Source organism: Durio zibethinus, chromosome 26 (genome assembly GCF_047325235.1).
Source record: "Durio zibethinus cultivar Kanyao isolate XHJ-2024 chromosome 26, ASM4732523v1, whole genome shotgun sequence".
Lineage (NCBI taxonomy): Eukaryota > Viridiplantae > Streptophyta > Magnoliopsida > Malvales > Malvaceae > Durio > Durio zibethinus.
In genome coordinates, this window is record NC_143187.1 from 12,900,076 (window position 1) to 12,971,707 (window position 71,632).

Here is a 71,632-nt window from a genome sequence, read left to right on the forward strand (position 1 = left end):
GTGATTCAATGGGTCAGCGTGATCTGGTTTGGTCTGGTATGGTTTATCTAGATCGGTCAAGGTCAAAGGGTGAGTCGGGTCGATTGTCGAGTTGGTTTCGAGGGTCCCGAGTTTGTCGACGGGTTGACGCGCGGATCTTAGATGCTTAAAACGATATCGTTTTGACGCTTATTGAAACAGCGTCGTTTTGACTTTTGGCAGTTTCTATAAAAACCTAAAATTTTTTTCAGCTCATTTCTTCCTCTCTCCTCAAAATTTTTTTTTCTCTTTTTTCCTTTCTTTTTAGGCCGGTTTGGGGTTGGTGACCTTCCGTCGTGATGGCCGTCGTGTTCCTCGTCGCCGATGAATTTTGACCACCGTTGTTGATGCCAAAAAATTTCGAAATCCCTCAAAAAACTCCTTATGGCCTCAGTTTTACGAAAAATGGCTCCAAATTGCACAGATTTGGCATGAAAGATTCGGTTAAATTTTTTTTTTGTATTTTGACCTTTTTTTTACTGACTTTGCTTCCCTTTTTGCAGGTAATCTTGGCGCTAGATTCCCTGTTTCAGGGGATTGAGTTGATTTTTTTAATATATTTTTTTGTAATTTTTCTGACAGAAAACTTTTTTTTTTGGCAGTGTATCCTTTTTGACAGAACATTTTTTTGTTTTATTCTGAAAATTTTTTTTGGCAGTTTTTTTTCGATCCTCCCTCTCATTTTTTGGGTTTGGCCAGGAGCTTTATTTATAGAACTCCGATCGTGCCCTGTGCCTGAGTGAGTGGCACAGGGACGGCATGGGATATAAGCACGAGCTCCTTACCTCTTTTATTTCTTCTGTCTTATCCGACAGTAGTAGGGCACGACGGTTAGGAGTATAGGGCGTGGTGGTTCATGAGTGCTGATGGGGTGGACAAAGTTTACGGGTGTGGGTGACTAGAATGATGGGTGATCAGAGGGGTGGGTGGCCAGTGGTGTCATGCAAGGCACCACTGGCATCAACTCCTTTTTTTTGTTTTTGTATTTTGTATTTTGTATTTTTTTTATATTTTTGTTTAATTTAATAAAATAAAAAAATAAAAGGTAGGCTGAACCTGAAGAACAAAATGGGCTTTGGGCCTGATTGAAATCAAACTTTAAGCCCAATCGAATTGAAATCGGGCCTGAAGCTCAATTGAATTGAAATCGAGTCTCGGTCCTATAGCCTGAGAACTATTAATTAAAATCCGAATAAATTTGGTGTCTACAATTAATCTTTAAAAACTTAAAAGTAAATTAATATAATTTAGTAGTAATTAATAATTAATAGCTTAATAGTTAATCAATAATAACTTAATAGTAAATTATGGATAATTTAATATAAATTAATGACAACTTGACAACGAATCATGATAATTTTGTAATAAATTTGTGATATTTTGTAGTAAATAATCAAAAATTAAGTAGTAAATCAATGATAAATAGTAGTAAATGCATAATAATAATAATAAATCATTAATAATTTAGATATAAATTATTGATAACATAATAGTAAATTATGAATAATTTAATTATAAATAAGTGATAATTTAGTAGCAAATTAGTTAATCATTAATAGTTTTATAGTAAATTATTGATAAATTAATAGTAAATCAATTATAATTTTATAACAAATTATCAGTAATTTAGTAATAAATTATTAACAATTTAATAGTAAATCAGTTATCATTTAATAGTAAATCATTCATAAATTAGTAGTAAATCAATACTAATTTAATAATAAATCATTAATAATTCAGCAATATATCATTGATAGCTTAATAGTAAATCGTTGATAATATAATAGTAAATCAATGATAACTTAATTGTCAGTCTTTGATAAATTTTTTAATATTTGAAGTTGTCCAAAATTGAATCTTGATTATTATCGGAATAAAGTTAGAAATTTTATCTTGGGATATTAGGATAAATCTATCATAAATTTATTTAATAAAAAAATTTAGTGAAAAATATTTTAAATTTGAATGAAACAATAATGTTATTGTATAAAAAAAAATTATCTTATACTAAAATTAAACTAGCACCTTCTTACAGGAATCTATTGTTAAATATGATGATATAAATTTTATCAATAATTATCAAAAGTATATCATAATTTATCAAAATATTACTAAAATTACATCAAGAGGTTACTAAAATTTTATAAAAAAAAACTACTAAAATTATATCAATGGTTAAATTTTATTATAAGTTATCAAAATTGTATCAAATGTTACCAAAATTTAATCAAAAGTTATCAAAATCAAAATTATATCAAAATTTATGAAAATTTAGTTATATTATGCTAAAATCAAAATTAAATTATTAATATTTATCATTAATATCATAATATTAAAAAAATTAGTTATTAAAATAAAATTAAAAAAAAAAATTGCATGTGCATCACTTATATGCCAAAAATTAGTGTATATATATATATATATATATTACTTACTACTATAATATAAAACTTGTTTACATCAAGTTGGTTAGTGGTTTGCTTTTTACTCGAAATTTTACTCACGAAATACTGTTTCCTTTTTTACTCCAAAAAAAAAAACGAAATTGTTCAGAAAAATATTTAAATTTTAATAAGAATTTAAATGTAATAATAGTTTAAAAAAATAAAGGAATTGCATTTAATTGGATAGAAGATGCTAGTAGCAATGTCCTTTTTGTAATTTGCACGCTCAAAATTAATTCTAATTTTAATTTCAATGATCAACCAATCAAGCATTCAATTAAGCCTGAAATCAATTCAACATCCGGTTTGATGCCTAAAATATCTATAAAGTAACTAATGATTCAGCTCTAAAATTCATCTCGGCCACTCCATCCCTGCCTCAGACTTCAGGTTTTTTAAGTAAATCGTCCAACTACTTCACCCTCAGTTTTCTAACCATGGCTACGCGTTCCTTCATTAGCGGCAATGGTCATCCATGAAGTTGAGAAGTCCGAATCCAGATAATATGACCATGAAGAGCTTATTGTAGTTGTGGCGGCGCCTCAGGATCACAATTCTAATGTTTGTGTCATGTGAAAGATGCGTATTGCATCCCCCAGCGATTGTGAGATAACCCTTCAAAATCATGTTATATGTCTAGTTGCTACTAAATTCTGATGGATTGCGAGGCAGGCTCTATGTGAAGTTGATTTATTTAAGGTGAAATTGATTGCTCCAAGCCGGAACTGCAATTCTAGCCTAAAGATTTCCAGTTGGAGGTTGGAACACGGCACGCACTCATCAGAGCAATCTAACCATCAACGAATGTAACCCCGTTTGAACATAGTCTGCCATATGCATTAGATTCTAGTAAATTATTTATTTCTGGGAACTGAAAAGAGAATGACTTCATCCGCTAAAGACCTGCTCGTCCATTTCAGAATAACCAAATTGGTGCAAAGCCAACCACATTCACTCCATTCCTTAAACAGAAGCCAAATTCCAATATTTTGGCCCTTAATAAAAGTTGCCTTGTTCCCTCCCTCAACAAAATTTTGACACTGAAAAGGCCACTATTAGTTATACCCACCAGAAATGAAATCACCATCAACCTATCGCTGTTTGTGCTACACAGGCTCCAATCACGTCCAACAGGAAACCTTTCTTTCAAGCATGGGAAAATATTCAAACTGAATTAAGGCTTTAACACAAAAACTTCGTTTACAAATCAAAGGCATCTATTGGAGCTATGTAATTTTCTTTCTGTCTATACATCTGTCACCATGTGTAATTTTCATACGAGATCATCATCTATTTCTCTCAAATGTCTCTGTTTTGCGTTACTTGAGAAGATGTAAAAGATATCTTTATACAGTCTACAATACCTTTACAATTTGCTTCAGGAATTATACAACCAGGCATATCTTCAAAGCCATCATCTTGATATGAATGAGGAGAGTGAAGGTTTGCATGAGTCTGACAAGCTTTCATTGTCTTACAATGTTCAGCTTCATCATCTCTGATGTTCACAAATACATCATACAAATTCTCTGTGAAAGGACATGAAATTCAAGCCACTTATGTCAGTATGCATCCCACAACTATTTAGCCACAAAATTCCTATAGTTTCTTGTCATACCCTCTGCAGGATTGAAGTTGTATCATAACAGAAAAATGGTCTTTATGATTACTACGAGTGGACTTGTGCAACATTCAAGCACATATAGACCACATAAAAGGGGGGGGGGGGGGGGGAGGAGAAATCTAGTAAGTAAAAGCATGGATTTCTATTTAACTTCCTTTGTAACAATGGAAAAAAAAATAGTGTAAGAGGAAATTCATAAAGACCTAAGTGTTTTTGGTAAAGGAAACAAATATTGTCCTTTACTTATTTTAGGTCTTCTCGAACATGGAGCTCTGTCAGTTTGAAAATCATCTGGGCAGAATTGTGGAGGAATTGTTAAATCCCCTATAACATATTAAAAGACTGAACCATGCACTGTAAAAAGAAAAACTCACCAAACAAGTACACCTCCAGTATAGTACTTTATAGCAACTTCAGGAGCAGGCTTTTTTTTTCAACTCCTCTAGAAAGAAACAAAAGGAACATATCAGGTCAAAATTAGTAAAATTTGTCCAAAGAAATATGAAATGAAAATCTATTATGCTGACGTGATGAAGATCATATTTTTCTGTGATGCAAGAATCTAAAGACTTGTCGAAAAAGCTCTTAACATCAATTAAATGGTAGTCTAATTGACTTGAGGGTGCCTCCAAACTGCACCTGGTATGAGAAGTTTCAAGTCGAAAGTACCCTTGATTCATGTTAGATTGAGTTGTAGCATTAGAGGTTACACGGCATAATGTTTACTTATGCAAGATCATTTGCAACTAGAATTTTTGTCAAACTTGAAACATGTACAAACTGCAAGCTAGCTATGCTAAGACAAATAACCAGGAATATGTCAGCTTCCCGCATTAGGCCCTGATAAATTTGTCATAGGTTTCAAACGTGAGGCTCTCTATACATTCAGAAAAGTGATCTGCAGTAGTCATGAAACCAAATATATTAAGATAAGCATTGCAGAAGAATGAAAGCGAGGTTCAATCTAGTCACCTACTCTACAATGCTTTCTGTAATTCAGTTACAGCTAATTGACCACAACACAGCATGAAGAAAAAATGAGAAATTTCCAAAATACAAAAAATGTTCTCTTTACAATGAATTCACAAGAAAAGCAACCAACAGAGTAGAGGTTTGATGTGTTTGAACGTAGCAGAGGTTAGGATATGTAAAACCATCTCTTCATTCTCTTTGGTCTCTTTCTTGTTAAAACCTGTAAAATAGGTTGAAGGTAGGGCAGCGGGCCATTGGTTCTATGCCAAAAAAGACTACTGACTAAGTTTGTTGGCACCTTTAGTTTGATAACTACTTAAGTCCATGAATAGGTTTTCCCTACATGCTCGTTAGTGTATATAAGGGTTTTAACTGTACACAAAACATCCTTCTATCATTCAGGATGATGGGCCAGAAGAATCCAGAAAGCATGTGTGTGCAAGAGAGAGAGAGAGAGAGAGAGGCCATTGTAAAGTAAAAATCCAGATAATGTACTTAAGTGTCATTCTTGGGCTTAATGCATACATGTAGACTGTCATAATATGATAAAAGATTGCTATATGTTGAATAAGAAAGCGGTCAAACCACCAAGAATTCCCCTCCAATTCCTGCAACCAAAATGTCATATGATAAGAAAAGTTAAGTAATTGAGAAAGATAATTACAAGAATGATTTGGGCGTCTTTGGTTTTTTTTTTTTTTAACTTAAAGCATCATTGAAGAAACTATTCATTATCTTCACCATTTATAATTTTCAATTTTTTCTTCAACTTACTTAAATCATCTCATGTTCATCAAGGTTGAATCAGTACTCATTCAACCATTTTAGGACCTTACTTCCATAATAAGCAGGTGCTGCATCTTATTCCAGCTCTCAGCAAAATGCACTTTTAGATAGTCCGCTCTTCTCCACCAACCAAAACTCTCATACATGTGCAGGACAGATATAAAGGCTGCCGTAAAATAAAAAAACAATACCCAAATGTCAACAAGAAACTCTTCCTACTACCTCCAGAAAATGAAACATCATATCAGCAAGTTTGAGCAAATTAAAAAACAAATTAACGTTTCCTAAATGGCTATAATCAGTAGATAACATATTGCACTTTTTTCAGGTAAAATGAGAATTATGAGCAAGTAAATAAACGATGCAAAGGAACAGTAAATTCACTCACCAAAATAGGGTACTCGAGCAATTGTTTCCAACACAAAGGATCTGGCATAATCTCTGTCATGGTACAATGTATCAAGTATCTTTGTAACTGAATCCTGAAAAAAAGTTCAAACAATTTCAATAACCAATCAAATTGACTGAGTTAAAAGGTTGAGTTATGGTAATTCCAACAAAAATTAACAGAATCAAAGCGATCGAAAGGAAGGGGAAGAAGAATTGCAACGCAAAGGGTTATGGAAATTCAAAGAAAGAGGGGTTTTAGAATTTCTAGCTTTGAAGTAGGAGGAGGCTGCGATTGCTAACGCCGCAGAAGAGAGACTGTCGTCGACATTGCGTGTTTAAAAGAAATTTCAAAACTAACAAGGCAAAAGTAGCAAATGATGAATGGTTATTGACAAATGTAAGAGGAAGTCCACTTGTCCGGAGTTTGGCGACTTCGGTGGGCGCTTATTCCGGTTGGCTTTCTTTTCGCAGGTTTTTGGGTTCATTTCCGAAGATAACGCGCATTTCATGAAGGCCTGTAAAAAACTTTTTTTGGCTACCTTAATCTCCCTCCTTTCTTTTTTATTTATTTTTTCTCCAGGCCTCTTAATATATATTATCTATATGTTTTTTTCACGTGAATAAATAAATATTGCATGAAAATAAAATTTTCTGAACAACTTTCTTTTTCCATCACATCCCTTTATCAGATATTGTTTATTTCATAATCTATTTTACTACTTTTCATTTTCTTATTAAGAAAGATTGGTGGTCAACTTGATTTGTTAGGTTAATTTTTAGTGAAATCTATTTGGTATTTTGAATTAATGTTTGTTCTGTAATTATAATTCTTAACAAAAACAATTATCAAATTATCATAAATGTATGTTTTACATGATTTATTAGATTTTAAAGCATTTTGAATTTGGATTTTAAAAAATGAAATACATGGTTGGCCTAATCTGATAATACATGTGGACTGGACTGATTGGAACAGATCATATCTTATTATTACCACAACAATTTACACTTAGCATGAGGCCGAGCTAAAATTGCTTGAATTGGGAAGTTTGTACTTGGATCCCAATTGGACCAACTAATTAATTGTTATTTGTTGTTAGTGAAAGTGACATAATTTAGGAACAGTAGTAATAGGTTAGGCGTGCTCCTATTTCTCCACTTAAAAAAGTTTCTTTTGACAAACTAAGAAATGCTAATCCAAGTTCAATACGTCAAGGAAGGTAATGGAGTGACTTTGCCTTTCTTGCATCCGTTATTAATTTCCTCCAAATTCACTCTCATTTCATGACCTCAAATAAAAAAGAATCTATCTAATTTCAGTCCCTTTTAATCAAAGCAACCGATTGAGTGATACCAAAGGTTTCCTCCTTTTATGGGTGGGGGCAACTTCTTTGTCAAAACTCTCTTAAAATGGTTACCTAAGACCCATCTCACATGTTCGCTTGATATACGAACTCATGCGTGGCTTGGGATATTCACGTTATGATCTTTAATAGTAATTACCATAACCATGAAAAAATCTGTTTTCAGAATCCCAATTCGAAAGAATCAAACCTAGTCTTCCCCCAGGAATTCCAAAATTTTTGAAGTTAATGGTAAAAACTGAGCTAAAGTGACCTGAATCGTAGATGACTTCAGTTTTATCTTCTGACAACTTCCGCTTTACATGCCAAACGTAACGGCCCCACGTCTTTACCTTATTGGAACAGCTGTGCCCTGACAATCGAACTTGGTAAAAGCTCCTATAATCAAACTAGATTCCCTAAACTACCGCCTAACACGTGATCTTCCAATGGAAAAAGAACAAATCAGGGGCTGTCCTCCATCATATGATCGTGGTGCCTGCTACTGAAAGCCTGGATTTCCTTCAACAAGCACTCCCAAGATTGAGATTCGAAAGACTCAAGAAACCGGCCAGTCATGCAAGGGTCCCACAATCAACAAAACCGACAGTGCAGCAATATTAAAATACTACTATTCTAACCACAATTCACATATATTAAGGAGCAAGAGAGTTGAAACAGCTATTTCTATTTTCTTACTCATTCAAGTCATCATCTTTAAATGTATTTATCTCACAATCGGAATCTGACTTCAGGAAAGTTTCCAAAGCTATGGAAAATGAAACGGAGTCTTTGTTATAAAAAAAGAGGGCAAATACAGGCTACATAACTCAAGAAGGACTTGAATTGAAGAGCTTCAGATTATGTCTCAACTGGGTTTGTCTAGATCAGTCCAGCTTATGGAGAGTTAGTCTCTCCTGGTCCCTCTTTTTCGTGCTTGCCATTGGAGTTCCTATTGTGTCACACTTTGTGCTTTTATGCTCCAACTGTGATAAGAAGCATCAAAGGCCTTACGATGGGTTGGTACAGTTATCCCTTTCTTCTTTTGCAGCGATTTCTTTTATTAGTTTGTCTTCTTGGGCTCGAAAATATGGAATCAGGAAGTTCCTATTCTTGGATAAATTGTGTGACGTGAGTGATAAGGTTCGACAAGGATATGCACAGGAGCTTCAGGTATGTTCCTTGGCAAACTTGGGCATTTGTTCCTTGTTCTTTCTGAACCTTTGATATATTGTAGAACTTTGATGGCTTCCAAGCTGAGTCGTTTTGGTCAGAGATTTTGCCTTTTCTTTTTCTTCTCATTTAGTAGAATTCAATTATTGCCTACTTGCTTCATATGCCACAGTTTTTTATTAGGAGATAAGTATTAAGATAGTAGTAATTATTCCATATATGATCTATAAATTGCATTCGAATTAAGACATTCACAGTCTTCTATATTAGCCATTAACCAAAATAAAAAGGCCTCTTCATGATTGTAAGATCCTTTTGTATCAGTATTGTTAAAGAATCCTTCAGTCTGGTTTCTTATGAGAGCTTAAAGAGTAAATCACTGGGAAATTACATTTCCTTTGGTTGTTGATGGAATATTAGTACAACAGAAGAAAGGGAAACTCGTGAGCTGCTCCTTGAATCTGATTAGGCTATTTGTGTTAACCTGCTTCAGCGTAGCAATTAGGAGACATTTGATTTTGTCAATCTGAACCCTTGTAAGTTGTAATAATTGGAAATTGAACTCTTCCATGTTTGATTACAATGTACTTTAGGAGACAGTTGTACTTGTAGCAGTTTTATTTTGGGTAATGAAATCAATTACTTATTCAAAAAGAAATAAAAAATCTGGGATATGATATTTCTTCTTCTAAAAGGGGCGTTTGAAAGGAAAGAGAAGAAGTATGACAGAAATCTTGTTCTACTTGATTAGCCACTTATTATTCTATCCAAGAAAAATGTATTTTATCCTATAGAAGAAGTTGAGAATAGTAGTATTTTGAGAATAGTATCAACTTTGCCACTTCTGAATTTGAAAGGAACTATGTGTAAACAAAAATGGTGAACTCTCATCTAAATCATTCAACACTATATTTCATGATATCTTCTAAAATGTGAACCTCTGATTTTTGCAGAAATCAATGAAGCTCCTCTCTGTATTTGTCCTCCCCTGTCTTGCTGCTGAGGGTGCATACAGAATTTGGTGGTATGCCACAGGAGCCAGCCAAATACCGTATTTTGGCAACATATATGTGAGTGACATCATTGCATGCACATTGCAGCTGTGCTCGTGGCTTTATCGAACATCCGTTTTCATCCTAGCCTGCATCTTTTACCAACTGACATGCCATCTGCAAATACTTCGATTGGAAGACTTTGCTCAAGTTTTTCAAAAGGAAACTGAAGTAGGTTCAATCTTGGCTGAACACCTCAGGATAAGAAGAAATCTTCGGATAATTAGCCACCGCTTTCGGTTATTTATTTTGTCGTCACTGGTGTTGGTCACTGCAAGTCAGTTCATCGCTTTGCTCATGACCACTCGAACCAGTACTACGGTCAATATCTACGAGGCTGGAGAACTTGCGGTAAGCCTCTAATTTCTAGTAGATAGAAGACTATACTTCAGTTTCAAGAAATTCTTAAATGTCAAATCATAATTATTCTATGGTGATTGGTGCAGTTATGCTCCATAAGTCTGGTAACAGGACTATTCATCTGCTTGAGGAGTGCAACAAAGATTACTCATAGAGCACAGTCTATTACAAGCCTTGCTGCGAAGTGGCATGCCTGTGCCACAATAAACTCTTTTGATGATGCTGATGGTGAGACTCCCACAACTCAGATTGTTTCTCCTCCAATGTTTCCTGCTGATGTTGATTGGGAATCAGAAGAAGAAGATGGAGAGAATGATTTGGACAATACAAAGCTAGTGCCCATTTTTGCACACACAATCTCTTTCCAAAAGAGACAGGCTTTGGGTTAATATGAAAAAAGCATCATTTTTTTTAATCCGCATATATTTTGCAGTATAATCCCAATTAAGTTGCTAACATGTGTTGCAGTGACATATCTGGAACACAACAGAGCAGGAATTACAGTGTTTGGTTTCATGGTAGACAGAACAGGAATCCACACAATATTTGGGATTGAACTAGCTTTACTGCTTTGGCTGCTTAATAAGACAATAGGTACTTTTTATTCTCCCCTTTGCATCTGTAAGGAGAGTGAGTATAATTTGACCCAAGAGAAATAAATAAAAATGACAGAACTAGTTTAATGATTAGACAATTTCTGCATATATTATTGGCCTTGAAAGCATGAAGCAGCCCTCGCAAATAAATGCTTCTATTTAAACCAAATAAAAATATCTAGATCTTTCTAGCATTTGGCATATCTATTTAAACCAAATTAAAGGTTTTCATAGCATTAACATTTCAACCTCTTTTTCACAGTAAATTTGACATGAATACCCTATACCTTGGAGAGGAGAGCTCAATACCAGCATCATCGCTGCTACCAAATTGCAAAAATATATGCTGTAAGTTGAGAGGGGTGATCCGATTTCTCAATTTGAGTGTTAGCATGCAAAGAAGCATATTACCGGTTAGAAGAAAATGGAAATCTCTAGGAGTGAACAAGATTCTGATGGTTGCCTGGATGTCAAGCACAAGTTCATATCTCAAATCCATGTCTATATTCTATATTTGGTACTTAAGCAAGCCCTTGTATAAATTGTTTGTGGCACTTGCTATGTTATGAAAAATTACTTCGGTGTGATGACCTAAGATATGTAAAAGAGTTCATTTTCTGCTGAAGCGATTAATATGGTAAGAGGTTCAATATCTTTGTATTTTGTAGAAGTTTTACCAATATTGACCTGCATAATCAGTTTGCATTACGAGTTACACCAGCCTCAAGGAATAAAATGAATTCAATAAAAGAAAATGGTTGGCCACTGTTAATCCCCATTTTTTTGCATGGATCATACAAGCTGGCTGCCCTGAAATTAAGGTCTTTTTGGCTACATTTTTTTAAGTTGCAGAACATTATTGAGTAGGAAAACCCTGTTTCCATGACGGTAGTTGAAGGGCTGTGTATGTATTTGCACTACAATACTTGAGAAAATGATACTTTTTGAATCTCTTTATAAGTAGACGTTAGCTAGTATAAACTGCTGCCTACTTGAGTCTCTTATGATTTTTACAGTTGAGAGTTATCAGAAAATTTTCACAGAAGGATCAAGCACTTCTATTTATAATTTTCTTGTCATACATATCATATGATAGACAACAAGATAATTAAATTCCATCACTACATAAGAATTCCTTTTTTGAAGTTATTACTGCTCCTCAAGTTTTGTTCTTGGTGGCAGCGTCACAAACTCCTCTCCTTGGTTCATTTGCATTGCCTATTGAAAGAATATCAGCCGGTTTACAGTATCAAGGCATTAGAAAAATTAAAAAAAAGCAAGGGCAAAGAAAAATATTACGTCTTGCAGTTGACAAGGGGATCAATGAGCACGGGTACATGAATTGCACATAAACCAGGAAGCTGTTTAGCTTTCTCAGGCTTGACACCGTAATCTGGGCCATACTTTCAAAATATTCATAGAGTTCCCTGTGTGATTGAGTTGTGCTAGCTGCAGCGTTCACGTTAGCCACAGATAAGCAGCAAGTAACAGAGGGTGAGGGTACTGTTGGATCCGTCAAGAATGGCAAGCAAGGCACCAATGCCGTTATGGCTTGCTCGCGGTGGCATATCATTGCATGCACAGATTTTAATTACATTAAACATTTTTAACTTTATATGGTTTCTTCTATTAAGTTTTGTGAGTTGTGACAACTTATATTTTATATGCCTATTCTTCACTCGTCGAATTTCTTTAACTTGTGGATGTTCTTTTCTCTCGTACAAAATTCTCTTGAACTGCCCACAACGTAAAAATGAAGTAAAAATTGCTACGTTTCTGGAGTCCCTCAAAAACTGGAAAATGTTGCATAATTAAATTCTCCTTGTAAAAATGAAAAGTATAGTTAGAAAGGGAAGAATTATCGCAGAACTCTTGTTCGACATAATTAGCCACTCTTGTGGGAGAGTATTATCCATTTTGCTTGTCTTCAATTTGGAAAGACTTAATAATTCCAGGTACGTAAACACAAATCTAAATCTGTTAGAAAAAATAAATAAAAAAATAATAGAAAAAGTTTTAGTTTTGAGGTATGAAAAATACTTTTTAAAAGGTAATTATGTTTTTATAATATAATAAAGTCTTAAACTCTTCAATCAGAAGTAATGGAAATAATTATACTGAAATATTTATTTATAATGAATGAATAGATATAAATTTTTATTCAAATGTTTATAATTTGTTGTATAATTATAACTTTTATAAATAATAATATATTTATATTTAAATAGTTATGACTATTTATCATTTGATAATTTTTTTATTCAAATATAATTATTTAAAATATTAATAAAATTAATACAAAAGTTAATTTTTCTTATCAATAATTAAATCTTTATATCAAATATAGAATGCATCACATTTTAAACTACTAATAATCTCCTACTAGTTTAGAATATTGGTGCTTAATCTTTAACTTTTCACACAAATAAATATTATGAATATAAGAACATATTTCTCAATTTAAACTTTCAATTAGCGCATATATTTTAGAATTCTAATGAAATTAATGGTGTTCGTAGATTAAACCTCAATTCTTGGTGTGAAAATTGAAGATATAACATACATAATACTTATTTATTCTTCTGTCAGATGTTTATAACTGCTTTTACCATTATTATAGCTATGTGACTATCTTATTCATAAATATTTACAAGAAAGATCTTAATTCTTCTTATTGAAGTGGCATCACTTTTATGTTTATATATGTAGAGTTTCCATTATGTCTTTTATTGCTTTTGTCATTTAAAACTCCATTAAGTGTATAAAATCTCATCATCATCACACAGTAGATCATACTAATTTCTAAAATTTGAATGAATTTTATTAATGTTTAATAAACACATAATAATAACTTATTTTTACCCATTAAACTTTGTAATTAGAGGTTACTAATTCAAAGTTGGATTCTCATTATTGGTATCTAATAGTAAGGGTTTAAATTCATTCTATTTGTAGTATTATGGTAATTACTCCCGCTTAAGATTGAATCTCTAATATAATTACTTCAGGCTAATATGTCCAAACTTTTCATTTTGCATATAATTTATATGCTCTAAATATTATTGTTTTATTCTTATCATTTTAAGAAATAGTTAGTTTTGGTTGTGGCTACAACTCTATACTTATAAATTTCAACCATTCTATTTCCATACTTTTATATATCTTTAATACAATTATACTTCTAGTGCAATTGGATAAACTCAATGAATAAATCAAACCATTTTAGTCCTTTTAAGATTTTTAAATACCTTTTTATGATTTTACTTTAATAGTGTACTAAATTTATTAGCTTGTATAATTTGTTCATAAAATTTTACTAAAATCTTATAATACTATGACAGCAATTTTTATTTCTTTTGATTATTATCACCCATACCATGTGCAAGTATGTGTTTTTTTTTATTAAAAATGTCTCATTAAATTATCTAAATATCATATATACTTAATCGAATTGCTATTTCATTTATCTTTACATTATTTGGTGTTTTTTTTTTTTTTAAAGTAAGAGGCCTTTAAATTCACCTTTAGTAAAAGATAACCAGCAAATATTTTGTATCTTAATATTTATTATTCATAAAAGTTTTATATTTTAACTCAATATAAGAGTTTACATTAATAAGTAGATTTCAAATATAATTATGCTTCTATAGTCTCTTTTAAGACTTTTTATGTCACTTCATAAATATTCATATGAATCTATTTCATTATACTATTAATAGTTTTTTTACCATGAACAAAACCATTTTTACCACTCAAATGGATCAAATAACATTCTTTTTGCTATTATAAAAGTTATCATATTCATAAGATCTTTAAATCATTCATGACTTCCAAAGTAAATATGTTTTAAAAATTTCACTGTTTCAAAACTTTTAATAAAACTATAGATGATAAATCATTTATACAATCCATGAATTAGACTATATACATAACAAAAAATTACTACAACGTGATCAAGATTGTGGCATCAATTTTGGCTTATGGCTATTCTAACCCTACCATATTAATTCAGATCATACCTACAAATCATGTAGATTTGGTTATTGAAGTTATCTCATTTATAGTGATAGCTTTTAGTGAAAATCAATTATCTTAAATATTATCATCAGTTTTCAATGTATATAATAATTGCTCGATGGTCAATTCTAAGTTAATGATTATTAAAATCTCTAAACTTAATTTCAAACATTTATAAGAACTTTATTTCTTCACCATTATGCAACATATATATCTTTGTTATTTATCACCTTTAATTGGTCATAACATTTTTGGATATATAATAAATTCAAACTTTACTTATAAGATCAATATGCTTATGTACAATAAGAGTCGATAGTATAGTTAACTTCAATTTTAAATACTTTCACAATCATTTTATAATCAATATGTTCATATCTATATCACCATATCAACGCAAGTCATGAAATATGAATCCAAAGAATCATTTTCATAAAATTGCATAAACAATAATTATAATGTGAGTTCTACTCATATTTCATGCAAAAACTCAAAATGAATTTGTATTGGTTAAATAATTGATTGGCTAATTCCAAGGCTTATGATTTTCACAGACTAATATTATTATTTAAGCTTATATGTTAACATGGTGTATAACTAGTCACATCCTGCCATTGTCATGAAATTTTTGAAAAGCTCAGAAAGTTGTGCACTTTTCATTTTAACAGCCTGCAAAAGGCCATTTTTTCGGGTATAAGAAGTAAAAATATCTTCGTTGTCTTTAACCAATAATGTATTAATTGGATGAATGCATTCTATCTCCATAGTCCATATCTTTCTTATATGTATAAGAAAAAAAATTACATCACATTCAGTTTATTTTCGTAATACATGACAAATTGTACCAATGTTTTACAAAATAAAATTATATGCATGTATTTGTTCCTTTGAAACATTGAATTTGCATGTTCTTTTCTAATTTATAAACATGACTAATTAGACATTGATGAGCATCCTTCAAAATACTAATAACTGACAAAAACTTCAATATTTTTAATGACATGCTTTTTCTTTTAATTAATATCTCATGTACGAAAAGCAACAATATTTTTATGTAACCATTGATTAACTTTTTTATTGCAATTTATGATTTTTACTTTGTGATTGTTCACAATAAAATTTTATTTTGTAAAATCACTTCTAGTATAATATACTTAGTAGGCTAAATATATGTCACACTGTTCATGTTTTTGATAATAACAATTATTTGGTTTATTATCCATCAATTAATCCATAAAAAATCATATCTTAATAATAATTATTCATATACATCGATTTAATTTTAATTGGTTTTCATGAAAAATGAACACTAGTCAAAATTTGAACTAATAATAAATTAAAAAAATATCAATATTTGATTTATAAATGACCAACAAAGATAGAACTATACAAATAGCTTGACTCAATTTATTATCTCAGTTTTGATATCATGATTGAAAAATAAAAATAATCTTGTAGTCAAATCTTATTTTTTGTATATATTCTCTATTTATAACTAATTTTTCAAGGTAAATTTTTTTACCCATTTCTGATTGTTTTCATAAAAACCATGGGACAATTTGCCTGTTCTATATATAACCAAGATATGACAATTAAACAATTGACCATTCCGTTCGAATTTAATTTAATTCGTTACTTGATAACAAGTAATAATTCTTTTGATAGTAGATCAATTCAAGTCTTTCGATTTTATGTTTTTAGGCTATTTTCGATCCTGATCTTTATAAGTATCAAATTTTTAAATAAATATAATACAATTCATTAAACCCAATTGTACAGCCAATTTCAATATATGCATAAACTTATGCAATGTAATTAATATTTTGCATATTGTGTTTTGACTTTACATACTAATGAAATAAATTGTTAACGTGTTTATCTCATTCAGTCAATCTTTTTATCAGTAATTATGTAAAAAATAAAATACATATCTCTAATGAAGATTTTTATGAAAATTAATATTTTGATCCATAAAAACATTAATCTTTTGACACCTTAAGTCTCTTCTAATACTAATCTCCAAATAATGCCTATTTCTTTTCTTTATATTTCCTCATGTGAAATACAAATTTCTCATAATTGTCTTTAAGTTATTAGAAAAAATAAATAAGAGAAGAGAAATAATAGAAAAAATTTTGGTTTTAAGGCATGGAAAAAACTTTCTTAAAGGCAATTATGCTTTTAGGATACAATAAAGCCTCAAACTCTCTAATCAAAAATAGTAAAAATAGTTATACTGAAATATTTTTTATAATGAACAAATAGACATAAATTTTTATTTAAATGGTTATAACATTTTTTATAACATTACTTTTATGAATAATAATATATTTATATTAAATAGTTATGACTATTTGTCAAATAATAATTGTTTTGTTACACACAATAATTATTTAAAATACAAATAAAATTAAGACAAAAATTAGCTTTACTTATTAATAATTAAATCTTTCTATTCAATGTACGATGTACCACATTTTAAATTATCAATAAAATCATCCAACACTATATTTCACTCTAGGATCTAAAATGTGAGAACATCTAATTTTTGCAGAAATCGTGGAAGCTCCTGTCAATATTTGTGCTCCCCTGTTTTGCTATTTGGTGTTATGCCATCGGACAGAACCAGCCAAAGACCGCACACTTCGGCAACTTCTATTTAAGTGACACCATTGCACGCACGTTGCAGCTGTATATAGATACTGCCGGTTTAATCCAACTTCTATTTTCATCTCGATCCTAGCCTGCATGAAGTCTTTACCTACTGACTTTTTTCAGCAAATACTTTGGCAACAAGGCTTGTTCAGGTTTTATGTCTTAGACATCGATCCCTGGCTCTCTTGGCAAAGCATATCAGCTCTTGTCACTGACATCTGTGCTCTAAAGCATGTTGAGAACGTGAGGACAAAAAAAAAAGGACCGCACATAGAAGCCTGGGAGTGTTAGAATCATCAGAACTTGCATGACCAGCAAAACTAATGTCAATGTTCAACTGGAAACTAGCTATTTTCAGCGTTATTGCGTTTTGGGCGTACCCAAGGCGAATGACAATATTCAACATGAAGGGTCACGATACATCAGACAAAACCTGGCAAAATAAGTGTCTGATATGAGAAATGTAATTGATTGGTTACGGCCCTAAACTTCAAGGCATGTTTCAAAGTGGTTTTACATATTATTTGCATGGATAATGGGGTTTTAATTTCTGTAATTCAAAATTATTGAATTTATCCCCAATTTGTACGTATGCACGGCCTTATTACGTATGGGATAATGATATATCCTTGCAATTTTCAATAATCACTCAAGTTCTTGCAATTTTCAATAATCACTCAAGTTATTATGGTTTTATCTTTTATTACAAAATTAATTTTTTTAATAAATTAAATTCGTCAAAATACATGCACACGTACCTCTATAAAAAGCACACAAAGTAGCTATTGCAAGAAGTCATATACGGTAGGAAATTAAGAACACAAAATCCTACTGATAACTTCCTTTCGACCAAGAAAATAATTGAAGCAAAGGCTTTCAGTTTCAGTGTGATGGTGAGAATCAAGCCTTTCAACTTTAAAAATCTTAGTTTCATGGCTAGCTACTTTTTATGAATGTACATTAAAGGTTTTCTTGATATCCCCTTCTTTCTTCTCTGCAGGCATTGCTAGTTATTGCTTTTTTGATTTTGAACTTTGGTTTTGGGATTGATAATTGCCAATCCCTTAATGTCATCAATTTTGGGGCTGTTGGAGATGGAAGAACAGATGATTCACCGGTAAATTTTTCATCTTTTTTTAGCTTAAATTAAGCTCCATGTACGTACAATATTGTACATGCATGTTTTTTTTTTGTATACTGCATATAGTATATTCCTATTTAATTTATTTTCCTTTTGCTTTCTCTCTCTCTCTCTCTCTCTCTCTATATATATATATATATATATATATGATTTTATCTGATCTTACTAATAGTTATGTGTTGAATTTGAATGTGTAGGCTTTTTCAAAAGCTTGGACAGCTCTGTGTGCAGCAACTAATAATCCAACCTTGGAAATCCCTTCTGCCAAAGCTTTTTTGCTGAGTACTAAAATTGATTTTTCCGGTCCTTGCAAGTCAAAATCCATTCATATTAAGGCAAATAGCACAGTTACTTAGTTCATTTTCATGTCTTTTTTTTTTCAACTTTTGCATATACTATATAAACATGATTTGAACTTGTGAATAAATTGTTACTTTTATATCAATTCAGGTTCTATGAAAAAAAAATGGAAAAGATTAAATCGTTTGTTATCCTTGTCCACTAGAATATATTAAAACCACGTTATATTATAGAAACTTCAACCAATATTGGCTTCTCTTGTTTTGTATAATTTATTTATTTATTTTATATAAATTTGTAACCAAAAGAATAATATGCTTGGCAAGAGGAAAGGGTTAACTAAGATTTGCATTCTATCTCTCTCTCTCTCTCTCTCTCTATATATATATATATAAATATAAATGTTAATTAGGTTTCATATATGTGATCTTTTGCTTATTTATAAATTTACTTATCAATTGTTCAAAAAGAAAAAGAAAAGAACTAAGCTTAATACACGAATAAAATTAGTAATTGGGTATAATGTTAAATTATTGAAACACATTTATGATTAATTGGTGAGTAAATTTTCAACCTTTTTTACCAAATTTTCATACAAAAAAAATGTCCTACTGTATATATATTTTCAGGTCCTTGGAAACATTATTGCACCAAAAACCAATACGTGGACAAAATGTGATAATGGTTGCTGGCTGTGCTTCTCACACGTAGCTGGTCTTACTGTTGATGGAACTGGTCAAATGGATGGCAACGGTGCTGCTTGGTGGAATAAAGTACAATGCATACTTAATTTTATTGTCCATTAATTAATTATAAACTAATTAAATAATTTTTCTAATTCAATTTATTTTTCAGACGCCAAAAGAGTGTGCACCAGCGGTAAGTTTGTCTTGCATATCATAAAATTGAGATTAATTAATTTCATAAATTATCTTGGCCAATTAATTTTGTTTAAGAAATTAATTATTGATGCAGATTATTTCTTTCGACAATTGCAATAATCTTAATTTTCATGGAATCACTTCTTTAAATAGTCCTGGAAATCACGTTAGCGTGAATAGATGCAAAGAAGTGGATATATCACATATTCAACTAATTGCACCCAAAGATAGTCCCAACACTGATGGGATTGACATCTCCTCATCCACTGCTCTGCGAATTTCAGACTGTTTCTTTGGAACCGGTATATATATAGACTTATGTATTTTTATATAATGTTGTTTTCACATTGTCAGTATCTCTTTTTTTAAAAATTATTATTTTATTTATAATATAGGAGATGATTGTATAGCTATCAATGGCGGTTCCTCTCATATCAACATCACTCGTCTTACATGTGGACCAGGCCATGGAATTAGGTAATTTTTTATTAATTAATTTAGCATATAAATATATATATATGAATTTTTTCTAAAATAATTTATCAACTTCTGCTTGTGATTGTAGTGTGGGAAGTCTTGGAAAAAATGGGAAAAACGAAACAGTGCAATGGGTGCAAGTGGAGAATTCTATCTTCAATGGAACTCAAAATGGAGCTAGAATCAAGACATGGACGGTAGTTATTTTTATTATCATTCTTAAAAGATTGATCAAGAAAACTTCTTAATTTCTTCTCAATAACATTAAATTTTTTTTAGTTTTTTTGTTCTGTATATAGGATGGTGCTGGATTTGCAAGGAATATTTCCTTTGTTGGCGTTCAACTCATAAACGCTGAAAACCCTATCATTATTGACCAACACTATTGTCCTCACCAAACATGTCAACCTGAAGGGGTAAACATACACAATTCGTGTTGGAATTTTTTTATGAATAAAATTTTACTAATTAATTAATTATAATGTATACATGCAGAAAACAGCAGTAAAGATAAGCAATGTGAGATTTAGTGGATTCGAAGGGACATCCGCTACTGAGGTTGCTATCAAACTGGATTGCAGTGGTATAGTTCCTTGCACTGGTATCACTCTGAACAACAATATGATAACTTCATCAACTCCTGGAAAGAAGGTTAAAGCTGAATGCAATAATGCTCATGTCTCTTCCACCTTAACAACTCCCTCAGTCACTTGCTTAATACCTAAACACATCATTTATTACTCCAAAGCTTAATGAAAGTACGTACGAGCAGTGATCTAGAATGTATAGGTAGACACTTAATTTGATTCAGATTCGGATCAATTAGATCGAATTTAAATGAATAGGTCCATTTTATATTTTTATTTTATTTTATATTTTATATTTATTATTATTTTTTTTATATATATATTTTTTATTTTTATCTTATGTATTTATTATTTATTTATTTATTATTATTATTTATTTATATATATTTATTTCATTTTTTTGTTATTTATCTGTTAATGTATATATTTATTATTTATTATTTATCTATTATTATATATATTTATATTTATCTGATTATATTATAATTTATCTATTATTTATTTTTAGTTATCTGTTAATATTATCATTTATCTGATTATTTTTTTAATTATCTATTAGCATTTTTTTGGTTGAAATTTGAGGAATCCTACCGTAAATGGGGTTCAATCAGAGTCCATATTAGATTCAATGATTGAATCCCAATCCAAAGAGGATTTGGGATTGATCAGAAACTCTTCTGATCAATCCCTATAAAAAGACCCACGGATCAAAGGAAGAACAGGGAGAAAAAAAAGAGATACTGGCTGATAGAGAAAAAGGAACACACAGAGAAGATTTGAAAGTTGAAATAGGGTTTAGAGGCGTTATAATAGCTCTAGGAATCGGTGAAAAATTTTTGAAAAATTTTTTACGAATTTTTTTTAGAAATTTTTGAAAAATTTTTAAATTTCGGTTGAATTTTTCAACGAAGATTGAATTTTTCGGTGACTTTTCTGGCCAAGTTTGAATTTTTCGATCAACTTCCCAATTTTCGGCAACCATTTCCAAAAATCGATCAGTTTTTCGGTGAACTTTCGGTGAAAAACTCAGATTTCGATGAAAATTTTTAGAATCCGATGGGCATTCAACCGGAGTTCTTCGAATTTTTAAAGAGAAGGGAAAGAAGAAGAAGGAAGAGAGAGAGATAGGGAAAGAGGATTCTGCTGAAAAACAGAAGAATTCGCCTTATATATCCTCTTCAAAATGACGTCGTTTCTACGTTAAGTAACCCAGAAGATCCGCGCGTTTTGTCAAGATCTGACCCGATCCGAGCGTCGACCTGCGTTTAACCTGAGTGCGAGTCGTTTTTCGAGTCGAGCCGAGCCACGTCTCCGAGCCATTTTTCTTCCTCAAGTCGAGCCGAGCCGAGCCGTTGTCGAATCGTTTTCAGGTTTTTTTTTCATTTTTTTATATTTATTTATTTATTATTATTATTTATTGATTATATTATATTTGTTTAATACTTTTATTTTATTTTCCTTTATTTTTATTTTTATTTTTATTTTCATTTTCATTTTTTCTTTATTTTATTATTTTATTTTCTTTAAATAAAATTCAAAAAAAATATTTTTTAGGAAAAGTTAAAAGTATCAATTTTCCTTGAAAATAAACGTTCCAAAAATATTTTTGAGAAAAAGTTGAAAGTATCAATTTTTCTTAAAAATAAATTTTCAAAAAAGATTTTTTTCAGGAAAAGTTGAAAGTATCAATTTTTCTTAAAAATAAATTTTCAAAAAAAGGTTTTGAGAAAAAGTTGAAAGTATCAATTTTTCTCGAAATTAAAGTTTCTAAAAAATATTTTGGAAAAAAGTTGAAAGTATCAATTTTTCCTACACAAAAGCAATCATTTTTTTTCTTCCTTTTTATTTTCTTAAATTTTTTTAATGTTAAATAATCCGACGACGGAACCTCTGTAAGTGAAATAGTAGTTTTCTTGCATACTCTTGAGGTGATGAGATTTTTTCAATTTTATGCTAAAAGTATTAAAGTCAATTGAGAATAATTTTTAATAATTAATTACTTGGTAAATTTTTAAGGCTTATTGGATAACACAAAATTAAGCTGGTACCATTTTTTGATGGGCATTGTGAGGGTGCTATAACCTTCCTCACACGTAACCGAACTCTAGAACCCTGTTCTGGTTAGTAGACCCGAACCTACTCTTTTAGAGACCCTTAAACTTAGGTGTTCCCTGAAAAGATAGATTCCTTAGGTGGCCAATCACACCTAGATAAAAAAGATTAGTGGTGACTCCTTCAAGCCAATGTCTAATGATAGATTTTCGAATCTAGACGTTATGACAGCTTGGTGACTCTGCTGGGGTAGTCCGAGAGTCAAGCCAGCAAATAAATTTGTATTATCCAAAAACCTAATAAAATTGAATCTTTTGTATAGATTTTTTTATTCGTTCATGTTTATTTACTTTATTAATCATGTCATTCATATGCATGTGCATAACATGAGCTCTATACCCGAGCTCCGTCTCTCTAGGAGGAAGTAAAGTACCTATTGCTTTCATGAGGTTTAATACCTCCGTAGTGGCTAGCGAAATACTCCCACTCAAATTGAACATTTTTCGCTTGTAGCCTGTAATGGGTGAGGATTGGGGTACCTTACTAGTTTATGATGGACAATGATGTAAGGAGCAATTTGGGAACCTTTAGACTTTGACCTTAAACCACATATAGTGAACCTTAAGAGTGTCTAACCTATAGATAGAGCTATCGCTCTTCCCTTTTAGAATTGACCAAAAGTATAGGGTTCATCCTCTTATTCTGTGTGATGTTTTAATTTACTTATTTATTTATTCTTTCTTTTTTCTAGGCATACTAACCTTTTTCTCATTCTTTTGCATTGGTTTATACACATATCATAAAGTTGCATAAAAAACATTTGCTTGAAAGACAGTCTTCAACAAAACTTTTCATGGACTCCACTGAACGACTAGTTTGTTCTTCATCCGTATTAGCACCTTGTGAGACACCCAACGCAGTCAAAGCCTAATAAAAAAAGATTCAACTGAAGATAAGAGATTATTTACCAATCGGATATGATTCTATTTTGTCTCAAGAAACATCTATCCTCTTCAAACAGAACAATCTAGAAGATTTGGTTGATATCTGAAAGAAGATGAGTCTGTCAAGACAAGAGCAGTTTTGCCAGAGACACGATCATATAGCACACCTTCTAGCAGTAGTTATTGATGATCAACTAATCAGAGCTGCAGCATAATTTTGGGATCCTGTATATAAGTGTTTTATCTTTAATGAAGCTGATATGACTCTCACCATCGAAGAATATTCAATTTTATTGAGTTTGCACCTCGAGGCTCCTGATAAGATATATGTCAAAAAACACAAGTCAAGATTTCGTAAGGGTCTGGCTCAACTCATGGGGATAGACAAGGAAATTATGGATTCTCATACAAAGAAGAAACAAGAATAGGTTTGCCTACCTTGGAAGTTCTTTCATGAGTTTCTAGTGCAACATGCCAATGAAGAACGAGAGTTAGATATATTTACCTTAGCCATCTACGGAATGGTGATCTTCTCAAAGGTTTTGGTTATATTGAGATAACGATGGTTGACTTCTTCGAGAGTGTGATCAATGGCTGTAATCTTTCAACGGTAATATTAGCAGAGACTATCAAATCTTTGAGTTATTGTTCTCGAAATGGAGGGTGCTTTATAGGTTGTATACAATTATTGTACTTATAGATAAAAAACCATTTTAAATAGGGAAATGGTGCATTCTCAAATCTTTATATCTGTAATCGAGCTCCGATCAAAAAATTCTGTGAAAGTGGGTGGTCAGAATGAAAGTTTAAAAAAGAATGGATAACTTTTCTACAAAAGTTAACCAGTACCGATGTAAGATGGTTAGCCCCATGGATGAATCATGAACCTATGTTATACCAATGTGGGGATAATATAGTGGTCCCACTTTTGGGTTTTATGGGGAGTGAAAAATTATGCATCACTCTTAGTGAAAAGGTAGTTTGGGGCAGAACAATTCATTCCTATGACTTATGGGGTTCATCAGTTAGATTTTTCTTACAGTGAGCCTAAAATATTTCAGAGGATGAATGAGATAATTAAAGCATGGAAAAATCCTTGAAGAGTGAGTTCTGGACCATTTATTGATAAAGTCACTCCAGGGTACTTGGTTTGGAGAGCAAAACGAAGATAAGAAATGGTATTCACTTATGAAAGCTTTCAACCGCCAAAAGAAGAAAAACTTAAAGAGACACCATCAGAATTAGAGCTTGCAACAAAAGAATTTGAGTCTGAAAAGGGTAAGTTAAAGCAAAAAATCCAGAAGCTTCAAGAAAAAAGCACCCAATGAAAAGATAAAGCTAAAAGTCATGAAGCTAAAGTTTGCAAGATTACTAAAGAACGTGATATAGCTGTTGAAGACCTAGCAGAGTTACACCAAGAGCATAAAAGGTTATGTGTGAGAGAAAGGACCAAAGAGATAACTATTGTTGAGCTGACTGAAGAAAATAGAAGATTGAAGCAAGAGTATGCTGAATTGGAAGAAGAAAGTACCTAAGTACAGACAAAGAATAACATACTAAACAATTATTTGAGTAGGCTAAGGTAAAAGTTGAAAGAACAAGAAGACCACATTGCTGTATTGGTTAAGGAGCATAGAGAATTATCGTACAAAGTCTAGTGTGGTAAAAGAGAGAACTTGGAAAGATAAAAATACATTGAGCACCTAACCCAAATCTATAAAGGGATATGCAAGGTAAGAGAGATGGTGGAAAAGGCAAAGGCATTGAAACAAATGGTGACCCCAGTAGGAGAACATGGACAGCGTCTGTTGAACTTCATTGAGAAAGCCAAGGCCTAGTATGAACAGATCAAACAATTTTATGGTTATAGTTTTAGGATGATAAACTCAATGTAAATAAAAGTTTTTTGGAATAAATGAAATCTTTAGGTTAAATACTGTTTTTAAGGCAAATGTTCTTTGCATACATGTATTTTTCATTCATTGCATTCTTATTCATTACATTTAACAAAATAACCATGTGATAATCATGCAAATTTACTAATTCTAAGATATGGTACTCAAGGTTCAAGGATAGCTCCATCTAACGAGAACCCTGTCCATCGATACAACACAAGATCCAAGGCCAGACAAATGGAGCAAAAAAATTCTCACAGATTTGAAAAGCTAGAAAAAGTACAGGAAAAGATTGAAAATGAGTTGAACAAGATTTTGGATGCTATCAATAAGCTGAATAAGGGAAAAAAAGTTGAAAAAAATACAAGCCAACAAGTTTCCTCATTACAAGAAGTGGCTGACCCTTTGTACCCTCTAGGTTTTTATCCACCTCAAACTCAGTCTGTACAAGAGGTTCTACTGTAACATTTCGCATATCCTATATATCCTGGAATACCATCAGCTTCCAACCTAGGGTATTATCATGCTATGTAAATCTTGTCTTTATTGAAAAGATAGTAGAACTGATTCCTAATCTAGATGATTTGAAAGAGAAGGAAAAAGAAAAGATAAGAGTGAAAACTCAAGAAAGCTCTAAAATTAGTATGCTAGAACAAAGGCTGCGGGTTGTAGAAGGAATTGGTTTCTATGGTTCAGTTGATGCTGCTGGGTTTTGCTTAGTCCCTGATGTGGTCATTCTTTCTAAGTTCAAAGTACTAAAATTTAAAAACTATGATAGTACCAAGTGCCTAAAAACTCATATCACCATATATTGTCGGAAGATGGCAGCTCATGCTTATGATGAAAAACTCTTGATGCATGTTTTTCAAGATAGCCTTATAGGCTCTGCTGCTAGGGGGTATGTTCAGCTAGACAGAACTCGCATTCACTCTTGGAGTGATATGGCTCATGACTTCATCAGTCAATATCGACATATTATTGATTTGGCTCCTGATCATTTATTTTTATAGAACTTAGAGAAAAAGGTAAATGAGTCTTTAAAGAATATGCCCAGAGATGGAGAGATTTAGCTTTTCAAGTACAAGCTCTTCTGATTGAAAAAAAGACTACAGTGCTATTTGTTAGCACTTTGAAACCTCCCTATTATGAAAAAATGATAATGAATGCAATAAAAAATTTTACTAATATGGTAATTTTGAGAGAAATTATCGAGAGTGCCATCAAGAATGGTAAGCTGAAAGGAAGTGAAGCATCTAGCAAGAGAGTCTCGAAAAAGAAAGAGACTGAAGCTCAGGCTATGAGCTTTGATAAACAGCAATTTGGGAGTTATCAATCTTACTCACCACAAGGATACTTGCCATATTACCCTACTATAAATAACACTTCCCCTTACCCATACCAACCATTTGTAGAGTCACCTTATCCCCAAACATATCAACCTCCTCCTAAGCCTCAGAATACCACATATAGTCCTAACACTCAACTTACCCCAAAACTTCAAAATTGTCCAACTAACCCCATGGGTGGTTCACGAGAGCAATGAACTACCCGTGAAAAATCTGTATTTGACCGAATTTCAATGACTTATACAAAATTATATAAGGAGCTTTACAACAGTCATTTGATTGCTCTTAGTAAATTAGAACCCCTCAAACCACTTTACCCTAAGTGGTATGATCCCACAGCCTACTGCGACTATCATTATGAGATTGCTGATCACTCCACTGAAAATTACATCGTCCTAAAACGAAAAGTGCAATGGTTGATCAAGGATGGAATGATTTGCTTTGATATGGGAGGAGTGACTGCACTGAATGTTAGTGGTAATTTTTTGTCGAATCATAATGTGAATGCTATAAGTGAAGAACAGGAGTGCCATATGAAGAAAGAAGTGGTAGATATTAAGACACCTCTTAATCAACTGTTTGATATTTTATGAAAAGCTGACATGATACAACTAGTGAGTCCACACAGTTATCATAGAGTATATATAGTCGGCACTAGTTGTAAATATCATAGTGGGGCAATAGACCACTCTATTGAAACCTGCGAGCAGTTTCACCAAGAGGTGTAAAAACTCTTAGATTCATACCAGATAGAGGTCTATGAAAGAAGTAAAGACTTAAGAAGTGTTGAGGTATCCATGACTGATAAGCCTGTAAAGTTGTTTCCAAAGTCGGTGGCAATCTATTGTGGGAACAAACCAAAGTCCATCATAGACAAACTCATTTTCAGGCTGATAACTTTTAAAGTTTTGACTCTCTTCTTATACAAGGATGATAAAGCTGTACCCTGGAGATATGACTGTGATACAGTAGTTCAGGGGTAAGAAGAGGATGTCTCTAAAGCTAACACTTCTAATATAACTGGTGTAGGAGGTATTTCCCGAAGTAAAAGGTGCTACACTCTAGAAATGTTAGAGAAGGCTCGAAGAAAGAGGGCCAATAAAAGAGAAGGGTGAAATAATCCTGAAATAAAACCTGAAAAAGATCGTCTGAAATCGGTATCAGAAAAAAAGGTTTGTGAATTTTTGAAACTGATAAAACATAGTGAGTATTCAGTTGTTGAACAGTTGAATAAAATGCCAGCTCGAATCTCATTGCTATCACTACTGTTAAACTCAAAGCCACACCGAAATATCTTACTGAAAGTGTTGAATTAGGCATACATGGCACATAATGTATCTGTTGAATGTGTGAATCACTTGGCTGGAAATTTAGTCATGTCGAATCACATTTCGTTTAGCGATAATGAGATTTCTTTGGAGGGAAAGAGAAATGCCAAGGTTCTGCATATCACGATCAAGTGTAAGAGCCATATCATAGCCAAGTTTCTTATTGATAATGGCTCTATTATCAATGTCATGCTTATGTCAACTTTGGAGAGGTTACCCATTAATTACTCTCATATGAAGGACAGTCAGATAATTGTGAGAGCTTTTGATGAAACCAGAAGAAAAGTCTTGAGGGATAGCGAGATGCCCTTGCAAGTTGCCATGTACTTTTAATATGAAGTTTCAAGTGATGCATATCTCTCCATATTATAGCTGTCTATTGAGAAGGCCATGGATTCACATGGCAGGAGTTGTACTTTTTACCTTATACCAAAAGATCAAGTTTAATGTAGAAGGTCAACTAGTAGTGGTAGTTGTGGAGGAAGACATACTAGTGACCCAACCATTAAATACTTCATATGTAGAGGCTGTCGAAAAAGTATTAGAATGCTCCTATCAATCTTTTGAGCTAGTTAATTCCATAGGTGAAGGATTTAAAAATCAACCTTTTTCAAGGATAGTGATGAGCCAAATCATCAATAAGGGCTGGTATCTAGGACTGGGGCTGGGCAAGAACTTACAGGGAATAAAGGAACCCCGACGGTGATAGATAATAGCGACAAGTTAGGCCTAAGCTATGAGATGGCAGAATGGGAGATCAAGAGAAGGCTAGCAGGAAAGATAGCAAGATTAATGGTTATCCCACACCTGCATAAAACTTTCAGACCTGGAGGATTCATGTACCCAGATACAAGAAAAAACGTGAAAAATATTTTTGCCCAATTAACCATTGATGCTATTGAAAATGAAGTAGAGATTAATCAAGAGGGGTGGGTCTGTCTTTGTCACCAGATTATGAGCTGAGCAACTGGAGTGCCATTGAAGTGCCTATGATTGTTGAAACTAATACAATATAATTGTAATATCCCAATAGCTATTGCCCAAGGTATTGGGGTGATCTTTCTTCTTTGGGCTATTTATCTTTTATTATTTTTAATAAAAATTAGGAAAGATGTATTTTCATTCATTTTTTTGTGTCTTCATTATTCCTATCTTTTCAAGCACATCTTGCCAATATATCCCATTTCATTCAATTTCAAGTCTTTAAATGAACATGAAGATAATTATGATAATAATCAAGAAGTTAGTTTTGAGAACTCAATTAACACTGATGAACTTGACAATGAAGAGAATTCTGAGGAATATGTTATGCCTCCGGATATAATGAGTTTGATTGAATAAGAAAATAAGCCAATTGAGCTGTATCAAGATATAATTGACTTAGTGAATCTGAGAGATGAAGAGAATTAAAAAGATGTCAGAATTGACACTTCACTTTCATCAAGAGATAGACAATGATTGGTAGATCTACTTCGAGAATTTGTAGATGTATTTACTTGATCTTACCAGGATATGCTAGGGTTGAGCACGGAGATATGGAGCACAGATTACCCCTAAAGTTAGAATCTAAGCCAGTTCAACAGAAACTGAGACGAATGAAGCCTGAAATGTTACTAAAGATAAAAAAAGAGGTGAAGAAATAATTTGATGCAGGTTTTCTACAAGCGGCTAAGTATCCAGAGTGGGTAACCAATATAGTACCCGTTCTTAATAAAGATAGAAAGATATAAATATGTGTAGACTATCGTGACTTCAATAAGGCTAGTCCAAAAGATAACTTTCTTTTACCTTATATCGACACACTGGTAGATAATATGGCTAGGCATTCAATTTTCTCCTTTATGGATGGTTTTTCAGGGTATAATAAGATAAAAATGACTGCAGATGATATAAAAAAGACTACTTTCGTGATTATGTGAGGAACCTTTTGCTACAAGATCATGCCTTTTGGGTTAAAGAATACTGGAGTAACATATCAAAAGGCCATAGTAACATTCTTTCTTGACATGATGCACAAAAAGATCGAGGTGTATATAGACGATATAATTGTAAAATCTTGTGAGGATGAAGATCATGTCACCGACCTCAAAAAGTTATTTGAGAGGTTAAGAAGATTTCAGCTTAAGTTAAACCCAGTCAAGTGCACATTTAGGGTAAAGTCAAGAAAATTACTAGGCTTTGTGGTCAGTGAAAGAAGAATTGAAGTCGATCCAAATAAGATACGGGCTATTCAGAATTTGTCACCTCCCAGCACACCAAAAGAAGTTTGAGATTTTCTAGAGAGATTGAACTATATTTCTCGATTTATTTCTCAGCTCACTTACAAATATGATCCCATATTTAAGCTTCTTTGCAAGAATAATCTTGAAAAATGGAATAAGGAATGTCAAGAGGCGTTTGATAAAATTAAGCAATACTTTTCAAACCCTTCAATGTTGGTGCCATTTGTTCCAGGGAAACTTTTAATTCTATACTTGACAGTATGTGAAAATTCAATGGGATGTGTGCTGGGGCAACAAGATGAGTCTAGTTGAAAGGATAGAGCTATTTATTATTTGAGTAAAAAGTTCACAGAGTACGAATCCAAGTATTCTTCATTGGAGAAAATGTGTTATGTATTAGCGTGGACTGCCAAAAGACTCAGACAGTATATGCTCTATCATATCACATGACTCATAGCAAAATTGGATCCAATTAAATATATCTTTGAGAAGCTTTCTTTGTCTGAAAGAATTACTCGATGACAAGTAATGCTCTCGGAGTATGATATTATATATGTGAGCTAAAAGGCAATAAAAGGGGGCACTATAGCAGAATTTTTTTATAGATCGTACTACTGAAGAGTATGAACCAATGAAGTTAAAATTTCCTGATGAAGACCTAATGACTATTTCCTAACTGGAGAAAAGAGAGCATGGAGAAAAATGCTGGAGAATGTATTTTGATGGAGTGCCAATGCCTTGGGACATAGAATTGGGACAATTCTGATCTCTCCAAAAGAATAATACTGCCCTATAACAACAAGGTTAAATTTTAATTGCACAAATAACATTACTGAATATGAGAAATGCATCATGGGCTTACAAGCTGCTATAGCTAAGAGAGTGAAAGTATTAAAAGTGTTTGGAGACTCAGCTCTAGTTATATATCAGTTGAAAGAGGAATGAGAGATGAGAGATTCAAAACTCATTTCATATTATAAGTATATTCTAGAGTTGATGAAACAATTTGAAGACATCTAGTTTGACCACTTACCTCAAGAAGAGAATCTGATTGCTGATGCATTGGCTACTATGGTTGTAATGATTCGAATTAATGATAATATTGACATTCAACCCATCAAGCTAGATGTTAAAGAGATACCAGCTCATTGCTCCAATATAGAAAAAGAAAAAGATGGGAAGCCTTGGTATTATGATATCCTACAATATGTTAAGGATCAGCAATACCCAGTTCAAGCAATAAAAAATGATAAAAGGGTCATCCGAAGGTTGGCTATGAGCTTTTTCCTAGATGGGGATGTTTTGTATAAAAAAAATTAGGATCAAGTATTACTTAAGTGCGTAAGTAAGGCTGAAGCGAGGAAAATCATTGAAGAGGTGCATGATGAAATATGTAGGGTACATACCAGTGGACATATGATGACGAGACATATTATGAGAGCAGGATATTACTGGTTGACAATGGAGAGTGATTGCATTGATTATACTTGTAAGTGCCATAAATGCCAGATATATGCTGATAAGATTAATGTTTCGACATCTGCTTTACATGTTATAACACCACCTTGGCCATTCTTAATGTGAGGCATGGATGTCATTGGTCCTATCACCCCAAAGGCTTCTAACGGGCATAGATTCATTTTTGTGATGATAGATTACTTCATAAAATAGGTAGAGGTAGCATCGTATGCAAGTGTAACACGATCTGTGATTTACAAGTTCATAAAGAGAGATATCATCTGTAGATATAGACTTTTAGAGAGAATTATTTCAGACAATGCCAAGAATCTAAATAGTAAGATGATGCAAGAAATGTATGCTTAATACAAGATCAAGCATCATAACTCGACACCATACCATTCGAAAATGATGGGGACAGTTGAGGCAGCCAACAAGAACATAAAAAAGATTCTATAGAAGATGATTAAGACTTACAAAAACTGACATGAAAAATTACCATTTGTGTTGCACGTATATCGAACATCAGTGCGCACCTCTACTGGGGTAACCTCATTTTTTTAACTCCATACTTACTTAATTTAGTTAATCCAACGGTGATGCCTAACCTCGATATTCAAACTTTTATAAAGAGGTATTACACTTTATTAGATTATATATCTTCTGTTTCTTCATAAGTAATTTTATTTATGTATTAAGTAATTTTTTTCTTTTCAATTTAGGATAATATTTGCATTCGATAAGAAGATAAAGAAACTGAAATGGATGTCATTATCGATAAATATAAAATATATTCTTTTATGCTAAGTTTGTGTAGATAAATATTTCTTAAACCCACTCAATTTAATTTTCAGGTACCTCGTCAACCGGATAATATTGAATATAGATATTATGTCCTTCATTTTATGCGAAAGATAGTGTTACATGATTTTATGACCACACCATTCAAGGTTAGTATAAATTTCATAAACTCATTATATCTTAAAAAAATTAAAAGGTACATTATGTTCTCATTTCTTAGCATTTACTTTTGATTTTTTTTTTAGTGGGAGAGTAAAGAAAGCTTTAGGAAGAGGAATTGGATGAAGTCCATAAAGAATGGTGTGCTCATGTATTATCATTTATCAATGTTGATAAACCATCAGGTTAGACATTGTTGGTTGAATGTAAATATATAAGGAACAAATTGTTATAATGTTTTAAACATGCCATGTTGAATGTAAACTTTAAGTTTGTACATTGACGAATTGGTTTAATATTATTGTTATACTTAATATGAATACACTATGTGTATTTAATAAATTATTGAGTATGATTATTTTAGAAAAGTATATTAATATGGTAACGTTATCAGTTTTAATTTCAGATGTGTCATCAATTTATTGAAATACAACAATATTCATTATGTAAATTCCAAAATGTAATTCGTAGTATCACATATATAAACCAAATATTTTCTATGCATTAATAAACAACAGACAGTAAACGTTTTTTAGGCATAAACCTATAACTGACTTGACATATACAATATCAAATATGTTTTTTTTGATGGGATTAAGGAAGGTGTTTTTAACAAGAAATTGCTTTGAATAATCCCTAATAAAAAATTTTGAAGGCATTTTTAACCAAAACTGCCTTCAATAATCACCCAAAAAATTTATTATGTGAAATATTAAAGGTGTTTTAGGCAAAATATGCCTTCAAGAATTCATTGCATCTTTTTTGTATGGATTATTGAATGCGTTTTAAAAAAAATACCTTTAATAATACCAACTAAAAATTAATCGAATAGATTATGAAAGTTGTTTTCCTACAGGTAACGTCTTGAATAATCCATAACAAAATATTATTGAAGGCGTTTTTGGATATAATCGCCTTTAATAATCCGACCATTAAAATTTATTGTCTTGAATATTAATGGCGTTTTAGGCAAAAAAATACCTTCAAGAATCTGTCTCATCTTTTTTGTATAAATTATTGAAGGCTTTTTAAACAAACGCCTTCAATAATACTAATTAAAAATTAATCGAATGGATTATGAAGGGCGTTTTCCTATAGGTAACACCTTAAATAATCTATAAGAAAATGTTATTGAAGGCGTTTTTTGATATAATTGCCTTCAATAATTTGACCATTAAAATTTATCATTTAGAATATTAAAGGTGTTTTGAGCCAAAAACGTCTTTAAGCATCCGTTCAAACTTTTGTCTATGGATTATTGATGGCATTTTTAACAAAAATCGCCTTTAATAATCATAACAAAATTTTATTGATTGTATTATAAAAAGTGAGTTCAGCCAAAAATGCCTTCAAGAATCGATTCATATTTTTCCTATGGATTATTAAGGGCGATTTTCGCAAAAAATTGCCTTCAATATTTTCTGTAAAATTTTTTAGAGCAATTGGTGAACATTTTTTTGCCAAGAAAATGCCTAGAATAATCAATTACAAATATCTCTGGAAAAACCCAAAAAAGGCTAAAGGGAGAGATCAAACCTACAACCTTATGGTTAACATCCGTACAATCCAAACATTTTGATATGATATTTATTGAATGCGTTTTTGAACAAAAACGACTTCAAAAACGCCTTCAATAAGTCTGTGAAATTTTTTGGTCCAATTGTTAAAGGTGTTTCTTGTACAAAATACCTTCAATAATCTCATACAATTTTTTATTAGGTGATTATTGAAGGCGTTGTTTGCCATAAACACGCCTTTAGTATTCACTGAAATTTTTAAGACAGAATTATTCAAGGCGTTTTAGTTGAAAAATGCTGCTGATATCAAGTCTTGGGTAGCGTTTATAAGTAACAACGTCGCTATTTAAATATTTAGTGGCGTTTTGATAATAAACGCCTTAAGTTTTATAAAAACAATGAAGCTAAAGGCGTTTGTAAGTGAAAGGTCGCTACAAAACTGTCGCTAATATGCTATTTTCTTGTAGTGTTTGTCAAATTATAATTATTTTGGTTCAAACATAATTATTTAAAATATAAATAAAATTAATATAAAAATTAATTTTACTCATTAATAATTAAAATTTTCTATCCAATGTGAGATGCACCACATTCTAAATTGTCAATAAAATCATCCAAGACTATATTTCATTCTAGGATATAAAATGTGAGAACATCTAATTTTTGCGGAAATCATGGAAGCTCCGGTCAATATTTGTACTCCGCTGTTTTGCTATTTGGTGTTATGCCATCGGCTGGAACCAGCCAAAGAGCGCTCACTTCGGCAACTTCTATCTAAGTGACACCATTGCACGCACGTTGCAGTTGTATATAGATAATGCCGGCTTAATCCAGCTTCCATTTTCATCTTGATCCTAGCCTGCATGAAGTCTTTATCTACTGACTTTTTTCAGCATTTACTTTGGCAACAAGGCTTGTTCAGGTTTTATATCTTAGACATCGATCCCTGGCTCTCTTGGCAAAGCATATCAGCTCTTGTCACAGACATCTGTGCTCTAAAGCATGTTGAGAACGTGAGGACAAAAAAAAAAAAAAGACTGCACATAGAAGCCTGGGAGAGTTAGAATCATCAGAACTTGCATGATCAGCAAAACTACTGTCAATGTTCAAGTGGAAATTAGCTATTTTCAGCGTTATTGCGTTTTAGGCGTACCCAAGGCGAGTGACAATATTCAACATGAAGGGTCACCACACATCAGACAAAACCTGGCAAAGTAAGTGTCTGATATGAGAAATGCATTTGATTGGTCACGGCCTTAAACTTCAAGGCATGTTTCAAAGGCAATCCGAGGAATATTTGATTTCCAATTTTCTTTGTTACTTCTTACAAAGATTTCCGTAGTTACTATTCCAAGATTTTCTTTGATATTAGATTTCATCTTATCCCCAACTTATATTCCAAGATCGATTAAAAATTAATGCTTGAGGATAAAAACAAAAGTACATATATCTATACACGTAGATCAATAAAATATAAAAGAAAATTAATTGGATTAACATGTTATTTGCATGGATAATGGGGTTTTAATTTCTGTAATTCAAAATTATTGAATTAACCCAACTTGTACATATGCACCGCCTTATTACGTATAGGATAATGATATATCCTTGCAATTTTCAATAATCACTCAAGTTATTATGGTTTTATCTTTTATTGCTAAATTAGTTTTTTTAATTAATTAAATTCCTCAAAATACATGCGCACGTACCTCTATAAAAAGCACACAAACTAGCAATTGCATGAAGTCATATACTGTGAGAAATTAAGAACACAAAACCCTACTGATAACTTCCTTTCAACCAAGAAAATAATTGAAGCAAAGGCTTTCAGTTTCAGTGTGATGGTAAGGATCAAGGCTTTCATCTTTGAAAAACCTTGGTTTCATGGCTAGCTACTTTTTATGAATGTACATTAAAGGTTTTCTTGATATCCCCTTCTTTCTTCTCTGCAGGCATTGCTAGTTATTGCTTTTTTTATTTTGAACTTTGGTTTTGGGATTGGTAATTGCCAATCCCTTAATGTCATCAATTTTGGGGCTGTTGGAGATGGAAGAACAGATGATTTACTGGTAAATTTTTCATCTTTTTTAAGCTTAATTTAAGCTGCATGTACGTACAATATTGTACATGCATGTTTTTTTGTATACTGCATATAGTATATTCCTATTTAATTATTTTCTTTTTGCTCTCTCTCTCTCTCTCTCTCTCTCTCTATATATATATATATATATATATATATACGATTATATCTGATCTTACTAATAATTATGTGCTAATTTTGAATATGTAGGCTTTTTCAAAAGCGTGGACAGCTCTGTGTGCAGCAACTAATAATCCAACCTTGGAAATCCCTTCTGCCAAAACTTTTTTGCTGAGTTCTAAAATTGCTTTTTCCGGTCCTTGCAAGTCAAAATCCATTCATATTAAGGCAAATAGCACAGTTACTTAGTTCATATTCATGTCTTTTTTTTTTTTTTTTCAACTTTTGCATATATTATATAAACATGATTGGAACCTGTGAATAAATTAATACTTTTATATCAATTCAGGTTCTGTGAAAGAAAAAAAAAAGGAAAAGATTAATTCGGTTGTTATCCTTGTCCGCTAGAATATATTAAAACCACGTTATATTATAGAAACTTCAACCAATATTGGCTCCTCTTGTTTTCTATAATTTATTTATTTATTTTATATAAATTTGTAACCAAAAGAATAATATGCTTGGCAAGAGGAAAGGGTTAACTAAGATTTGCATTCTATATTTTTACATATATATATATATATCGTATATGTTAATTAGGTTTATGATCTTTTGCTTATTTATAAATTTATTTATCAATTGCTCGAAAAAACAAAAAAGAAAAGAAAAGAGCTAAGCTTAATACACGAACAAAATTAGTACTAGGGTAATTGGGTATACATATCTATGATTAATGGTAAGTAAATTTTCAACCTTTTTTACCAAATTTTCATACAAAAAAAATGTCCTACTGTATACATATTTTCAGGTCCTTGGAAACATTATTGCACCAAAAAGCAATACGTGGACAAAATGTGATAATGGTTGCTGGCTGTGCTTCTCAAACGTAGCTGGTCTTACTGTTGATGGAACAGGCCAAATAGATGGCAACGGTGCTGCTTGGTGGAATAAAGTATAATGCATGCTCAATTTTGTTTTTATTTTACATTTTATTGTCCATTAATTAATTAATTATAAACTGACTAAATAATTCTTTTAATTCAATTTATTTTTCAGACACCAAATGAGTGTGCACCAGCAGTAAGTTTGTCTTGCTTATCATAAAGTTGAGATTAATTAATTTCATAAATTATCTTACCCTATTAATTTTTTTTAAGAAATTAATTATTGATGCAGGTTATTTCTTCCGACAATTGCAGTAATCTTAATTTTCATGGAATCACTTCTTTAAATAGTCCTGGAAATCACGTAAGCGTGAATAGGTGCAAGGAAGTGGATATATCACATATTCAACTAATTGCACCCAAAGATAGTCCCAACACTGATGGGATTGACATCTCCTCATCCACTGCTCTTTCGAATTTCAGACTGTTTCTTTGGAACCGGTATATATATATATTTATATATATATATATATAGAGAGAGAGAGAGAGAGAGAGAGAGAGAGAGAGAGAGAGAGAGAGAGAGAGAGAGACTTACGTATTTTTATATAATGTTGTTTTCACATTGTAAGTATGTCTTTTCTTAAAAATTATTATTTTATTTATAATATAGGAGATGATTGCATAGCTATCAATGGCGGTTCCTCTCATATAAACATCACCCGCCTTACATGTGGACCAGGCCATGGAATTAGGTAATTTTTTATTAATTAACTTAGCATATATATATATATATGAATTTTTTCTAAAATAATTCATCAACTTCTGCGTATGATTGTAGCGTGGGAAGTCTTGGAAAAAATGGGAAAAACGAAACAGTGGAATGGGTGCAAGTGGAGAATTCTATCTTCAATGGAACTCAAAATGGAGCTAGAATCAAGACATGGGTGGTAGTTATTTTTATTATCATTCTTAAAAGATTGATCAAGAAAACTTCTTAATTTCTTCTCAATAGCATTATTTTTTTTTTTTTTTTTGTTCTATATATAGGGTGGTGCTGGATTTGCAAGGGATATTTCCTTCGTTGGCGTTCAACTCATAAACGCTGAAAACCCGATCATTATTGACCAACACTATTGTCCTCACCAAACATGTCAACCTGAAGGGGTAAACATATACAATTCGTGTTGGATTTTTTTTTTTATGAATAAAATTTTACTAATTAATTAATTATAATGTATACATGCAGAAAACAGCAGTAAAGATAAGCAATGTGAGATTTAGTGGATTCAAAGGGACATCCGCTACTGAGGTTGCTATCAAACTGGATTGCAGTAGTATAGTTCCTTGCACTGGTATCACTCTAAGCAACAATATGATAACTTCATCAACTCCTGGAAAGAAGGTAAAAGCTGAATGCAATAATGCTCATGTCTCTTCCACCTTAACAACTCCCTCAGTCACTTGCTTAACACCCGAACACATATCATTTATTACTCCAAAGCTTAAGGAAAGTACGTACGAGCAGTGATCCAGAATGTATATTTATCAGCCTAATTTAGATAGATAAAAATTACTATATACTATCATTGATGGACCTATTACATATATATATTGTCTTTGATTAATGGCTTGCAAAAATTAAGTATCATATGTATATACTCTGGAATCGCAATAAATATAAAGCAGCTTTTGGATATTTAAGAAATTTCTGTATTTGAAATATATCCATCTTCTCTGATTGGTGTCCCCTTGTGCGACTCTTCCCTTCTCCATCCAATTCTTCTTCTTGGATCTTAATTTGTTAATTATTGCAAGGAAATTGGGTGAGGCCTTTGCAACTTGAAACTTATATATAGGGATAACTCAGGTTTTGTCATTAAAAGTCGAGTTTCTTACGCATCATTAACGTTTGTGATGTCACTTCCTTGTTTTAAAGACTCTGACACTACAAGAAAATGAATATTTAGCAACTGTCCAACCGCCAATCATCATAAAAGGGAAGTTAATTTACTACTTGATATGCTTTTTGTAATTCTCGTTAAGGCTTATCAATGAGGAGTAAAACCTCAATATAAGGGTGTGTTTATTTAATCCACCAGGGTAAAGCCTTTTCTCAGGGTCAAGCTCACCATTCCTCAATCCACTTGTGACAGCACTGTTTATATAATTGAAAGTGTCCCCTTACGCAAGGGATTCTCTTAACAAATTTGTTACTTAATTGTATTATTCAAAGATTTTTGTCCAAGTTTGCTCAAATATAATTAATCACAGCATTGTGTCAACAACTAAACACATATACTTTGTTCAATTCTGCTTCGACATTAATCTCTTCAATCTTAATGGGTGGAAAGTTTCTCTTTTTTTAATTCATTTTCTTCCACAAGCAAATAATTTGGGTTGCATCGGGCCTTTTGCTCTCGAGATAAAGTAAAACCCTATTTTGGTTCTTGTTCAGTTGATCATGCAAGAAACGTTAACTTGTAATACTGTTAAGAGTAGAGATATCGGAAAACCTGAGAGAATTCCACTTATAATATTCCATATTGTATATTCTAATTCTTGTCCGCATAGGCAAGACCGAGATGAAAAGAAATGAAACGCTACTCGGTTTCAACTACAATATTAGGGAACTTTTTCAAATTTATTGCTGTGATCTTCATTTTATTTCGGGACAGACATATGATATATCCACTCAGCTACCGCACTTCGATTTTCTAATGGATGCTGAAAATCAGTCAAGAAATTAAAACGAGTCAGTTTCTTCATAAATTCAATCAGTGACACAATTTATCCAAAAAACAATAATAATAATTGATAAAAAAAAAAAGTAACATATAACATAATTTCTGCGGAGATTGAGAGATTATTACTTCTTGCAATCGTCGGCGGAGGGAGCAAGGGGCACGGGGAACTCGATATTACAATGTTTGAGAACTTGCTTAGCTCTATCAGGCTTTTATCCGTCAAATACCGCATAATAGTGAAGACATTCACAGATATCCTTGCGGGTTTTGGGTTTGGTAATGCCACCGACTGTGTTAGACAAACCTATGCAGCAATTAACGTCCGGTGTGGCTGCTTTACCCACCAAGTAGGGCCTGCAATACTTTAAAAAATGCACTACCCAGTCCTGGCATGTTGCTTCCGTATCTGCATTCACAGAGTTATTACTAACAACCAAAAACACTAACCCTAAAACCAACGGAAACCAAGCTGAGAAATCCATCGTTTTCTTCCCCTTTTTCAACCATAATTATTCTTGCTAAAAAAGATAGTAAAAATATTTTACTTCTGTTGGAGCATTTGTTTGTTATATGCGGCATGCACTGTGTACTTATTTATAGGTCCGTATCTGCTAAAATGATTTATTGAAGTCTAGAGTTATTGTATTAATGGAATTGATTAATATTTCTCGTTGTCAATATACTCCATTTGGACAGTCTTGCTGTGTAGGTTAATTAATTTACCATATTTTAATTGCTTGAGTGGAATCCCATCTGTCATTAATTAAATTTGCAGTCAGAATTAGTGATTCTAAACACAAACGGTGTTTTCTTCTGAGGATTTTAATGGTGGCATCTTATTTTGGAATGCTCCTCCTCACATCCTTCCTTATACGGTTTTACATATGGACCTTATCACTAGAAGATGTTTGAAGGGGAATAGTGTACCAACTATTCCTCTATACATTGAAGATTGAATTTGAAAATCAACCATTTACTCAATTAAAAAAAAAAATTAAACCTTGTTATGAAAATCCATGTGACTAAAGAAAAAAAAATCAAAATGTGCCATAAATTCCTATATTCGTTGATTTTTAAAGATTTAGTTTCTCTAATATTATTTAAAAGAATTTAATCCTTATAGTATTATTTTTAAAAATTTAAGTCCAATCATTAATAGTGTTCAATTTCATCTATCAAATAGTTGACATGGCTACTATCGTGGTATTTTCATTGGCTTTTAACATTGTTAATGATGATGTGTATTACAAATTCTAGCCACGTGAACTATCAAAAAGCGACATCAACATTAACATAAATATTTTTAAAATTTAATAATATCTTAATATCATTAATTAAAAAAAACTCTAAAAATTAGAAAAAAAAGATTGATTGAAACCCAAAAAGCTGAAGAAATTCTTTATACAATAAAAGAATGCCAACATTTTCAATCCTAATCAAAATCCCATATGGAATAACTCAAAAGTGAAACCAAATAGTAGTGTCGAACCTTTGAAAGAATGACAATTTTAGCTTGAAATTCATCCAAAGCCTTGTTTGTAATCACATAAGCCTTCATTTTTTTAACTACAATTTGTGTTCCATCATCTAGTTCCCCTTTATAAACTACACCAAAGCCACCATGACCAAGTTCATTTTTTAAAGCGAAGGTTTTTCTTTTCACATTTCTAAGAACTTGAACTAATATTGTTAGGGGCATATAATGGTCAAAAGGGTATAGTGATTTTTTTTCCTTTCTTAATCTTTAGCAGACAAGCAAATGTACCATGATCATTTGTGCTGACTTGATATATCAGGTCGGTCTAACATGTCCAGTGCCACCTCAACTTGGCTTTATCTTAATTGTCCTTTTTTTTGTCTCCCTAAGCTTACCTATAAATATGGAAACTTAGGCATCATAAAATCGAGTTCATCTAACTTATACCTTTCCAATCGGATCCTTACTGACTTGTGCGTTGAAGTGCAAATGTAGGGAATATCCCCTGCTTTTACCTCTAATTATTCTTTTCATCTCTTTTTATAGGAAAACTCTTAGGTAAGAGCTTGGTACAAACATTTGGTTTGTGAAGTAGGAGACTAGCATTTTCATAACAGTCGAGCACAAAACAATGCCATATAGAAAAAGAACCTAAGAAGAAGGAGGGGCAGTCGTCCTGACTGGAATAGAAATTCATCAAACCAACATTCTGTCTGCCTAGCTCAACCACAGGTAAGGCTAACCATGGAGTAATGTCAAGCTTGGATTGAGCAAATACAAGCCTTGAAATAGATGCTTAAACCTATAACCCCACCATAATTCTTCAAAGTGCTAAACCTAGTCACATTGGATTGAAAAGCTATTATCGAGCAGCCGAGCTACGAAAAATTGGAAGCCTTCTTAATCTCCAAGAAAGAAGAGCACACCAATCCAACCCTTTACTGCCCCAATTAAAATTTTACACATGCCACAACCCAAAAGTCCAAACAAACAGACTATGAACCCTAACCGAACAAAGACTTGAAAGCTCGGATGTAGGCCATAGAGAAAGAACTAAAAAAGCTAGTAGCTTTTGAGGATGAGCTCAAATTCTTAGAGACTTCACTCTTTAAGAAAGAGATTGAGGGAGCCATACCTCCAAAGGGATTTAAAATGCTAACCTTGTAGATATATGATGACACTTCTGAACCCTTTGATCATTTAGAACTTCATAGAACTAACATAATGGTATATAAGGCATATGAGGCTATTATGTGCAAAGGTTTAGCCATTATTTTGAAAGGTGTAGCTCAATCTTGGTATAATAGTTTAGAGCTGAGGTCAATCACTATTATCAAGAAGCTCAGTCACTTATTTCTATCCTGATTCATGAGTAGCAGAAGAGCTAAGAAAATGACCCTAAACCTGATGTCAATTCATTAAGAGTATAATGAAACTTTAAAAAGCTTTGTCACGCATTTTAACATGAAAGTTTTATAGGTCAAAGACCTAGAATAAATGATTGTTGTTGTCACATTGACCAGTAAACTCAATGATAAAAAGTACCACTAAAAGTTGACATTGTTGCTGGAACCATTAAAAACTCTGGCCGATGTTTTGTTGATAGTAGAGAAATATGTTAAAGCTGAAGCTCTAATGAAAACAAATCGAGCTAAAAGAGGCTTATCTCCTCTCATTGACAGTTGAGGTGAGAGAGGCTCATCATTCCTTTTCGATCATAAAAAAGACAAGAAATTCTACTATCTTCCCCTAAGAAATATAGGGCTAAAAGTCCTAGTTGAGAAAAAAGCTCATTGCAATGAATACCTCTTATAAGAGGATTTTGATGCAAATTGAAAAAAATCTTGATTTCAAATGGCCTAAGCCACTGAGATAAAATATAAGGTAGGATTTGACCAAAAAATACATCTTTCATCGGGACATTGACCATAATGCATAAGATTGTATCAACCTAAAAATTGAGATTGAAGCTTTGATTAAGCTCGATCAGTTGAAAAAGTTTATCGGACAGATAAGCTAAGATCAGTTTAAAAAAGACTATAAAAATTATCACATAACGCCCAATCGGAGTATAGAGGAAAGATTAAATCAAGGAAGAAAAATGCCTAAAAGGAAAAGCTAAATTAGGAAGAGGGTCGAGCTAACAACAGCAGGCTAATTGTCAGAGTGATTAATGTGATCATAGGAGGTAGCTCTACCTCGACAAAAAAGAAGTTCAACTCGGGCTCAATAATGACAATAGGCTCATTGGCTAAAAAAAAAACTTGAGAAACAAGTCGATCTCATTCAGTTTGAAAGATTTGAAAAGGATCCAACACCCACATGATGATGCCATAGTAATCTTAGTCTTAGTGCACAACTATATGGTCAAAAGAATCTTATTTACTAATGGGAGTTCCACTGACATTATGTACAATGACTGTTTTAAGAAAATGAAGATCAGTGAAGACCAGATGAAGTTGATCCCTACAACACTAGATGGGTCTGAAAATGAATAGGTGCCAGTAAGAAGAACCATCAAGCTCTCGATCTCTTTGAGAATAGAGCTAAAGACTATCACCTCAGTTGTAGAGTTCATGATAGTAGATATCTCATTTACCTACAACATGATATTAGGTTGACCTAGGTAGTCTGTTATGCAGGTTATAGGCTCAGCTCCCCACTTACAAGTAAAATTTCCAATGTCTCCAAGGGTTAAAGAAGTTTGAAAAGACTAGTTCATAGCACGATAATGTTATGTTACAATGATAAAGGGTAGAACTAAGAAGCAGATAGGCAGCTCAACTAATATCAAAGTGGAAAGCAAAGAGGAATCAACATAAAAAATTGGCGAAAAACAAAAAAAAAAAACTATTGATTTAAGCACAAAACATAAGGTCAACCTGATAGAATCATGCTTTTAAGCCGTTCACAGTTCTTAAACTTCGTAAAAATTTAATTTTTAAAATTTTTTAAGACAACAATAAAAGTGATCGAGCTCTTAAGTAGGCATAAAAAATTAATGTTACTTAGAACAAGCTAACACATTAGCCAAATCATTTCTACTAATATGTTTAACAAGTTGTTCAATATACTAATCATTTTGTCAGGATCTGTTTTCAAAGAAAATGATCCAAACCTAATGGAATAAAAAAATAATCGATCAAAGGCTCAGATAAAAATTGACCTAAATTAGCTTAGTACCTCATAACAATTCTATTTCGGAACAATACTCCTTAAAAATACATGTAGATCGAAGCTAAACTCTAACATAAGGACCAATTGATTTAATTTATAAAAGATAATGCAGACTTGTTTGGTTGGACACCATCTGATATACCCAGGATTGATACTAAGGTATTGGTCTACAGACTACATACTAATTTTGATGTCAAACCAATTCAACAAAAGAAAAAAACTTTTACCCTTAAAAGAAAACAAGTCATTAAGGAAGAGGTTGACAAATTATTACAAGCTAGCTTTATCATAGAGGTTTACTACCATGAGTGGATAGCCAATATGGTTATGGTTAAAAAGCGCAGGGAAAAATGAAAAATGTGCATGGACTTTATTGACTTGAATAAGGCTTGTCCAAAGAATAACTTCTTCCTCTCTAGCATAGATCGGTTAAAGGACGATAGTGCCAAGCATATTTTTCTCAGATTCATAAACACTTATTTCGGCTATAATCAAATCAAAATATTGAAAGAAAATGAGGACAAATTAGCTTTTATTATTGAGAAATGCTTTTATTGCTATAAAGTCATGCTTTTTGGATTAAAGAATGTGGGGATGACCTACAAGAGATTGGTGAAAAAGATATTCAAGGACTAAATTTATCGTAATATGAAAATATATGTAGATGATATGATAGTTAAGAGAAAAAGCTTGATCGAGCATCTGAAAAACTTTAAAGAAACCTTCAACACTTTGAGAAAGTACAACATGAGACTTAACCCAAGCAAATGCATTTTTTGGGTTACATCGGATAAGTTTCTTAGCTAAGTGATCAACCAAAGAGGGATAAAGGTAAACTCAGAGAAGGTTCAGGTGATTTTAAAAATGAAAGCATCGATTTTAGTAAAAAAGGTACATAGGCTAATAGGCACAATAGCTGCACTCAATCGATTCATGTCCAGAGTAATAGAATGATGTCTACCATTCTTTAAAACTTTTAGAAATGTCTCTAACTTTATATGGACTCCTCAATGCCAAAAATATTTTGATGAACTTAAAGAGTTCTTATCCTCTCTACCTATCTTATCAAAATCTAGGACTGGTAAAACATTATACTTGAATTTGGCTACCATAGATCAGGTTATCAGCTCGATCTTACTTTGAGAAAAAGAGGGGAAACAATGATCGATCTATTTTGTAAACAACGTATTGATAGGGCTTAAAGTTAACTACAGTAGTATAAAGAAATTGGCCTATGCCATGGTCACCTCGATCAGGAAACTCAAGCAATACTTCCAAGCCCACATGATCCATATTTTGACCGATCAACTACTAAGGCAAGTCTTACAAAAACCTAAAATGTCGAAAAGGCTAATCAAATGGGTAATAGAGCTTAACAAATTTGATCAATAGCTTTTACCTAGATCGATATTAAAGTCGTAGGGGTTGGCAGACTTCGTAGTGGAGCGCACTTCGATATAAGTGGAAAGATAGCCTGACAAAAAAAAAGAAAACTTTGGATAAGGATGATTGAAAGCTTTATGTCGATGGATCTACTACAAGCTAGGACGGAGGAGCTAGCCTCATTCTAATAAGTCTGAAAGGGCTACAGTATCCATAAATCTTGAGATTCAAGTTTAGGACATCTAATAATGAAGCAAAATATGAGGCATTGATAGCAGGCCTGAAGTTGACAACTGAGTTGAATGTTCAACAAATAACCACTTATAGTGACTCCTAACTAGTTGTTGGTCAGATAAATAAGCAGTTCGTAGCTTGAGATAATGGAATCCAAAAGTACCTTCACAGAGCACTAGCCTAGATAGTTGGCTTCAAGAAAGCCAAAGTGAAAAAGATATCGAGGTTAAAAAATTCAATAATAGACTCCTTATATAAGTTGACTTCAAGAGCAGCAATGAGAAGCTTGAATGAAGTTCTAGTAGAGGAACTAGTGCATAAAAGTATCGAGGATAAGCTCATGGGATAGATCATAAAAAAAAACATGGAAAATACCAATCAAAACATACCTGACCATGGGAATGTTACCCGATGAAAGAGTCTGGGCTAAAGCACTGATGATCAAGGCACCTAGATACATGATGATTAAGGAAAAATTATACATGGGATGAGATCCTTTATCCTACCCTGCTTGAGATGTGTTGATGAAGAGGAGTTAGAGCATGTCATGAAAGAAATCCAAAAAAGACTATGTGAAAAACACCTCAGACCTCAACCTTTGGCTTATAAAGTGCTAAAGCAGGGTAATTGTTAGCCTACTATCAAGAGAGATGCAACCAAACTAGTGAAAAAATGTGACAAATGTCAAAGGTTTGCCTATGTGTAACATTTCCTTTCGATCGAGCTCACTCTTTTCATTAGTCCGTGGCCATTCATGTAGTGGATGATTGGTATCCTTGAACCATTCACCCTAGCCATAGGTTAGAGGAGATTTGTCTTAGTGACAATAGATTACTTCACAAAATGATTGGTAGCCAAAGCCTTAGCCACTACCATGGAAGTGCAAGTTGAAAAGTTTGTGTGGAAAAGCATAGTCTGCAGATTCAAGCTACCTCAGTCCATAATAATAGATAATGACAAATAATTTGATAATCTGATGTTCAAAGAATGGTGCTCAAATCTTCACATCAACCTCAAGTTCATGTTGGTTACCCACCCTTAGTTCAACGGGTAAGCCAAAGCTACAAATAAGACAATACTAAAACTTTGAAAAAGAGGCTCAATGCAGCAAAAGAAAAATAGGCTGATGAGTTATTAGAAGTTTTGTGGGCCTTGAAGACAACCACAAAGGTCCTTACTGGTGAAACCCCATTTCATTTGGCTTTTGAAACAGAAGTTATAGTGCCGATTGTGATTGACCTACCGAGCTTAAGAGTTGAATTAGCATCAGAAGAAAAAAAAATAGACACTTAAGGCTGACTTGGACCTCATTGAAGAACAAAAAGACATAGCTTTGACTCAAATTGTAGCCTACCATCAAAAGGTAGCTAATTATTATAATAAGAGGGTCTAGCATATACACATCAAGGAAGATGACTTGGTACTTAAAAAAGTCGAAGCTTCAAGGATTGATGATCGATGTGGCAAGTTAGCCCTAATATGGAAGGACCATATATTGTAAAAGAGGTTATCCACGATACAACCTACAAATTAAAAAATCTAAACAACGACATCATCCCAAGGACATAGAATGCAAACAACTTAAAGGTTTTATTATCAGTAGCTCAGTGTAAATCGAGCTCACACTTGTACTGTTTTATGAATAGCACTGCCACCCCAAGTATATGAAATTCAAATCAACTTGATTACTAGTAGATCAAAGCAAATTGAGCTTACACTTGTGTTATTTTATCTTAAGAATATGAAATGCAATTAAAGGTTTATTATCATTAGATCAGTTTTAACTGAGCTCACATATGAAATTATTTTTAGTAAACTTGTCTACAAGTGATTTAAAGTCATTTAAAGAAATCTGACTTGAAACTCATAATTACATTAATATGATCTAAAGTAATTATGCAAGTCTACAATCTAATTATCTATCTTTGGATTGGTAAATCGTTCTCGAACTAATGCAAATAAAGAAAAAACAATAGTAAAATCGAGCTGTAACTTAAATTTTCCTTTCTATTCTGATGAAACTCATTATATTAATTGGAGTATAGGAGGTCTTCACAAAAACCTGATTTCAAAATTTTACAAAAAGTTCATAAAAAGCCTACAAAATCAAAAACAAAAATCATTAAATATATGCATCAATAGTGGCAGCAGCGGAAGGAGTACCCTTACCAGTGGTAGTTGGAGAAATGCACTCGTCAGCAGTAGTGGGAAGAAGGACCTTAACTTCAACAACCTTTACTTCTTCCTCTTTTATTCCTATGACAGTCTCTAACTTTTCTCTAAGCCTGATCTTTCTCATTTTCTTCTTTTTTTTTCATTTTCTTTTTCATGTTATTTAGGTTGATTTGGAACAAACCTTAATCTGATATTCTTGATATCAATATCAAAGAGGTTGAGGTTGAAAGTGGAGAATTTGAATTACACCTATTCATTGGCTAGTTATAAGGCATCAAGAATGTTCTTCTTGGAGAACTCTACTTCACCCAAAGATACTCATTGAAGGTTTTATACTTTTTTTCAGCCTTAATCTGTAGGTTCTCTTCCCTTTTGCCTCAAGCATCCAACTCAGACCTCAACCTCGTAATTTTAGCCAAGTATCATTTAGTTTTAGCTCAACTTGTTCCTTCATCAATTTGGTTGAGGCTTTGTCTAATGAGACGACCTTCAGCTTTGCTACCAAGTTATCTTTTTCTTTTCTCAACTTTGTCTCCTTTTTGTGGGATGCAGTAAAGCTTGATCTAACGTTGCCTAGTGCTTTCAAGCTCTTTTGTGCTTTTCAAAAAAAGAAACGATATCTCTCTCAACTCTTAGCATATGCCTCATTACAAGATAAGCATAATGAAGAGTTCGATTGTTATTCTTCATGAGCTGAGGTGGAAACTTTTTTTGGACTGCAAGAAAAGATCTTAAACTTAGAAAAATAAAAAAAAATAGTATAAAAAAAACAAGTAGAGGTTAGGAGATACTCATCAAGGGAAAGAACTACGACTTTGCGAAACCTCTTAGCAACATTGGGGTTGGAGATTGGATCATTTGTCAGAGCAAACTCCAACCCCACTGTTATTCTTTTTGAGCTAGGTTTTAGCACACTAGTTGGGGTTCTTAAGAGGAGTGGATAACACCTTCACCCATGATCTTTTGTCATGAAGGATGGTACTTGTGCTAATATGGAGTATAGGTCTTGACCTACCTTAGCTTTTAATTTTTGACCTAAGGGAATACGAGGTATGGCCGTGCTGACTACTTTGTCTCTCTTATATAACGGGGCCTGGAGTTGAATTTTTTCCCTTTCCTTCTTAGGCCTTAGGGCATATTGATATAGGGTGACATTAAAGTCTTCTTTAGCTTTAGCTATATCTGTAAAATTAAGCTAATAGTTAGTTAAAAAATTAACTTAAAATAAAACTTGACAAGATTACCTTAAATCTACCCTAATTTTTGTACTATTTATTACTTTTAGGGAGGTCAACCTGTGAGCATTGATAATGAGCTCTCCTTATGTGTAAAATCTACAATTTTATCTCGATCTGACAAATCAATGAAGGAAAAGGCCATTAGTGCATCCACAAAGGAATGGAGTGTACTCTTTATTTCCTAAGCCTCAATCTCAGGCTTACTATCTTTATTGAGCTTCTGTTTTGCAAGGCATAGGAAGGGCAGCTACCAGTTCTTTATTGAACTCGGGAAATCGATCAAAATCTTTTTGTTTGGTCGAGTTGTAATATAAAACTACCACTATCACTAAGATATTTTTTAAGAGAAAAGAACTCCTTGATAGATGGAGACAGTGAAGAATATTTAAATGTTGACAAAGAATAATAAAAGCGACTATGTACCGAGCAACATTTTGGGTGAGCTGAGTGATGGTTAAATTATAAAAATTAAAAATTGAAATGAATAAATGATAAGTGAAACCTTTAGATCGATGAGGAATGAATCCCAGTATACATATAGCTCATATGGCTCTACTTATTAGTGACTCGGTCTGAAAAATTCAATATTATTATACTATACCCCTCTTTGAGAAAAGGGAAAGTGGTACACTACAGGTGTTTTGGTTTTTAGTGGCATTTTTTTTTACTGTTTAGTGGCATTTATTAACACCACAATAAAGTTTGTGGCGGTTGTGAAAAATGCCACGCAGAATGCCGCCTATTCACACTTCACGAAAAATAGTGGCGTTTTTAAAAAAATGCCTCTAACTTAGCGGCGTTTTCTGATACAAACGTCACTAAATTTAGTAGTGTTTTTTGATGCAAATGCTACTAAATTTATCGGCTTTTGTATTTAAAAACGTCGCTAAATTATGAATTTAGTGGCATTTGCATAAAAAAAAGTCGCTAAATTTAGCGACATTTGTGTTTAAAAATGCCACTAAATATAACGACATTTTCTGATACAAACGTCACTAAATTCAGCATGTAATGGCATTTTTAAATACAAACATCGTTAAATAAAAAATTTTATTTTTAAAATTTTATTTTTAATATTTATTATTATAATTAAATACAAATTGTTAAAAGAAATAAAAATGAATTTAAATTTATAAACAGAATATTATAAATATTTAAATATCTAAATACATAATTTGTTTCAATATGCATGTAACACAAAGTTTAATATATGTAATAACATTTCACTTTGCATTTGTTTTCTTCTTGCCTATCAATGGACTCCATAGAAGGAGTTACACTTGCTTTTAGTGGAGCCTACAATGCCTATTCATCCTCTTGGGTTCCACTGCTAAAGAGAACATTTCTCCAGGAACCTCAAAATGTGTTGTCAGAATTGCATCACAGTACATTTCATTTATCTTATCCACAACTTCATATTCCATTTTGATTGAAAAATGTCATTGGGTAAGCTATAAAAGGTAGCATAAAATTTGTAATGCAAGATAAAATCAAGGAAGATATACAAGATCTCATTGATCTACACCTAATTGATGCTAAAACAAGTGCTCATAAATTGGAATTGAAAAGATCAATTAAGGAACCAAAAGTAAAATTGATTTGAAGAATAAACAGTGCAAGAAAATACAAGAATTAACTAAAAACAACTAAAATATAAAGTGAAATTCAACCAAAACTCATTGAGTTGATGAAAGAAAAAATTAGGTCTAGAAGCTTATAATGAAAATGAACTTGAAATGAGCTAAGAAACAATTCATCAATCAATTTTGCTACAAAATTCAACAAGAAAATGATAGCAAAATAGAGAAAAACCAGCTTAATGAACTAGCAACTCAAGTGATACTAAAAACAGAGAAAAACAGAGCATTAACAATTAAATCTATCCAAACACCAAATGAATTCATGAAATAAATGCAATAAATTAAAAAATAAAAAGTAAACATGTAAAACTAAGAATGTAAAATATGAGAGAATCAAATCGAACAACTAGAAGGAGAGAGGATCACCATTCATCAAGTTCTCATGCATGGATTGCTTCTGCCTTTTGGATTCACCCTTAACTTTGAAGAATTACCTGTATACGTACAAATGGAATTTGAGGTTGAGTTTTTACTGGATTATAGCATTGTGAACTACGAATCTAGGAAAAAAAAATTGAAGTAAATCAAGCTAGAATTCACTGAGTCTTGATTAAAAGACTAAAGATAGGTCAGGTGCACAGTTTTGAAACCAGATTTGAGCTGAATGTGAATTTTACAGAATTTGAAAAGGAAATCATGAGAATTTGTAAATTTCATTATGAAAACCTTAAAGAACATTCAAAAAAAGTGTAGGAAACCTAAAATTGTAATAAGATTCAATTAAGAAAACTAAAAATGACAGCAGATCAGGTTCTAACAAGAAAAATGAAAGGTAAAATATCAATGTTGTGCTCAATGTTGTACCAGCAAAGATTTATGGAAAGCATAAACTTCTTATAAGACAACTGATTAATCATAAAATATGGCTTAAATAAGGTTCAGAAAAGTATGAACAAGCATCAACAAATATCATACAGATATTCATGTGAAACAATGGCCTCCCATCTCAAAACCCTTCAGCTTTTGACAAATTATTAAAAGAAGTTCTTTTTGTAATAGAATACAAGATTCAAGTACATTATCATGAATTTATACTTTCATATAGTTCTCTTGATTTGAAAGATCTTCTTTCAAAATAATTACATTTCTCGCTTCCTCTCACACTCACCTAAGAACATTTAGCACATTAAATCAAACAGCAAGCAAAGATTTCTATATTAAACCAGCAGACATAAAGCAAGAGTCAAGGCAAAGTATTCACATATAGATATGAGATAAGTGAGAGCAACCTTGTGCTAAGTACTTAAAGAGCTTTCCAGCAGCTGAAAAGATTGAAAGAGCTATCTCAGCATCGTAAAGACTGGAAAACTCATAAGCTTTCTTGAAAAGTCCTTATCTCCTTTTTGAGAAAGTCACCTGCCTCATTGCTACGTTGTCAATCTTCTTGATTTGAATTTTCTTTCTCACCATTCTCTTCTAAGAAAAAAGTTGGGGAAAAAAAGGAAATTATAAAAGAGAAAGAGGGGGTTTCAATTTTGAAAAAAAATTTTAGCCGCATTATTTCGTCACGATAGTGGCGTTTACTTAAAAAAATGTCACTATTTACAAAGAGGATTATTCAAGGCATTTTTTGAAAAAAAAATGCCTTCAATAATCCCCTCAAATTTTTTTGAGAGGACTATTGAAGGCGTTTGTTTGACCAAAAATACTTTCAATAATCTTCTTTAATTTTTTAAAAAGGATTATTAAAGGCGTTTTCTGTAAAAAAAAATACTTTCAATAATCCCCTTCATTTTATATGATAAGATTATTGAAGGCGTTTTTTATCAAAAAATACCTTTAATAATCCTCTCTAATATTTTGAAAAGCATTATTGATGGCCTTTTTTTTGGCCAAAAACGCCTTCAATAATCCCCTGTAATTTTTTTAGAGAGGATTATTGAAAGTGTTTTATGTAAAAATAAAAAACTTTAATAATCCTTTCCAATTTTTTATAAGGGATTATCAAAGGCGTTCCAAGCAAAAAACGCCTTAAATAATTTGCTCATAAAAAATAAAGATAATTATTGAAGCCATTTTTTGTTAGAAATGCCTTCAATAATTTCGTTAAAAAATTGTAGAGGATTATTAAAGGCATTTTTGGTAAAAAAAATTCCTTCAATAAATTTTCTTATCAGTAAATCTGTCAAAAGTAGAGTAGCATTGTTGGTTAGAGCATGCGATTGTTAATCATAAAGTTATAGGTTTATTCCCTCATTTCAGCATTTTTTAAGATTTTTGAGAAAGATTGAATTTATGACCTTATGATTAACAACCGTATGCTTTAACCATCAATGCTACTCCATTTTTCACAAATTTATTGACAAAGATATTTATTGAAGCCGTTTTTGACAAAAAAAAATACCTTCAATAATTTCTTTCAATTTTTTTAGAAGGGATTATTGAAGGCATTTTCTACAAAAAAAAACCTTCAGTAATCCCTTTGAATTTTTATAAGGGATTATTGAAGGTGTTTTAGGCAAAAAACGCCTTGAATAATCTGCTCATAAAAAATAGAGGCATTTATTAAAGGCGTTTTCTACTAAAAACGCCTTTTACAATTTTCCTAAAAAATTGTAAAAGATTATTAAAGACGTTTTTGGTAAAAAATACCTTCAATAAAGTTTCTTGTCAATAAATTTATCAAAAATAGAGTAGTACTGTCGATTAGAGCAAATGGTTGTTAATCATAAGGTTGTAGGTTCGATCTCTTTTTTCAGCATTTTTTAAGTTTTTGGTCAGAAATACTTTCAATAATTCTCCTAAAAATTTGAAGTCGAATATTAAAGGCATTTTTGGTCAAAAACGCCTTTAATAATCCCTTGACAAATTCAAAAAATACTAAAAGAAGGGATCGAACCTATTAACTTATAATTAATAACCGTATACTCTAACTATCAATGCTACTCCATTTTTCACAAAGTTATTGACAAGGAGATTTATTGAAGGCGTTTTTTACAAAAAATTCTTTCAATAATCCTCTACAGTTTTTTTAAGAGATTTATTGAAGGCATATCTAGCAGAAAATGCATTTAATAATCACTTTTATTTTTTATGAACAAATTATTCAAAGCGTTTGTTGCCTGAAACGCCTTTAATAATCACTCCAATTTTAGTAGATAGGATTATTCAAGGCATTTTAGTCAATAAACGCCGTTAATTTTTGTCTTTAATGGCGTTTATATGTATAAACACCGTTATTTGAATATTTAGTGACGTTTGGATAATAAACGCCTGAAGTTTTACAAAAACACGAAAGCTAACGGCATTTCTAAATGAAAGGCCACTACAAAACTGTCGTTAATATGCCATTTTGCTATAGTGGTACCTAGAGCTTAACGTGATTAGCTAAATATATGTTAGGACAGTCTTCAAGATTTGCTCTACCCTTTAGCTCATTCATCACTTTTTTAGAGATTATGTCGAGGTTACACAAAGTATATATAGGGACCTCAACAAGTTTGTCTTGCTCTATAAGACTCTTCCCCTTGCCATCATGTTTTTTAGTTAAAGTACTCTCTTTCTCTTATTCTTCTTCAAAACCCTCATCGTCAGAAGCATCTGACTCTAGAGTAAAATATGGATCTTGAGAAAAAATAATGGATGAAAGTAGCTTGATCTTAAAAAAAGAGGGACAAGTTGAAGACCCCTTAGGAGAGGATGAGATGTCAAGAAAAACAAATTGAAGGAAAAGATAAAAGTGGTATGAAGTGGAAAAGATTGAACCCTAAAAGGGAAAATACCTGAAGAGAAAGAAAGATCAATAATAGAAGATAAACCAACCTAAGAGATGGGGAAAACAATTAGATTTCAAAGTTCAAAGTTGATTTGAGCACACAACTTTTCAATGCTCAAAACTCGCTCGTCTTTTGCCTAAGCATTCTCTTTATTGCATTGCTGCCCTTCCTCAAACATCAAATTGAACTAATAAGCTATCTTTGTATAGTTACGACCTCTAATAACAAAAAGGATCAAATCACCATATTACTACTCTTGCTAACCTCCTATTGGCTCTACCTTATAGCTTTTAGTCTCTTCAAAACTCATACTATAAGACATGATTAAAAGTACATACTAAAGTAAGCATAGAAAAAAACTTCGAAAGCAAGAAAGTTACAGAAATAAAAAATTTTAGGTCAAATTGAGAACAAAGAAAGTGAAAGATAGAAAACTGAAGCCTCATAAGCCTTTTTATATAGATGCGCTTCAGTCTAGAAGAGTGGCATGATCCTCACCACATGTTAGTGCATGGGTGAGTAGACATTTTTTCATCTTTTTACTTTAAATTCCCTATTCAAATCATCTCTTATTCATTTAATGTTATTAGACTAGCCTAATCGGATGAACTCTAGATCGAACTAATCAAACCAAATAATTGTCAAGGGTAAACTAAGAGCCCGATTCACTATCAAGGTTCAAAAAGAAGGCTTATGTCTAAATTTTTAAAATAAAACACAAGTCTCACCACAGCCTTACAAATTTTAGCAATAATCTTGAATCACCCCAGACAATTATCATTTCAGTAATCTTTAAATCAATTATGCACTCATCTCAAGACAAATGCACGAGATTGGATAACCATTAGGTCAAACGGTGGTTTAAATTTAGTCATCATCTTAAATCGACCTTCCTTACAACATCAATTTTTAACAAAATATGTAGCCATTTGCCCCACACCGGGGATGTGGATAAAAAATTTGGTGATCTAATACTCAAAAAGCTTGATGGGGGATAGAATATTAGAGGCATATAATCGTTAAAAAGGCATATTGGTCTTTTTTCCCTTCTTTGTCTTCAGCAGACAACTTGGGTTACCTTGGTCATTTGTGTTGACTTGACATGTTAGATAGTTTGACACTTCTAATGCTACCTCAGCTTGGCCTTGTCCTAATTGTCCTTTCTTTATCCCTCTCAGCTTACCTATAAATATGAAAATTCAGGCCCATGAAACCAAGTTCATCTAACTTATACCTTTATTTCATTTTTACTTTTTCACATCTTTTTCGACCTGATCCTTATTGACTTACGCATTTGTGTGCAAACGCAGGGAACACCCCTGTCTTTGCCTTTACCATTCTTTTCATTTGCCTTTATAAAGATACCCTCAGGTTGTAGTTCGGCACAAACAGATATGATCAAATTTCTAGCTTCAATGACATGAGGCTCCCTAAAGCTACTATTTTTGCTTGTAGAACCACTCCCAGTTATTGTAGAAATGCTTCCATTGGTGTTATTGGCAACAACCTTAACCACATTATTTGAATTAGATAGATACTTTAAGTGGATTACTAGGGAAGTTAAAGCCAACTTATTGTTTTTATCATTTTATAACAATAGATGGATAGATGAATGACAAGAAATGTAAGAACCGCAAAACTTGTAATAGGAGCAACTATTGAAACAAATGTGTTTCTTCTTAAACCTTTTGTTTTTGTTAATTCCATGGAAGAATAATGGGATTAACACCTAAACCTTTTGATGTGGGTTAAAAATTTAGGGATTTTTTGTTGCGTGAAGAATTTATTCAGCTTTTAGGATTTTAATTGTTTTTTTGTTATTTTTATAGTTTTTTTTGTTAATGATATTAAGATATTATTAAGTTTAGGAAAAATTTGTGTTAATGCTAATATAGCTTTTTGGTAGTCCACAAGGCCAAAATTTGTAATACACAGTAGCATTAATAATGTTAAAAGCCAATAAAAATATCATGTCAGTAGCCACGTTAGCTATTTAAAGGATAAAATTTAACACTGTTAACAATTGAATTGAAATTTTTAAAAAATAATATTATAAGGATTAAATTCCTTTAAATAATATTAAATGGACTGAATTCTAAAATATCGATAAGTATATGGACCTATATCATATTTTTACCTAAAAAAATAAAAATGGGAACCCAAACTGCATATATCTTTAGCTAATGTCAGTGCATGATGCCATAATGCCATTCTTTGACCAACAAAAAAGCAAGATACAATTGTGGAAGCAAAGAGAATAGAAGAACAAAAGCATGATCATGCAAAATCATTCAAAAATATTTTCATCTCTTAATTTTCCTTTTTGAGAGTATTGTAATTTTGTTCTAGCTTTGTCTTTTCAAAGCTAAAACTATTTTGATAATTGATATTCTATATCTTAATATTTATTTTTTATAAAAGTTTCAAAACTTTTATATTTTAACTTAATATAAGAGTTTACATCTATAAGTAGATTTCAAGTATAATTATGTTTTTATAGTCTATTTTTAAGACTTTTTATGTCACTTCATAAATATTTATACGAATCTATTTCATCATGGGCACTATTAATAATTTTTTTAACACGAACAAAATTATTTCCACCACTCAAATGGATCAAATAGCATTCCGTTTGCTATTATTAAAGTTATCATATTCATAAGATCTTTGAATCACTCATAACTTCCAAAGTAAATATAATTTAAAATTTTCACTATATTACAAAACTTTTAATAAAACCATAGATAATAATCATTTTTACAATCCATGAATTAGACCATATATATAACAAAAAATTACCACAACGTGATCAAGATTGTGGCATCAATTTTAACTTATGGCTATTCTAAGCCAACCATACTAATCCAAATCATACCTACAAATCATGTAGATTTGGCTATTGAAGTTATCTCATTTATAGTGATGGCTTTTAGTGAAAACCAACTATCTCAAATATTGTCATGAATTTCCAATGTATATATTAATTGTTTAATGGTCAATTCCAAGTTCATGATTATTGAAATCTCTAAACTTGATTTCAAAATTTTATGAGAACTTTATTTCTCCACTATTGTGCAACCTATATATCTATGTTATTTACCACCTTTAATTGGTCATAATATTTCGGGTATATAATAAATTCAAACTTTACTCATAGGACCAATATGCTTATGTAAAATAAAAGTCCATAATATAGTTAACTCCAATTTTAAAAACTTTCGCAATCATTTTGTGATCAATATGTTCATATCTAGATTACCATATCAACGCAAGTCATGAAATATGAATCCAAAGAATCATTTTCATAAAATATCATAAACAATAATTATAATATGAGTTCTACTCATATTTCATTTAAAAACTCGTAATGAATTCATATTGGTTAAATAATTGATTGGCTAATTCCAAAGCTTACGGTTTTCACAAACTAAAATTATTATCTAATCCTATATGTTCATATGGTGTATAACCAATCACATCCTTGTCATTATCATGAAATTATTGAAAAGCTCACAAACTTGTGCACTTTTCATTTTAACAGCTTACAAAAGGCCTTTTTTTTAGTATAAGAAGTAAAAATATCTTCATTTTGTCTTTAACAAATAATGTATTAATTGGATGAATGCATTCTATCTCCATAGCCTTTATCTTTCTTATATGTATAAAAAAAAAATTAAATCTCATTCAATTCATTTTCTTAATATATGGCAAACTATACTAATGTTCTCCATGTCATCAGAAAATGGAACCAAATACATACATGTATTGGTGCCTTTAGAACATTGAATTTGCATGTTCTTTTCTAATTCATAAACATGGCTAATTAAACATTGATGAGCATCCTTTAAAATGCTAGTAATCAACAAATGCTTCAATATTTTTAATGACATGCCTTTTCTTTTAATTAATATCCCATATGCGAAAAGCAACAATGCTTTTGTGTACCCATTGATTAATTCCTTGACGACTATTTATAATTTCCATTTTGTGATTGTTTACTTCTAGTATAATACACTTAGTAGTTAAATAAATGTCACACTACCCATGTTTATGATAATAACAATTATTTGGTTTATTATCCACCAATTAATCCATGATACATCAAATCTTAATAATAATTATTCATATACATCAATTTAATTTTAATTGATTTCATGAAAATTGAGCACCTTTCAAAATTTGAACTAATAATAAATTAAAAAAATCAAACCTTTGATTTATAAAACGACCAACAAAGATATAACCATACAAATAGTTTAACTCAATTTATTATCTTAATTTTAGTACCATAATTGAAAAATAAAACTAATCTTACAACCAAATTTTATTTTCTGTATATATTCTCTACTTACATCCCATTTTTTATGAAAATTAACATTTTGGTCCATAGAAAGATTAATTTTTTGACACTTTGAGCCTTTTCTAATATTGATCTACAAATAATGCCAATTTCTTTTCCATATATCTTCCTCATGTGAAATATAAATTTCTCACAATTGTCTTTAAATTATTAAAAAATAAATAAGAGAAGAGAAATAATAGAAAAATTTTTTGACTTTGAGGCATGAAGAAACCTTTCTTAAAGGCAATTATGCCTTTAAGATACAATAAAACCTCAAACTTTCTAATCAAAAGTAGTGAAAATGATTATACTGAAATATTTATTTATAATAAATAAATAAATATAAACTTTTATTCATATAGTTATAACATTTTGTATAATCATTACTTTTATGAACAATAATATATTTATATTCAAATAGTCATAATCATTTGTTAAATAATAATTGTTTTGGTTCAAACAAAATTATTTAAAATATAAATAAAATGAATACAAAAATTAACTTTCATCAATAATTAAATCTTTTTATCCGATGTGAGATTCATCACATTCTAAACTATCAATAAAATCATCCGACACTATATTTCATTCTAAGATATAAAATGTGAGAACATCTAATTTTTGCGGAAATCGTGGAAGCTCCGGTCAATATTTGTACTCCCTTATTTTGCTATTTGGTGTTATGCCATCGGCCGGAACCAGCCAAAGACCGCACGCTTCGGCAACTTGTATCTAAGTGACACCATTGCACGCACGTTGCAGTTGTATATAGATACTGCTGGCTTAATCCAACTTCCATTTTCATCTTGATCCTAGCCTGCATGAAGTCTTGACCTACTGACTTTTTTCAGCAATTACTTTGGCAACAAGGCTTGTTCAGGTTTTATATCTTAGACATCGATCCCAGGCTCTCTTGGCAAAGCATATCAGCTCTAGTCACAGACATCTGTGCTCTAAAGCATGTTGAGAACGTGAGGACAAAAAAAAAAGACTGCACATAGACGCCTGGGAGAGTTAGAATCATCAGAACTTGCATGATCAGCAAAACTAATGTCAATGTTCAACTGGAAATTAGCTACTTTCAGCGTTATTGCGTTTTAGGCGTACCCAAGGCGAATGACAATACTCAACATGAAGGGTCACGATACATCAGACAAAACCTGGCAAAATAAGTGTCTGATATGAGAAATGCAATTGATTGGTTACGGCCTTAAACTTCAAGGCATGTTTCAAAGGCAATCTGAGGAATATTTTATTTCCAATTTTCTTTGTTACTTCTTACAAAGATTTCCGTAGTTTTTTGTATTCTAAGATTTTCTTTAATATTAGATTTCATCTTATCCCCAACTTATATTCCAAGATCGATTAATAATTAATGCTTGAGGATAAAAACAAAAGTACATATATCTATACACGTAGCTCAATAGTATACAAAAGAAAATTAATTGGATTTATATATTATTTGCGTGGATAATGGAGTTTTAATTTCTGTAATTTAAAATTATTGAATTACTCCAATTTGTACATATGCACCGCCTTATTACGTATACGATAATGATATATCCTTGCAATTTTCAATAATCACTCAAGTTATTATGGTTTTATCTTTTATTACTAAATTAATTTTTTTAATTAATTAAATTCCTCAAAATACATGCACACGTACCTCTATAAAAAGCACACAAACTAGCTATTGCAAGAAGTCATATACAGTGAGAAATTAAGAACACAAAACCCTACTGATAACTTCCTTTCAACCAAGAAAATAATTGAAGCAAAGGCTTTCAGTTTCAGTGTGATGGTGAGAATCAAGCCTTTCAACTTTGAAAAACCTTAGTTTCATGGCTAGCTACTTTTTATGAATGTACATTAAAGGTTTTCTTGATATCCCCTTCTTTTTTCTCTGCAGGCATTGCTAGTTATTGCTTTTTTTATTTTGAACTTTGGTTTTGGGATTGGTAATTGCCAATCCCTTAATGTCATCAATTTTGGGGCTGTTGGAGATGGAAGAACAGATGATTTACTGGTAAATTTTTCATCTTTTTTCAGCTTAATTTAAGCTGCATGTACGTACAATATTGTACATGCATGTTTTTTTGTATACTGCATATAGTATATTCCTATTTAATTATTTTCTTTTTGCTCTCTCTCTCTCTCTCTCTATATATATATATATATATATATCTACACGATTATATCTGATCTTACTAATAATTATGTGTTGATTTTGAATATGTAGGCTTTTTCAAAAGCTTGGACAGCTCTGTGTGCAGCAACTAATAATCCAACCTTGGAAATCCCTTCCGCCAAAACTTTTTTGCTGAGTTCTAAAATTGATTTTTCCGGTCCTTGCAAGTCAAAATCCATTCATATTAAGGCAAATAGCACAGTTACTTAGTTCATATTCATGTCTTTTCTTTTTTTTTTCAACTTTTGCATATACTATATAAACATGATTTGAACCTGTGAATAAATTATTACTTTTATATCAATTCAGGTTCTGTGAAAGAAAAAAAAAAGGAAAAAATTAATTCGGTTGTTATCCTTGTCCGCTAGAATATATTAAAACCACGTTATATTATAGAAACTTCAACCAATATTGGCTCCTCTTGTTTTCTATAATTTATTTTTTTATTTTATATAAATTTGTAACCAAAAGAATAATATGCTTGGCAAGAGGAAAGGGTTAACTAAGATTTGCATTCTATATTTTTACATATATATATCGTATATGTTAATTAGGTTTATGATCTTTTGCTTATTTATAAATTTATTTATCAATTGCTCGAAAAAACAAAAAAAAAAAAAGAAAAGAGCTAAGCTTAATACACGAACAAAATTAGTACTTGGGTAATTGGGTATAGTGTTGAATTATTGAAACATATCTATGATTAATGGTGAGTAAATTTTCAACCTTTTTTACCAAATTTTCATACAAAAAAAATGTCCTACTGTATACATATTTTCAGGTCCTTGGAAACATTATTGCACCAAAAAGCAATACGTGGACAAAATGTGATAATGGTTGCTGGTTATGCTTCTCAAACGTAGCTGGTCTTACTGTTGATGGAACAGGCCAAATAGATGGCAACGGTGCTGCTTGGTGGAATAAAGTATAATGCATGCTCAATTTTGTTTTTATTTTACATTTTATTGTCCATTAATTAATTAATTATAAACTGACTAAATAATTCTTTTAATTCAATTTATTTTTCAGACACCAAATGAGTGTGCACCAGCAGTAAGTTTGTCTTGCATATCATAAAGTTGAGATTAATTAATTTCATAAATTATCTTACCCTATTAATTTTTTTTTAAGAAATTAATTATTGATGCAGGTTATTTCTTTCGACAATTGCAATAATCTTAATTTTCATGGAATCACTTCTTTAAATAGTCCTGGAAATCACGTAAGCGTGAATAGGTGCAAGGAAGTGGATATATCACATATTCAACTAATTGCACCCAAAGATAGTCCCAACACTGATGGGATTGACATCTCCTCATCCACTGCTCTTCGAATTTCAGACTGTTTCTTTGGAACCGGTACATATATATATATATATATAGAGAGAGAGAGAGAGAGAGAGAGAGAGAGAGACTTACGTATTTTTATATAATGTTGTTTTCACATTGTAAGTATGTCTTTTCTTAAAAATTATTATTTTATTTATAATATAGGAGATGATTGCATAGCTATCAATGGCGGTTCCTCTCATATAAACATCACCCGCCTTACATGTGGACCAGGCCATGGAATTAGGTAACTTTTTATTAATTAATTTAGCATATATATATATATATGAATTTTTTCTAAAATAATTCATCAACTTCTGCGTATGATTGTAGCGTGGGAAGTCTTGGAAAAAATGGGAAAAACGAAACAGTGGAATGGGTGCAAGTGGAGAATTCTATCTTCAATGGAACTCAAAATGGAGCTAGAATCAAGACATGGGTGGTAGTTATTTTTATTATCATTCTTAAAAGATTGATCAAGAAAACTTCTTAATTTCTTCTCAATAACATTATTTTTTTTTTTTTTTTTGTTCTATATATAGGGTGGTGCTGGATTTGCAAGGGATATTTCCTTTGTTGGCGTTCAACTCATAAACGCTGAAAACCCGATCATTATTGACCAACACTATTGTCCTCACCAAACATGTCAACCTGAAGCGGTAAACATATACAATTCGTGTTGGATTTTTTTTTTTTATGAATAAAATTTTACTAATTAATTAATTATAATGTATACATGCAGAAAACAGCAGTAAAGATAAGCAATGTGAGATTTAGTGGATTCAAAGGGACATCCGCTACTGAGGTTGCTATCAAACTGGATTGCAGTAGTATAGTTCCTTGCACTGGTATCACTCTAAGCAACAATATGATAACTTCATCAACTCCTGGAAAGAAGGTAAAAGCTGAATGCCATAATGCTCATGTCTCTTCCAACTTAACAACTCCCTCAGTCACTTGCTTAACACCCAATCACATATCAGTTATTACTCCAAAGCTTAAGGAAAGTACGTACGAGCAGTGATCCAGAATGTATATTTATCAGCCTAATTTAGATAGATAAAAATTACTATATACTATCATTGATGGACCTATTACATATATATATTGTCTTTGATTAATGGCTTGCAAAAATTAAGTATCATATGTATATACTCTGGAATCGCAATAAATATAAAGCAGCTTTTGGATATTTAAGAAATTTCTGTATTTGAAATATATCCATCTTCTCTGATTGGTGTCCCCTTGTGCGACTCTTCCCTTCTCCATCCAATTCTTCTTCTTGGATCTTAATTTGTTAATTATTGCAAGGAAATTGGGTGAGGCCTTTGCAACTTGAAACTTATATATAGGGATAACTCAGGTTTTGTCATTAAAAGTCGAGTTTCTTACGCATCATTAACGTTTGTGGTGTCACTTCCTTGTTTTAAAGACTCTGACACTACAAGAAAATGAATATTTAGCAACTGTCCAACCGCCAATCATCATAAAAGGGAAGTTAATTTACTACTTGATATACTTTTTGTAATTCTCGTTAAGGCTTATCAATGAGGAGTAAAACCTCAATATAAGGGTGTGTTTATTTAATCCACCAGGGTAAAGCCTTTTCTCAGGGTCAAGCTCACCATTCCTCAATCCACTTGTGACAGCACTGTTTATATAATTGAAAGTGTCCCCTTACGCAAGGGATTCTCTTAACAAATTTGTTACTTAATTGTATTATTCATAGATTTTTGTCCAAGTTTGCTCAAATATAATTAATCACAGCATTGTGTCAACAACTAAACACATATACTTTGTTCAATTCTGCTTCGACATTAATCTCTTCAATCTTAATGGGTGGAAAGTTTCTCTTTTTTTAATTCATTTTCTTCCACAAGCAAATAATTTGGGTTGCATCGGGCCTTTTGCTCTCGAGATAAAGTAAAACCCTATTTTGGTTCTTGTTCAGTTGATCATGCAAGAAACGTTAACTTGTAATACTGTTAAGAGGTAGAGATATCAGAAAACCTGAGAGAATTCCACTTATAATATTCCATATTGTATATTCTAATTCTTGTCCGCATAGGCAAGACCGAGATGAAAAGAAATGAAACGCTACTCGGTTTCAACTACAATATTAGAGAACTTTTTCAAATTTATTGCTGTGATCTTCATTTTATTTCGGGACAGACATATGATATATCCACTCAGCTACCGCACTTCGATTTTCTAATGGATGCTGAAAATCAGTCAAGAAATTAAAACGAGTCAGTTTCTTCATAAATTCAATCAGTGACACAATTTATCCAAAAAACAATAATAATAATTGATAAAAAAAAAAAGTAACATATAACATAATTTCTGCGGAGATTGAGAGATTATTACTTCTTGCAATCGTCGGCGGAGGGAGCAAGGGGCACGGGGAACTCGATATTACAATGTTTGAGAACTTGCTTAGCTCTATCAGGCTTTTATCCGTCAAATACCGCATAATAGTGAAGACATTCACAGATATCCTTGCGGGTTTTGGGTTTGGTAATGCCACCGACTGTGTTAGACAAACCTATGCAGCAATTAACGTCCGGTGTGGCTGCTTTACCCACCAAGTAGGGCCTGCAATACTTTAAAAAATGCACTACCCAGTCCTGGCATGTTGCTTCCGTATCTGCATTCACAGAGTTATTACTAACAACCAAAAACACTAACCCTAAAACCAACGGAAACCAAGCTGAGAAATCCATCGTTTTCTTCCCCTTTTTCAACCATAATTATTCTTGCTAAAAAAGATAGTAAAAATATTTTACTTCTGTTGGAGCATTTGTTTGTTATATGCGGCATGCACTGTGTACTTATTTATAGGTCCGTATCTGCTAAAATGATTTATTGAAGTCTAGAGTTATTGTATTAATGGAATTGATTAATATTTCTCGTTGTCAATATACTCCATTTGGACAGTCTTGCTGTGTAGGTTAATTAATTTACCATATTTTAATTGCTTGAGTGGAATCCCATCTGTCATTAATTAAATTTGCAGTCAGAATTAGTGATTCTAAACACAAACGGTGTTTTCTTCTGAGGATTTTAATGGTGGCATCTTATTTTGGAATGCTCCTCCTCACATCCTTCCTTATACGGTTTTACATATGGACCTTATCACTAGAAGATGTTTGAAGGGGAATAGTGTACCAACTATTCCTCTATACATTGAAGATTGAATTTGAAAATCAACCATTTACTCAATTAAAAAAAAAAAATTAAACCTTGTTATGAAAATCCATGTGACTAAAGAAAAAAAAATCAAAATGTGCCATAAATTCCTATATTCGTTGATTTTTAAAGATTTAGTTTCTCTAATATTATTTAAAAGAATTTAATCCTTATAGTATTATTTTTAAAAATTTAAGTCCAATCATTAATAGTGTTCAATTTCATCTATCAAATAGTTGACATGGCTACTATCGTGGTATTTTCATTGGCTTTTAACATTGTTAATGATGATGTGTATTACAAATTCTAGCCACGTGAACTATCAAAAAGCGACATCAACATTAACATAAATATTTTTAAAATTTAATAATATCTTAATATCATTAATTAAAAAAAACTCTAAAAATTAGAAAAAAAAGATTGATTGAAGCCCAAAAAGCTGAAGAAATTCTTTACACAATAAAAAAATGCCAACATTTTCAATCCTAATCAAAATCCCATATGGAATAACTCAAAAGTGAAACCAAATAGTAGTGTCGAACCTTTGAAAGAATGACAATTTTAGCTTGAAATTCATCCAAAGCCTTGCTTGTAATCACATAAGCCTTCATTTTTTTAACTACAATTTGTGTTCCATCATCTAGTTCCCCTTTATAAACTACACCAAAGCCACCATGACCAAGTTCATTTTTTAAAGCGAAGGTTTTTCTTTTCACATTTCTAAGAACTTGAACTAATATTGTTAGGGGCATATAATGGTCAAAAGGGTATAGTGATTTTTTTTTCCTTTCTTAATCTTTAGCAGACAAGCAAATGTACCATGATCATTTGTGCTGACTTGATATATCAGGTCGGTCTAACATGTCCAGTGCCACCTCAACTTGGCTCTATCTTAATTGTCCTTTTTTTTGTCTCCCTAAACTTACCTATAAATATGGAAACTTAGGCATCATAAAATCAAGTTCATCTAACTTATACCTTTCCAATCGGATCCTTACTGACTTGTGCGTCGAAGTGCAATTGTAGGGAATATCCCCTGCTTTTGCCTCTAATTATTCTTTTCATCTCTTTTTATAGGAAAACTCTTAGGTAGAAGCTTGGTACAAACATTTGGTTTGTGAAGTAGGAGACTAGTATTTTCATAACAGTCGAGCACAAAACAATGCCATATAGAAAAAGAACCTAAGAGGAAGGAGGGGCAGTCGTCCTGATTGGAATAGAAATTCATCAAACCAACAGTCTGTCTGCCTAGCTCAACCACAGGTAAGGCTAACCATGGAGCAATGTCAAGCTTGGATTGAGCAAATACAAGCCTTGAAATAGATGCTTAAACCTATAACCCCACCATAATTCTTCAAAGTGCTAAACCTAGTCACATTGGATTGAAAAGCTATTGTCGAGCAGCCGAGCTACGAAAAATTGGAAGCCTTCTTGATCTCCAAAAAAGAAGAGCACACCAATCCAACCCTTTACTGCCCCAATTAAAATTTTACACATGCCACAACCCAAAAGTCCAAACAAACAGACTATGAACCCTAATCGAACAAAGACTTGAAAGCTCGGATGTAGGCCATAGAGAAAGAACTAAAAAAGCTAGTAGCTTTTGAGGATGAGCTCAAATTCTTAGAGACTTCACTCTTTAAGAAAGAGATTGACGGAGCCATACCTCCAAAGGGATTTAAAATGCTAACCTTGTAGATATATGATGACACTTCTGAACCCTTTGATCATTTAGAACTTCATAGAACTAACATAATGGTATATAAGGCATATGAGGCTATTATGTGCAAAGGTTTAGCCATTATTTTGAAAGGTGTAGCTCAATCTTGGTATAATAGTTTAGAGCTGAGGTCAATCACTATTATCAAGAAGCTCAGTCACTTATTTCTATCCTGATTCATGAGTAGCAGAAGAGCTAAGAAAATGACCCTAAACCTGATGTCAATTCATTAAGAGTATAATGAAACTTTAAAAAGCTATGTCACGCATTTTAACATGAAAGTTTTATAGGTCAAAGACCTAGAATAAATGATCGTTGTTGTCACATTGACCAGTAAACTCAATGATAAAAAGTACCACTAAAAGTTGACATTATTGCTGGAACCATTAAAAACTCTGGCCGATGTTTTGTTGATAGTAGAGAAATATGTCAAAGCTGAAGCTCTAATGAAAACAAATCGAGCTAAAAGAGGCTTATCTCCTCTCATTGACAGTTGAGGTGAGAGAGGCTCATCATTCCTTTTCGATCATAAAAAAGACAAGAAATTCTACGATCTTCCCCTAAGAAATATAGGGCTAAAAGTCCTAGTTAAGAAAAAAGCTCATTGCAATGAATACCTCTCATAAGAGGATTTTGATGCAAATTGAAAAAAATCTTGATTTTAGATGGCCTAAGCCACTAAGATAAAATACAAGGCAGGATTTGACCAAAAAATACATCTTTCATCGGGACATTGACCATAATGCATAAGATTGTATCAACCTAAAAATTGAGATTGAAGCTTTGATTAAGCTCGATCAGTTGAAAAAGTTTATCGGACAGATAAGCTAAGATCAGTTTAAAAAAGACTATAAAAATTATCACATAACGCCCAATCGGAGTATAGAGGAAAGATCAAATCAAGGAAGAAAAATGCCTAAAAGGAAAAGCTAAATTAGGAAGAGGGTCGAGCTAACAACAGCAGGCCAATTGTCAAAGTGATTAATGTGATCATAGGAGGTAGCTCTACCTCAACAAAAAAGAAGTTCAACTCGGGCTCAATAATGACAATAGGCTCATTGGCTAAAAAAAAACTTGAGAAACAAGTCGATCTCATTCAGTTTGAAAGATTTGAAAAGGATCCAACACCCACATGATGATGCCATAGTAATCGTAGTCTTAGTGCACAACTATGTGGTCAAAAGAATCTTATTTACTAATGGGAGTTCCACTAACATTATGTACAATGACTGTTTTAAGAAAATGAAGATCAGTGAAGACCAGATGAAGTTGATCCCTACAACACTAGGTGGGTCTGAAAATGAATAGGTGCCAGTAAGAAGAACCATCAAGCTCTCGATCTCTCTGAGAATAGAGCTAAAGATTATCACCTCAGTTGTAGAGTTCATGATAGTAGATATCTCATTTACCTACAACATGATATTAGGTTGACCTAGGTAGTCTGTTATGCAGCTTATAGGCTCAGCTCCCCACTTACAAGTAAAATTTCCAATGTCTCCAAGGGTTAAAGAAGTTTGAAAAGACTAGTTCATAGCACGATAATGTTATGTTACAATGATAAAGGGTAGAACTAAGAAGTAGATCGGCAGCTCAACTAATATCAAAGTGGAAAGCAAAGAGGAATCAACATAAAAAATTGGCGAAAAACAAAAAAAAAAAACTATTGATTTAAGCACAAAACATAAGGTCAACCTGATAGAATCATGCTTTTAAGCCGTTCAGAGCTCTTAAACTTCGTAAAAATTTAATTTTTTAAATTTTTTAAGACAACAATAAAAGTGATCGAGCTCTTAAGTAGGCATAAAAAATTAATGTTACTTAGAACAAGCTAACACATTAGCCAAATCATTTCTACTAATATGTTTAACAAGTTGTTCAATATACTAATCATTTTGTCAGGATCTGTTTTCATAGAAAATGATCCAAACCTAATGGAATAAAAAAATAATCGATCAAAGGCTGGACTCAGATAAAAATTGACCTAAATTAGCTTAGTACCTCATAACAATTCTATTTCGGAACAATACTCCTCAAAAATACATGTAGATTGAAGCTAAACTCTAACATAAGGACCAATTGATTTAATTTATAAAAGATAATGCAGACTTATTTGGTTGGACACCATCTAATATACCCAGGATTGATACTAAGGTATTGGTCTACAGACTACATACTAATTTTGATGTCAAACCAATTCAACAAAAGAAAAGAACTTTTACCCTTAAAAGAAAACAAGTCATTAAGGAAGAGGTTGACAAATTATTACAAGCTAGCTTTATCATGGAGGTTTACTACCATGAGTGGATAGCCAATATGGTTATGGTTAAAAAGCGCAGGGAAAAATGAAAAATGTGCATGGACTTTATTGACTTGAATAAGGCTTGTCCAAAGAATAACTTCTTCCTCTCTAGCATAGATCTGTTAGGGATGATAGTGCCAAGCATATCTTTCTCAGCTTCATAAACACTTATTTCGGCTATAATCAAATCAAAATATTGAAAGAAAATGAGGACAAATTAGCTTTTATTATTGAGAAATGCTTTTATTGCTATAAAGTCATGCTTTTTGGATTAAAGAATATGGGGATGACCTACAAGAGATTGGTGAATAAGGTATTCAAGGACTAAATTTATCGTAATATGAAAATATATGTAGATGATATGATAGTTAAGAGCAAAAGCTTGATCGAGCATCTGAAAACCTTTAAAAAAACCTTTAACACTTTGAGAAAGTACAACATGAGACTTAACCCAAGCAAATGCATTTTTTGGGTTACATCGGATAAGTTTCTTAGCTAAGTGATCAACCAAAAAGGGATAAAGGTAAACTCAGAGAAGGTTCAGGTGATTTTAAAAATGAAAGCATCGATTTTAGTAAAAAAGGTACATAGGCTAATAGGCACAATAGTTGCACTCAATCGATTCATGTCTAGAGTAATAGAATGATGTCTACCATTCTTTAAAACTTTTAGAAATGTCTCTAACTTTATATGGACTCCTCAATGCCAAAAATATTTTGATGAACTTAAAGAGTTCTTATCATCTCTACCTATCTTATCAAAATCTAGGACTGGTAAAACATTATACTTGAATTTGGCTACCATAGATCAGGTTATCAGCTCGATCTTACTTTGAGAAAAAGAGGGGAAAAAATGATCGATCTATTTTGTAAACAACGTATTGATAGGGCTTAAAGTTAACTACAGTAGTATAAAGAAATTGGCCTATGCCATGGTCACCTCGATCAGGAAACTCAAGCAATACTTCCAAGCCCACATGATCCATATTTTGACCGATCAACTACTAAGGCAAGTCTTACAAAAACCTAAAATGTCGAAAAGGCTAATCAAATGGGTAATAGAGCTTAACAAATTTGATCAATAGCTTTTACCTAGATCGATATTAAAGTCGTAGGTGTTGGCAGACTTCGTAGTGGAGCGCACTTCGATATAAGTGGAAA

The 71,632-nt window shown here is 32.0% G+C and overlaps 6 protein-coding genes and 1 pseudogene across 11 annotated transcripts; 5 read left to right on the plus strand and 2 right to left on the minus strand.

Moving 5' to 3' along the window:
• Nucleotides 1-3,625: 3,625 nt before the first annotated feature.
• On the minus strand, nt 3,626-7,515 carry LOC111275238 (ubiquinol oxidase 4, chloroplastic/chromoplastic-like). Its single transcript, XM_089755161.1, has 7 exons — nt 7,445-7,515; nt 7,229-7,309; nt 6,504-6,549; nt 6,233-6,326; nt 5,895-6,010; nt 4,461-5,666; nt 3,626-3,991 (listed from the first exon to the last, which is right to left on the minus strand). The coding sequence occupies exons 1-6, from the start codon at nt 7,513-7,515 to the stop codon at nt 5,457-5,459; spliced, it is 618 nt and encodes a 205-aa protein (XP_089611287.1). The 3' UTR covers nt 3,626-3,991; nt 4,461-5,456.
• Nucleotides 7,516-7,780: 265 nt separating this feature from the next.
• On the plus strand, nt 7,781-11,421 carry MRB1 (transmembrane protein, putative (DUF3537)). Of its 5 annotated transcripts, none has more exons than XM_089754918.1 (6): nt 7,834-8,750; nt 9,704-9,820; nt 10,003-10,153; nt 10,249-10,546; nt 10,631-10,756; nt 11,021-11,421. In XM_089754918.1, exons 2-6 carry the CDS (start codon nt 9,777-9,779, stop codon nt 11,032-11,034), a joined length of 633 nt encoding a protein of 210 aa, XP_089611044.1. In that variant the 5' UTR covers nt 7,834-8,750; nt 9,704-9,776; the 3' UTR covers nt 11,035-11,421. The 5 variants fall into 5 exon arrangements, with proteins under 5 accessions (XP_022714615.2, XP_089611043.1, XP_089611044.1 ...); XM_089754919.1 differs by lacking the exon at nt 7,834-8,750 and adding an exon at nt 8,759-9,286; XM_022858880.2 differs by having other exon boundaries at nt 7,781-8,750; nt 9,704-10,153.
• Nucleotides 11,422-11,792: 371 nt separating this feature from the next.
• On the minus strand, nt 11,793-12,389 carry LOC111275237 (uncharacterized). Its single transcript, XM_022860434.2, has 2 exons — nt 12,058-12,389; nt 11,793-11,976 (listed from the first exon to the last, which is right to left on the minus strand). Exons 1-2 carry the CDS (start codon nt 12,329-12,331, stop codon nt 11,918-11,920), a joined length of 333 nt encoding a protein of 110 aa, XP_022716169.1. The 5' UTR covers nt 12,332-12,389; the 3' UTR covers nt 11,793-11,917.
• A 3,935-nt stretch (nt 12,390-16,324) lies between these two features.
• Nucleotides 16,325-21,211, plus strand: LOC111275239 (putative polygalacturonase At3g15720). The gene is made up of 14 exons (XM_022860436.2): nt 16,325-16,453; nt 17,330-17,466; nt 17,583-17,673; nt 17,789-17,866; nt 18,213-18,323; nt 18,431-18,547; nt 18,769-18,918; nt 19,501-19,644; nt 19,727-19,750; nt 19,847-20,054; nt 20,148-20,229; nt 20,318-20,426; nt 20,529-20,645; nt 20,725-21,211. Exons 1-14 carry the CDS (start codon nt 16,325-16,327, stop codon nt 20,980-20,982), a joined length of 1,755 nt encoding a protein of 584 aa, XP_022716171.2. The 3' UTR covers nt 20,983-21,211.
• Nucleotides 21,212-22,205: 994 nt separating this feature from the next.
• LOC149511355 (uncharacterized) lies at nt 22,206-33,341 on the plus strand. Its single transcript, XM_089755214.1, has 3 exons — nt 22,206-32,695; nt 32,916-33,011; nt 33,108-33,341. The coding sequence occupies exon 1, from the start codon at nt 27,287-27,289 to the stop codon at nt 27,644-27,646; it is 360 nt and encodes a 119-aa protein (XP_089611340.1). The 5' UTR covers nt 22,206-27,286; the 3' UTR covers nt 27,647-32,695; nt 32,916-33,011; nt 33,108-33,341.
• A 2,921-nt stretch (nt 33,342-36,262) lies between these two features.
• Nucleotides 36,263-39,327, plus strand: LOC111274285 (putative polygalacturonase At3g15720; annotated as a pseudogene). The gene is made up of 10 exons (XR_016334045.1): nt 36,263-36,382; nt 36,491-36,607; nt 36,829-36,978; nt 37,547-37,690; nt 37,795-37,818; nt 37,915-38,123; nt 38,293-38,374; nt 38,461-38,569; nt 38,670-38,786; nt 38,869-39,327. The product of XR_016334045.1 is annotated as a putative polygalacturonase At3g15720 (transcript).
• A 21,455-nt stretch (nt 39,328-60,782) lies between these two features.
• Nucleotides 60,783-64,465, plus strand: LOC149511356 (putative polygalacturonase At3g15720). The gene is made up of 11 exons (XM_089755162.1): nt 60,783-60,911; nt 61,439-61,549; nt 61,658-61,774; nt 61,988-62,137; nt 62,718-62,861; nt 62,966-62,989; nt 63,087-63,294; nt 63,430-63,511; nt 63,598-63,706; nt 63,807-63,923; nt 64,007-64,465. The coding sequence occupies exons 1-11, from the start codon at nt 60,783-60,785 to the stop codon at nt 64,286-64,288; spliced, it is 1,473 nt and encodes a 490-aa protein (XP_089611288.1). The 3' UTR covers nt 64,289-64,465.
• The last annotated feature ends 7,167 nt before the right edge of the window (nt 64,466-71,632 follow it).

What these genes read in the sequence shown, in the direction of transcription:
- LOC111275238 (XM_089755161.1), bottom strand. Translation starts at nt 7,515, where the DNA reads ATGAGAGTGAATTTGGAGGAAATTAATAACGGATGCAAGAAAGGCAAA. An exon ending in CAGCCTCCTCCTACTTCAAA is followed by an intron (nt 6,327 to 6,503) that starts GCTAGAAATTCT and finishes ACTTTTTTTCAG; the next exon opens with GATTCAGTTACAAAGATACT. An exon ending in TGCTCGAGTACCCTATTTTG is followed by an intron (nt 6,011 to 6,232) that starts GTGAGTGAATTT and finishes ATTTTACGGCAG; the next exon opens with CCTTTATATCTGTCCTGCAC.
- MRB1 (XM_022858880.2), top strand. Translation starts at nt 9,710, where the DNA reads ATGAAGCTCCTCTCTGTATTTGTCCTCCCCTGTCTTGCTGCTGAGGGT. An exon ending in ACGAGGCTGGAGAACTTGCG is followed by an intron (nt 10,154 to 10,248) that starts GTAAGCCTCTAA and finishes TGATTGGTGCAG; the next exon opens with TTATGCTCCATAAGTCTGGT. An exon ending in CCAAAAGAGACAGGCTTTGG is followed by an intron (nt 10,547 to 10,630) that starts GTTAATATGAAA and finishes CATGTGTTGCAG; the next exon opens with TGACATATCTGGAACACAAC.
- LOC111275237 (XM_022860434.2), bottom strand. Translation starts at nt 12,331, where the DNA reads ATGATATGCCACCGCGAGCAAGCCATAACGGCATTGGTGCCTTGCTTG. An exon ending in CCCCTTGTCAACTGCAAGAC is followed by an intron (nt 11,977 to 12,057) that starts GTAATATTTTTC and finishes TTCTTTCAATAG; the next exon opens with GCAATGCAAATGAACCAAGG.
- LOC111275239 (XM_022860436.2), top strand. Translation starts at nt 16,325, where the DNA reads ATGGGACAATTTGCCTGTTCTATATATAACCAAGATATGACAATTAAA. An exon ending in TTGATAGTAGATCAATTCAA is followed by an intron (nt 16,454 to 17,329) that starts GTCTTTCGATTT and finishes TAATTTTTGCAG; the next exon opens with AAATCGTGGAAGCTCCTGTC. An exon ending in CTTTCAGTTTCAGTGTGATG is followed by an intron (nt 18,324 to 18,430) that starts GTGAGAATCAAG and finishes TCTTCTCTGCAG; the next exon opens with GCATTGCTAGTTATTGCTTT.
- LOC149511355 (XM_089755214.1), top strand. Translation starts at nt 27,287, where the DNA reads ATGACTTATACAAAATTATATAAGGAGCTTTACAACAGTCATTTGATT.
- LOC149511356 (XM_089755162.1), top strand. Translation starts at nt 60,783, where the DNA reads ATGATCAGCAAAACTAATGTCAATGTTCAACTGGAAATTAGCTACTTT. An exon ending in GGACCAGGCCATGGAATTAG is followed by an intron (nt 63,512 to 63,597) that starts GTAACTTTTTAT and finishes GTATGATTGTAG; the next exon opens with CGTGGGAAGTCTTGGAAAAA. An exon ending in CTAGAATCAAGACATGGGTG is followed by an intron (nt 63,707 to 63,806) that starts GTAGTTATTTTT and finishes TTCTATATATAG; the next exon opens with GGTGGTGCTGGATTTGCAAG.